At 40.9% G+C, this 65,365-nt stretch overlaps 5 protein-coding genes across 5 annotated transcripts in view; 4 read left to right on the top strand and 1 right to left on the bottom strand.

Annotated features, from left to right (window-relative positions):
- The window catches only part of grin2bb (glutamate receptor, ionotropic, N-methyl D-aspartate 2B, genome duplicate b), a 330,977-nt gene extending 329,568 nt beyond the window's left edge, over nt 1-1,409 (bottom strand). The window contains exon 1 of the mRNA XM_063199452.1: nt 1,338-1,409. Coding sequence (XP_063055522.1) covers nt 1,338-1,346 — 9 coding nt within the window. The 5' untranslated portion in view covers nt 1,347-1,409. The remainder of the gene's footprint in view (nt 1-1,337) is intronic.
- Nucleotides 1,410-23,015: 21,606 nt separating this feature from the next.
- On the top strand, nt 23,016-23,855 carry LOC134456833 (zinc finger protein 70-like). Its single transcript, XM_063208402.1, has 2 exons — nt 23,016-23,194; nt 23,315-23,855. Exons 1-2 carry the CDS (start codon nt 23,016-23,018, stop codon nt 23,853-23,855), a joined length of 720 nt encoding a protein of 239 aa, XP_063064472.1.
- Nucleotides 23,856-31,088: 7,233 nt separating this feature from the next.
- Nucleotides 31,089-32,544, top strand: LOC134449480 (zinc finger protein 260-like). Its single transcript, XM_063199438.1, has one exon. The coding sequence runs from the start codon at nt 31,089-31,091 to the stop codon at nt 31,836-31,838; it is 750 nt and encodes a 249-aa protein (XP_063055508.1). The 3' UTR covers nt 31,839-32,544.
- Nucleotides 32,545-51,057: 18,513 nt separating this feature from the next.
- On the top strand, nt 51,058-58,292 carry LOC134456821 (zinc finger protein 501-like). The gene is made up of 4 exons (XM_063208391.1): nt 51,058-51,460; nt 54,221-54,708; nt 54,832-55,144; nt 58,288-58,292. The coding sequence occupies exons 1-4, from the start codon at nt 51,058-51,060 to the stop codon at nt 58,290-58,292; spliced, it is 1,209 nt and encodes a 402-aa protein (XP_063064461.1).
- Nucleotides 58,293-60,169: 1,877 nt separating this feature from the next.
- Nucleotides 60,170-62,150, top strand: LOC134456817 (zinc finger protein OZF-like). Its single transcript, XM_063208380.1, has 2 exons — nt 60,170-60,572; nt 61,228-62,150. Exons 1-2 carry the CDS (start codon nt 60,170-60,172, stop codon nt 62,148-62,150), a joined length of 1,326 nt encoding a protein of 441 aa, XP_063064450.1.
- Nucleotides 62,151-65,365: the final 3,215 nt, after the last annotated feature.

The following is a 65,365-nucleotide window of genomic DNA, read 5'->3' as shown; positions in this document are numbered from 1 at the left end:
AATAAAAATAAAAATACTGCATGCACACACAATCTGTCGACAGTATCTAAGAACTGGTTCCAGTCCCTCTGCCTGTAGTTGCCCCAGGGATTTACAAGCCCAGGCCCTCTCTCAGATCAATATGTTCATTTGCAGGCTACATTAGGCCCGTGGACGGTAATTGGCTACATATGCAATAATTTAACTACATTGGAGCGGTAGAAGGCTACTCAAAGCACTAAGGTAGGACTACTGTAGCTGAGGTAAATTGGTCCTTTTTTTCATTTGAGTTCAAGGAAATAGCACAGGTTACACTGTAGTTCTGGGCTATCCAACATGCTTAATAACATTGTAATAACTCATTCATAACTCAAGTACATATGCCTAACCTATTGCCTATGAAAGTTGTATTCAGTCCAACAGGCAAATAAGCCTTTCAACTTATTTGCTTTTCAGTGTAAGCTAGGCTACATTTTTCGTCCACCACAAACCTGTTGTGAATAGGCTAGGCCTAAACAACCATGTCTCCCCCATCTATAACGTAGTCGGCTGCTTACAGAATAGTGATTTCACTTGAGTTAACTTCTTCCTAGTTGAGTTAGGCCAATCTGGTTATCTGACACATTTCAGTGAACATCATCTCCATCGCCAAAACTCCCACCTCACCTCACTTTACCTTCAGGCGGGAAAGCTTGTGGTGAGTGGCGCGTCATCAGGTGTTGACTGCCTCGCGCACAGAGCAGGCTGGAGTGCCGCAGATTAAAAATAGTATTTCCCTTCCCTTTAACATCTTCACTCGCGGCACACCGACAGCTCAGCCTTCCTGCCTTCCGCTGTCGTTCAGAGAGAAATCGTGACTCTGTCTTAACCCAGGCAGCCAGTCACAGACCTTCAGGCGAGCATCGCTCGAACGAGCTTTGATTGACAGGCGTCGTCTGTGAGGTCGCGAAAAGAGCACGCGGCTACCGTGTCGGCACGCAATGACTGACAGGGGAAGTGAGAGTTGAGGAGGGGAAAGGTGCCGTTTGTGGAGCCAATATTAAGCTTTCACACTGGGCAAGGGAATCGTTTATCTTGTTCTTGTGGTGTGTCTGCTGCCGTGCCCTAACGCGCGTCTTGGGGACCTCTCCAAAGTTTTACTTGCGTTACTTGCCACATCATTTTTGTCAGTGGATGATAAAACGAATCGATACAATGATATGAGTAAAGGCAAAACATTGCCACACACTTACCCTCATCATCTCCCTCACAAACACACTTCCACGCACACATTTTGATACTGACGTTATTAAGTACGCAAACATGACACAAACAATCGTGTAGCTTTTGTGTGATTCGACAAAAAAAAATCAATTTACCTTGAACATTGCCAGCCCAACTCTCACCAGGTCCGCTCAGTTCTGGCATGGTGCTGTGGACTGGGTCTCCTCTCTACCTTTCATATCCTCGAGTGAAATGATGAAGAAAGACAGAAGCCACGTAAAGGAAAGAGTTCAGTGGAGATCTAAAACTGACAGGCAGAAAACGGAGAAGCGGGAAAGACAGGCTTGACCAAGCACGGAGGGGAAAACTCGGCTTAGCCCACCACTGTGAAAATACGCAGTATCCAAGTTAATATTCAAATGCAGATGTGTTTGTTTCCTTCCAGTCTTTCGTTCACTAAAAACAAAGTTATTCTCGGTGCCTTGACAATCCCGAACGAGAGATAAAATTGTTACGAGTTTATCATAGAATCCAAGAAAGAGAAACGATTAGAGTAACCTGACCATGTCCCTCTGGCGTGGACAGAATTGTTTTGTGTTTGTCGACACCTGTGTATCCTTTGTTTGGTTTATATATATCCAGACCGAAAATGAGAGAAGCAAAAGAGAAAAAAATGCTAAACGTAACGCCACATCAACATCAAGGGTTATACTGTAGTCCACGGTGAATGGGGTATTTCCAGAGTGAAGTTCAGGGAATCAAAGCCCATAAACGGGGTTAACGACAGCGCTGAGGAGGATCTGCCAAAATATTCAGCACAGTCGTCTTCCAGTTTCTTATCTTCTAGTTCAAAGCCATCAGCAATCAAAAAGCAGAGTCCTTCCGTGTGTTTTTAGCAGCGCCTCAGTTGGTGTTCCAAGCTTGTAGCGGAGGGCGAATATCTGACGCCGGAAAAGCTGCTTGTCCCAATTAGCTGTTCATTGGATGCCCCCCAGCCGCGTTGGTAGTTTGACACCTGTAAGGGAATGAAGGAAAATGTAATTAGCATCAACTTGGCAGAATATAATCAGGTCGTAATGACGTAGGTGGTCAGTTTTTTGGGGTTAATTTAGCTGTTGGATATGCATTTTTTTTCCTCAAATGAAAGACGGGGGCAAACGTGGTTTGATGACTAGGGAACTGATTTTGGAATGGGAAGGTTGCAAGATTGAATCCCATAGCCTATATATCGCCCATGACGAAGTTTAAGATGTAGGCATGCTAATGCAATGTAAAGAGGGAAATGTTTTAAAGGTGCACTATGTAACATTTTTAATAGTTTATTTCCAGAATTCGTGCTGCCCATTCACAAATGTTACCTTTTTCATGAATACGTATCACCACCATCAAATTCTAAGTATTAATTATGACTGGGAAACCTGCACTTTTCATAGGCTACATAACCTACCTTCTCCATTGCCTGTCATTTTGATTTTCCAGAAATAGACCTTTTTAGATGCAAAACTTACTGTACTTTGGTCATACTCGTAAATATTAGTTCATTATCTATTAAATATTCATGAAAATATCAAATTTGTCAATAGGCAGCACAGTTTGAATGAGCAGCACAGTTGCAATACCTACTCTGGCCACCATCCTACACAGTGCACCTTTAACACTGACTCTTCACCGTGTTAATGTGCAGTCAGTGTCTTGTGAGGCAAGGTCTAGGCATTCTCCATGAATCACCTACACATTGCTATCCTACAATGGCAAAAAGCAGTAGGCCTAACAATATATTTTGTCAAAACTGAATTTACACTGAAAATGATACCTCCTTGATCTTCTGACAAAGCCTGGTGGTCCAAATGTGTGCAGTTTTAGAGTTTGCAGTGAGTAAGTATGCCCTTTATTATTTTAATTACAACATCCAACCTAATGCCAAGGCTTTGAGGGCATTTTCCTCAGTTTCAATGCTGGAGTGTTGCTGCTCTTTGCGCGACATGAACAGGAAGTTGCATCCGTGGTTCCTACAGTCACGGTCTATCTTTGTCGTTCTGCACTCAACAGTTAAAAAAATAACGGATGCTAAGATTGAATGCTCCAGCGACACAAGTGGCGACATATGGCGACAACGTCCATGTGCTTTGTTTGAATCCCATAATACTGTGTAATAACTGTAATATAGCAATAGGCCTATTAATATTGTGCAATAACTGTAATATTGTGTATGCCCAATTATTCAATTCAAAGAGGAACACGTAGCCTATCAACACTGTATTTTCACAATGCTAATGCTCAATGCCGAATGAAATAGTGATCTACTGTATGTCAATGTGCTCCAAACAGTTACCAAAAAAAGACGGTCAGATGCAAAGATTCAAACACTCCCACAGCACAAGGCCCCATATGGTGACAACGTCCAGGGGGCCACGCGGAGGACTTGCCAAAGCGCGCCCCCCGGAGCGCCAAAAATGACGATGAAAGCTTAATTATTTACACTCATTTGGATCTTGTCCTCCTCAAAGCTGAACTACATTTCAAGTTGTTGCTCTGGCAAGTTCAGAGAGATGTAAGTGATCCATTGATGTGGGAGAAGGGTAGCAGTAGCAAACTCATGCTATGGGACACCGGGGGATAAGTGCAATATGCTCAGATGTGTGTCATGTGCAGTGTAGGCCCTGCATGGGAATCTATTGCAGTATCTATCTATCTATCTATCTATCTATCTATCTATCTATCTATCTATCTATCTATCTATCTATCTATCTATCTATCTATCTATCTATCTATCTATCTATCTAGGCCTATCTACATAAATATCTACGTCTATCTTTGTCATCCAATCTCTCTCTCTCTCTCTCTCTCTCTCTCTCTCTCTCTCTCTCTCTCTCTCTCTCTCTCTCTCTCTCTCTCTCTCTCTCTCTCTCTCTCTCTCTCTCATTGTGTGTGTGTGTGTCGGACACAACAGGAGCTTATATCAGGCTGACTCTAAGACATGTGGTTCTCAATCTGTTCTGAACAAACGCCCTTTGACCTCATCATAAGCCAGCCAACCTCCTTACTAATAAGAAACTAAATAGATTAATGCCCCCAATGGAAACTCAGCACAAGCCCCACCCCTCCCTCAGCTGTACTCTTCTCAACGCCCCCCTAAGGCTCTCTAACGTCCCCCTGGGGGGCTGTAGAACCCCCGTTGAGAAACACTACTCTAAGACATGATCATGCACACTGACTCTACTTACCGCATATGTCATTTTTGCAATTCATTAACAGTTTTTTGGGGCACACAGACAGAGACGCAGAGACAGGGAAAGACTGGACACACAACGGATTTTGTTTGTTATTTTGTTTGCCTGTTTGTTTGTTTTGAAGACAGGGAAGACAAAAAAGTAAAAGAAAAAGCACAAGACAAGATTTCCAGGGGACACAGACAACCCTGGCCCAGTTGGTAAAAGCCACAGGGAGAAAACAGTAACAGAAGAGAACCAAAATCAAAACATCAAATAGGAAAGGTGTTTTGGAGGTGTTTTGAGGGAAGTGATGATGGTGGTGATGGTGGTGGTAGATTACTTTTTTTTACCACAATGGTCCTCAAAGGACTTTTTCTCAGCAAATAGATGTAATTTAGAGCCTGTATATTGGGTGTGTCATGGTTATATGAGGAAAAAAACTGTAAAAGGAAAAGAAACAAGGCAAAATCAAAACATCACACAGAGAATGTGTTTTGGAAGGATTGTGGGTGGTGATGGTGGTGGTGATTGTCAAATGGGTTTTCTGAAAGCTGAAATAATAGGAATAATAGAAATTTAAAAAAAGAAATGAGATTCAAGCAGGAAAGGTGTAAAACATCAAACTGCAAAGGTGTTTTGCAGAGTTGTGGTTTGGGGTTGAGGTAATGCTGTAGGTGGTGGATGACGGTGATGGTGATGGTGATGGTGGTGAAATGCTTTTTTTTCCACAGCAGAAAGATCTTATCTACGGCTCTATGAAAATCTGCTGAGGTGCATCGTGGCTTGCCGACGCAAGATGACAGGGACAGCGTTGCGTGACGGGGGAAGAAGCGAGCCGATCGGTGACAGAAGTGACAATTTGATATGGATTTTATTGATGTGGACCCAGCTGGTATACCCCTATACCTCAGCCCCTCTGTGAACACGAAAGTTGGAAAAAAAAACATGACATGAAGTTTCGATATGAATCAACCCCCCCTCCTCAGACAAAACAAAACAATACTCCTAAGATAATGTGAAGTGAAGAGAAAATAAGGGGACGGCTAAAAACAGATTGAAGATATGGAGAACGATAAAAAAAGATGGATAGATAGAGATGGATGGGTGAAATAACGGTGTCTCTCACATTTCCGGGGCATCAGCTCTGTCAGTTCGTCCCCTTATAAACGCACACGCTCACATACAGATAGGCACACTCTCACACATGCAGAAGGCACATACAGTACACAGGCTCACTGATAGGCACACACATCCACATCCAGTCTCTCTCCCTTGTACCCACCCACAATAAAAAAAACCTCTCCGTGTATTCCCAACATGTACCATGAGCATGTTAAAAAGAACATTGCATATCCCTTAAATGCAAAGAGTTGTAATGCAGATGTTACACATATATGACAAATGTTGGATGGACAGCTGGATGGTAATGGATTGCAATTGAGTGCTCAGCGCTTGCTGTGGTTAGTTCAACCATTTTTTTGCTCCAACATTCTTTCCCAGCCCCTTTCTAGAATTTTCCTCGAACGTTCTACAGCTCCCATAGAAGCATGTTAAATATCCCCGAGAGCAATTGTGACATCATAATGAGAACAAAACACAATGCTGCATGGTAAGGTTCTAATTACCTATGTGTGAGTTCGTACTCTTCAAAGGGATTGTAGTAGAAGAGTATCTTGAGTGCCTGGTAACTAGAGGGCTGGTGGTAAGATTACTGGTTACAGTGTCACACATAACACATGCATGACAAAAGGCCACCATCAGAAAACAATAGGGGATGATTCAGCGTGGGCGGGGAGTTCGGGAATGCATACTGTACTGTATACTCCAACTGAAAAGAAGCTTTTGCAAAACTGAGAGAGTGTGATTGTTCGTGAGAGAAAGTAGTGTGTGTGTGTGTGTGTGTGTGTGTGTGTGTGTGTGTGTGTGTGTGTGTGTGTGTGTGTGTGTGTGTGTGTGTGTGTGTGTGTGTGTGTGTGTGTGTGTGTGTGTGTGTGTGTTTGTGTTTGCGTGTGTGTGTGCGTGTGTGCGCGCGCGCGCGCGTGTGTGTGTGTGTGTGTGTGTGTGTGTGTGTGTGTGTGTGTGTGTGTGTGTGTGTGTGTGTGTGTGTGTGTGTGTGTTTGCGTACCCGCCTACTGTATGTGTGTGTGTTCAAGTGTGTGTGTGGGTGTGGGTGTCTCTGTGTTGGTGACAAGACAGAGCTCTCTCAACAGATGCTAGAACAAGAAAAAGATGGTGACACAAACCATCGAGGACTCAATACTGCTTTCCTATATCCATCCCTTTTATCCGTTTAATAAGAACAAACTTGGCTTTCCTATTCACTGACACGACGCAAACTAGACAGATACAGAACGAGCTTTAAAAAAAAGATGACGCAAATCATGGAGAGCTAAATCCTATTTTATATTTATGTTATCATCCCTTGTTATCCTTTCACTATATAATATCCTTAAATGAAATTGCATTGTAGAAATACATAGATAAGCGTGGCTTTCCTGTTCACTTGACATGATACAACTTGTAAAAAACAGTGTCTAATGGCTGCAGATGGTGACGCGCAGGCCTGGATTATGATGGCCTTGGGCCCCAAGGCTACAGACTGCTGTCGGCCCCCACGGAGGGCAAATTCTGCAACGTTCCGTTACATTACACTTACCTGACGCTCCCCCCGCCCCCAGAAGCGATTTAGTTATTTGCAGGGTACTGTTGCAGTCCCTGGAGCAATGTGCGGTTAGGTGCCTTGCTCAAGGGGACTTCAGCCATGGATGGTATAGAGGGAGAGGTAAGGGTGGGATTTGAACCCGCAACCCTTGGATTTTAAGACCACTTCCCTAACCATTAGGCCACAGCTGCCCTCGGCTGTTATATAGATGGCATCATAATTTCAAGCCAGCGATGAAGGATAAGATGTCCGTCAGCTGCTACTCGTCATATTTCTGGCTTTACAGATGGTGACGCAATTTTGTCATTTGAGAGAGCGGTCGCAAATGTGACTGGAAATCAAACCCAGAGTCACATGTCTCTTAGGGAAAAACAACTGAGAAAATCACCATTACATGTTTTTTTGTGATTTTCTTTTCTTTTTAGCTGAATGTGCAACTTGAGGTCTTGAAGAAGCTACTCAATCTTTCAGAAAACAGTTTTGGTTTATCTAAAAGCTAGCATTTTGTATTTCGTAAAGCTAGGGTTATGTATTATCGTCAGAATCTGATATTAACTCTATATGCCCCCAGGCCTACTTGCGGCCTGTTTTCATGTGGCCAGTCACAAATGATGGCGTGCCTTCCAATATGCAGACTCCCGTCCTCCACTTGTGCTTGTGGCCTAACCCCGTCTCCTGACCCCACCTCCGTGGAAAAAACAATGAAGTTTCCCAACTGTCAGCCAAGCCACAACAATTTTTGGGAGACTATTCTTCATTCACCATCCAGTTTACAAATGAGAAAATGACTTTAATTGAGCTTTTGCAAGATATTGAAATACAATGCTGTTGTCAGTGATGGCATCACGACAAATTACTTCCTGGTACGAGGCCACAAGCACAAGTGGAGGACGCAAGTCTGCATATTGGAATGCACCCATATTGTGATGCTCCAACAACCTGGTTGCGCCCCGCCAAACTGTCACTGACCGTGTACCCCCCATATTTTAGTTCCATTTTTTTTTATTCCCATCACTATCTGACATGCCACGCCGCTCTAACCTCCGCCTTAACGTGTCAGTGTGAGACGCTATAAGAAACTTCGACTTTCCTCGACAAGCTTGTGGGGTTTTTTTTCCCTCAAGGGGGCAAAAATCCTGTACAGCACCTAGTACCTAAGGGAGGAACAGGCCATAGCATGGTTTAAAGTTGTATGTAACCCCTGCTTTAATGTGAATTCTGACAGCGTCAGAGGGGCAATAAGGCTTTTTATGGTAGACTATACAGTAGTTGAGAGAGGAAAATGATGTGCATATAAAAATGTGTGCGCATGTGTGTGTTCATGCATGTGTGTAGGCGTGAAAACATTTCTCTAGGTTCAGAAAAAGGTGTAGACACTATAAAACTGTCTGTAAAAGATGGAGACGCACAAATTCAAAGAGAAGTCGAGTCATTCACAAAACAACAAGACAAGTCGAGAAGACATTATACAAAATGGACGCAGGGAGATGAGGGTTTTTTTTTCTTGCACAGACTTTTCTCCACAGACAGAACAGGAGAGTGAGAGGAGAGAACGAACTAACGATGTATGGATGGATGGATGTATGGATGGATGGATGGAGTGTGGGAGGATGAAATGAAGAGAGGATTGAAGAGAAGAGAGGAAGGGAGGGGAAGGGACAGAGGCGTGGGTGCAGGAAGGTGACACCAAGCTCTGTCGTCACAAACAGGAGAGGGAGAGTTTCCCCTTCTGAGTGTGTGTGTGTGTGTGTGTGTGTGTGTGTGTGTGTGTGTGTGTGTGTGTGTGTGTGTGTGTGTGTGTGTGTGTGTGTGTGTGTGTGTGTGTGTGTGTGTGCGTGTGTGTGCGTGCGCGCGTGTGTGCGTGCGTGCGCATGCGTGCATGCATGCATTTGTGTATGTGTGTGTGTGTCTGAGAGAGAGAGAGAGAGACTTTGTGAGTGTTTGTGGGGTGCGTGTGTGCGTGTGTATGTGTGTGTGTGTGTGTGTGTGTGTGTGTGTGTGTGTGTGAGAGTTTATGAGTGTGGGTGTGTGGTCGTGCTAGCAGGCGTTTTCCCTTGCTGCTGTTTGCTGTGTGTGTGTGTGTGTGTGTGTGTGTGTGTGTGTGTGTGTGTGTGTGTGTGTGTGTGTGTGTGTGTGTGTGTGTGTGTGTGTATGCGTGTGTCACTTTTTGCATGTGGTGCTTGCGTGTCGCGATGTGTGTTTCTGCGTGTTGACACACACACACACACACACACACACACACACATGCTCACACAGACACACACTCATTCACTTTAGTACATAAACGGATGGACAGGTAGACGGAAGACAGTTGGACACCACTAAACAGTTGTTAGTTAACCTACCTAGAGGAAGTGAGGAAGCGGAAGCATAGAAGAAGCCGGACCAATAAAAAAAAAAAACAAATAAAAATATATAATTTCTGCAGCGAAAGGAAGGGAGGATGAAGCGCTGGGAAGGACGAGAAAGGAAGGAAGGGTGGGTTGCTGGATGGATGGAGTGATTGAAGGGATGAATGAGAGGAAAGAGGAGAGAAGGAGGGCTAGGGATGTAGAACAGAAACGAAAAATCCGACTGGTTGTTCGGGCAGAGTGCAACGAAGGAAGGTGTGACTGAAAGAATGAAGGAAGACGGAGGAAGGAAAGAAAGAGAGAGAGAGATAGATGTTTTGAGATTCCTCCTAGTTGCTCAAGCAGAGGGATAGGTGTGAATGAGGGAAGAAGGGAGGAGATGAAAGACTATAGATAGAGTCAGTAAGTGGTGGCAATGTTTAGAGAGAGAGATAGAGGAATCAGAAGAAAAGAAAGAAAGAAAGGATGGCTGGATGGACGGATGGGAAAAGGTGATGGATGGGTGAGAGGAGAAGAGATAAAGGTGTGAAATGGGAGGGGAGTAAAACAAACAAACAAAAGCAAAAAAAAGAAAGAACGAGGAAAAAGAAACAAAAAAAAAAATCAAAGAAAAAAACTCCCCTCCTCTCTCTCTCTAACTCTCTCTCTCTCTCCTGCCTCTTTTTCTCCTCTTTTCCCCCTCTCTCTCTCCTCTCTCTCGTCCTCCTTGTCTCTCTCTTCTTGCTCTCTCTCTTCCTCTTCTTCTCCGGCTGCGGCGCCTCCTATTCCGACGGTCATAAATAGACGAAGTTGTAGACGGTGTATATGGAGAAGTAGATGAGCAGGCAGATGAGGGAGAGAGCGACGAGGTGGAAGGACGACGCGCCGCCCAGCGCCACGATCAGGAAGAAGAAGAAGACGAAGCGAAAGAAGAAAGCAAACAGTCCCTCCGCGCCTTCCGTCTTTTCTTCCTTTACGCAGAGTCTTTTATAGTCCCCTCTTTCCTTCGCTTTTCAGTTTTTGTCTTCTTCTTCTTGTCTCTCCTCTCTCTCTCTCTCTCTCTTTCTTTCGCTCCTTTTTTGTTCCGTCTCTGAGAGAGGAAGGGTGGGCTTTTTTAAGCAGGTGGAGAAGCAACTGTCAGCTTCATCCGTTTTTTTTTTGTTTGTTCTTGTCCTCTCTCCCTTTCTCTGAGAGAAGGGTGCGCTTTATGCAGGTAGAGGGGGAAGAACTGTCAGCTTCACTCGTTCTTCTCCCTCACTCCTTCTCTCTTTCATCTGGTGGCGTTCTTCCTCTTCTTAAAATTCCTCCACTCCTTTTTTCCCCCTCAAATCTCTTCTTTTTGTCAGTAATTCTCCTCCTATATCCCTCTGCTGTGATCTGGGGATTCAATTCGATCTCACGCAAAAACAATGCAAAAATCAAAAAAAGAAAGGAGATGGTTAGCAGAGAACAGAGGAATCCGTGGAGGTGGAGAGATGGACGGGAGAGGAGAGGAGAGGAGAAGCCAGAAGAGTTCTGTCCATCCGCTAGCGAACAAGTGCAGGCGAGAGTGAGAGTGCGAGAGGAAGCGAGGGAGCAACGTGTTGAAAAGGGAGGAGTGTAGAGCTGTGATGCGCTGCTGCTGCTGCTGCTACTGGTACTGATGCTGCTGTCGCTATAGCGATGCTGCCGCTCGGACTCTCAGACGGAGAATGCCACTCTGCATCTGCCCTGCCTGCCTCTCTCTCTCTCTCTCTCTCTCTCTCTCTTACTGTTGCTCTCTCTCTCTCTCTCTCTTGCTGTTGCTCTCTCTCTCTCTTGATGTTACTCTCTCCACCCCTCTTTCTCTCTCTCTCTCTCTCTCTTGCTGTTGCTCTCTCTCTCTCTCTCTCTCTTGCTGTTGCTCTCTCTCTCTCTCTTGCTGTTACTCTCTCCACCCCTCTCTCTCTCTCTCTCTCTCTCTCTCTCTCTCTCTCTCTCTCTCTTTCTCTCTCTCTCTCTATCTGTCTTGCTGTTGCTCTCTCTCTCTCTCTCTCTTTCTCTCTCTCTCCTCCCGCTCTCTCTGTATCTCTCTCTCTCTCTCAGTCCCTCCCTCTCTCTCTCTCCATCTCTCTGCTTACCTCAACCCCCTTCTCTGCCTATTGCTTGCTTAGTTTCAATCTGTGTCTCTCTCTGTCTCTGTCTCTGTCTCTGTCTCTGTCTCTCTCTCTCTCTCTCTCTCTCTCTCTCTCTCTCTCTCTCTCTCTCTCTCTCTCTCTCTCTCTCTTTCTCTCTCTCTCAGTCTCCCTCTCTCATACACACTCTCCCTCTCGTTAAGTTGCTCTCTTTATCACTCTCTCTTTGTTGCTTATTTAGTGAACCTCCCTTTCTCTCGTATCACTTGTTCAGTCTCTTTCTCTCTCTCTCTCTCTCTCTCTCTCTCTCTCTCTCTCTCTCTCTGAATTGAGAGAAATCAAGTAGGAGTGCAGGGAGGAAGAAACTACACTAAGCTGTCTAGAGTGTGTGCATATGGCTCCCTCTATTGGTGGGAAAACATAACTGCAACAAGCAGTAAACGCGAGCGCACAAACACACACACACACACACACACACACACACACACACACACACACACACACACACACACACACACACACACACACACACACACACACACACACACACACACACACACACACACACACACACACACACACGTTTTGCAGTGATAATTCAATACTTGGACAGAGGTGAAATATCACTCTCAAAGATCAATACGCAAAAATGCACTCTGTACTTTACATTGTACATTACACTACACTTACCTGACACTTTTATCCAATGCCATTTTCAGGTTTTTTTACAGGGCATTGGTTACAGTCCCTGGAGCCATGTAGGGTTAGGTGCCTTGCTCAAGGACACTTCAGCCATGGATGGAGGTGTAGGGCGATTATAAATAATTCATAATACATATAGGCCAACATATAACCGGCGTAATGTCACAGCATGTGGTTTTTAGGGATCTTTGTGTGTAGCCTCTTACTGCAGATGGAGTCGCTGGCGGGCCTAGTCACTATTTGCTGAAAATACTCAACTACATCATACCAACATTGCCATGACAGTACAGAGCCTTAAGTAACAGATTAAGACATAGCCATTACAATTGTGGTGACAGTAAGGTTATAATAATAATAATAATAATAATTGTATTTGTATAGCACTGTATCATACAAGGCATGCAACTCAAAGTGGTTAACAAATGGGAAAAAACATCATTGTTAGAGATGGATTTAAAAGTAGAGGTATAGAGGAGAGGCAGAAATAGCAGGAAGGCAGAGGAAGAAGAGCTAGATAGAGATTGTAGAGTCATAAGTTCAACGTAGGTTAGGACGAGGATTCTTAACTTTTACTATAACTTTAACTTTAACTATAACATAGGCTCTGCGCTAAGGGGTTAAAGAGTCAAATGCACGGATTGCCGGTTATGCGGATACTCATGGAGATCGCCCAGTAGTAGACACATGCAGCTGACATCATCTTGCACTAAATGGACTGCATTTATATGGTAAATGGACTGCATTTATATAGCGCCTTTCCACTCCTTCGAGCACTCAAAGCGCTTTACATTGTGTCACATTCACCCATTCAGACACCGTTGGCCGTGGCTGCCACGCACGTTACCACCCTGCCACCAGGAGCAACTTGGGGTTAAGTATCTTGCTCAAGGGCACAACGATGGAGTCAGGCTGAGTGGGGCTCGAACCTGCAACGTTTGGGTTACCGAACAGCTCATCTACCACCTTAGCTACCACCGCCCCAAAACTAGTTTGGAACTCTGGGCTCAAAACCGCGACCTACCAGTCAGCGCTCCAGTTCGGCATGGGACACACTGGGTCCGTTCCAATATGCAACCTTGCGTCCTCCACTTGCGCTTGTGGCCTCGTACCAGGAAGTAATGTGTCATGATGACATCACTGACAACATTGTTACATTTCAATATCTCACAAAAGCTCAATTGTATAGTCATTTTCTCATTTGCAAACTGGATGTTGAATGAAGAATAGTCCCCCAAAACATTTTTTGGCTAGGCTGACAGCGGGGAAACTTCATTGTTTTCTCCACGGAGGCGGGGCATCAGCAAAACGTGAGGCCACAAGCCCAAGTGGAGGACGCAAGGTTGCATATTGGAATGCACTCACTGATACAGTACCACTGAGCTAAAAGTCCAGATCGAGCTGCAGTACCGATGCTGTATGAGGCTTCGAGAGGCAGGTTTAAGAGTTGACTAGTAGGTTGCGGGTTCAAGCCCCAAGTGGGGGACAGCAGCGGCTTGATGGGTTCAGATCCCATACCCTCTGTGGAGGAAGTTGAGCAGGAGAGATAACCCATGTGTTTTCAACACCGGGGTTGGGACCTCATGTGGGGTCGCCTGGAATTCAAATGGGATCCCCTGAAATGTCTGGTATATATTACTAATTAGTAACTAGTTAATTTTATGACTTAAACACCACATACAACCTTGGAGCACATAAGCTGTTAGCTCGACATGTTTTTTTGTGTGACAAAAAATGTAATGGTGTCCCTAGATATTTGGAATGTCAAAATGGGGTACCGTGCCAAGAATGATTGGGAACCACTGACGCAACCCTATCTTGCTCCAGCCAAGACTGTAGCCATTTCCCAATGTCAAGTGTTCTAGCCTTGGTAGTGCATGAAACGCCCAGTGATTGGATACTCTTTGGTGAACCACGCAAAGTATCCAATCACTAGGCGTTTCACGCACTACCAAGGCTAGAACACTTGACTTTGGGAAATAGTGTGCATTTTGTAAATATCAACAGTGGAATGTGAAGAAAAATTTAACCCAGGTTGCACCTGGGGCAGAGTGGACGGGCAATAGTGTTGCTCTAGACTTGAACTTGTCATCTGCAAAATTGGACACTGACTTCTGACTCCAATGTTAGAGTAATTTGACTCTCTCCACAATGTTGTAAATACTGTATCTGAAGTTAAATACAAGTTGACTCTGGAATAGTAACATTTTTCTAAATTGTTGTAGAAAAGCTGCACTCAATTGCAAATCTTTATACAAACCCCAACTCCAGTGAAGTTGGGACGTTTGGTAAACTGTGAATAAAATCAAAATGCTATAATTTTCAAAACATTCAATCCATTCATTAGATGGAGAATAGCGAAAAGACAACATATTAAGTGTTAAAACGAGAAAAAATATTGTTTTTGGGGGACACATGTACTCATTTCTAACTTGATAACTGCAACACGTCTCAAATAAATGGTAAATGGACTGCATTTATATAGCGCCTTTCCACTCCTTCGACTACTCAAAGCCCTTTACATTGTATGCCTCACATTCACCCATTCACACTCGTATTAACACACCGGTGGCAGTGGCTGCCACACAGGGTACCACCCTGTCACCAGGAGCAACTTGGGGTTAAGTATCTTGCTCAAGGACACAACGATGGAGTCAGGCCGAGTGGGGCTCGAACCTGCAACCTTTGGGTTGCTGAACGGCTCCTCTACCACCTGAGCTAGGCGAGGGGAACACTCGTTTAGCAAGAGGGGGGAAGAAAGAAAAAGGAAGAAAAGAAGGATGAAAAGAGGGGAAAATGGGGGAAGGAGGAGAAAGAGAAAGAAAAGAAGCAGGAACATGTATTTTGGCACATTTACCACTCATAGCACAATGCATTAAAGTGTATATCTCAGGTTAATTTTTATTCAAAATAATGGACTTCCTTTGATAGTTCTACCACTTGAACAATTATCCATAATTTTTTTCATGCAACAGGGCATCAGAAAATGAAATATAATGAGGAAAAGTGTGTATTTTCAGTAACATGTTCAAAGAATTCTAATCTATTGTGTGACGTCAGGCGAGGCCATTCAGTAGCCCGCAGTAGCGGTAGCCCTGCATTCTGTACGGTGTGTGATTGAATTATGCCGTACGGGTATGAAATAAATATCATTGGCAATATTATATCATGACCGCTACAGGGTGCCATGTGACCGTGAGGCAGTAAAAAACAGTGTTCGAACTATGCCAAAAAAAAAAAAAAAAAAAAAAATTATTGTGTGTGTGTGTGTGTGTTGGGGGGTACGATTGCGCTTGCCTCAAAGTGCGAGTCTCGAAAGCTTGAATTTGGAGAAGTAGGCCTACCATGTGATTTCAAATTTCAAGTAGGGCCTAGGCCTACACTACAAATTACCAGACATTGTTAGTGTCAACCTTTAGTAGTTCTATCACGCCATTTCAGCATCATGTCCAAGTGGGAAAGAATGTAAACAGCGACAAATAATAAATAAATAAAACCGTTTGGGTGAATCATTCACTCCAAGCTTTTTAACGGCGAGGAACAAAGCAGTCGGCTGCATTGTAAGAGTGCCAGAGATTACCAAATTCAAACGACTGCAAAGCAATCTATCTGGGCACAGCGGAAAGCACCTGTGCGGTCCACACGGCCGTCAGCAGAAAACGAATGAACCCCCCTTGCAATACGTCCGAGAACATCAGTACACCGTATGTCAAATGGCGCATTTGTCTACTTGTTTCGAGCACCACGTTTCATTGTCATTGCCGCGAGTTTCTGACAAACCACATAGTTGAGCTGCACAACGTGACACTATCATACACAACACGATGAAGCGCCCCCCTCACGTTTGACATACTCGCGCTGCACTTGTCTCACAATGCAATCAGCTGCGTGCTCCGGGCCAAATAGTCAACTCTCCCACCTTGTGGACACAGAAGGGAACAATTTGAAGAACGCGTTTCAGACGGACGGACAGACATAGCCTACCCAGATGCTGGGACGCATCTAAAAACATGGATCCAACGCGCGTAGTAGGAAAACAGAGACTGAAAAGATACAACCAAAAGGCTCTACTCGAAGGCTCCAGCCAACGCTGTTGAAAGATTGTTTGCCTCTCTCCCTGGCCATCTGAATGAGATGCTTTTATCAAACGTCATAGGCCTACCAAATCTACATAGGCCTAGGTTAGTTTTGGTATTTATGTTTGATCTGGCGACTATTGTTTTTTTACTGTCTTGCTTGAATCGCTCTGTTTGGATTACTTGAAGACTTTCCATGGATTATCCTGCATCGTCTCAGTGCCGTGAGTAACCTGGAACATAAGTAGGCTATATCATCAGAGGTGAGCTTAGTCACTTTTGGCCGCGAGAGACTTGGAAGGCGCTACATTTGCGCCACACAACGTGGATTATTGAAACTGAAGACTTGATTTCTTCTATTGGATAATTTCGTTTGGTAGGCCTATAATTACGGACAGTGTAGTTTTTTTGTGACACTCGGACTTTTCCAAGGAATATAGCCTAGGTTAACCGAAATAGTCCCGCCGCCGCGTGGGTTACCTATGCTATTGATTTGTGATACGCATGTGGGTGACCTTTATTGAAGTTGCATGTAATTCTATAGAACAGTCAAAGGAAATTGAAAATGTGATTTTTACAACAGCGACATGACTCGGGTGGTATAGGCCTACTTGCACCTTGGAAAAGTTTGACGCGATTTCAGCACCATGGACAGTCCCTCCCCAGTCGGAATAGCACCACATTTTAGGCTACGCAGATCATTTCCCGTTTGTGCTGTTTGTAATTTAGGTAGCCTATTGCATTTAGCTGACACGATATTGGCAGTTCATTAAACATGATTAAAAGCAAGCCCAAAAATATGAAGGGACTAGTAAAAAAAAGAAGCCCATGTCGCATAGTCTAGCCTATAGGTCCAAGCAGAATTTGCAACCCTGCATGAATAGCATTTCTACTAAAACTAGTTGGCCAAAAGTTACTAAATCATTTGGAAGTTGTTACAGTGCCCTGCATGAGAAAAGCCGCACGATTACAGTTGCGATTTCTATTATAGGCCTGCAGGCCACGGCCGTTATATCATTAGTGATCGTCACCTCGCCTATGTAAAATTCCAGGCAAATAAAATTAGAACGTTCACCCATGGCCTCGCCTGACGTAGTCGCCAGGTTACGGTTAAACCCACATTTGCCACAACAAACAACAAAAATCGTTGTTTAACATCGTTTTTGGAGGGACTTATATATGTGGATCATTTATTGAATACAGTGTGTACACATTGATCCAAAGTAGTGGTTAACCTGCGATATACACTCATTTTCAGACATTTAGTATATATGTGAAGGTGGTTGGGTCGAATCCCATCCAAGAGTGTTATTTATCTACAGACCACTAGGGGTGCAATACTGGGCTTTTTTTTCTTTTTCTTTTTTTGGCCCTTGTCTGAGTGTGGTTTGAGCAATATTACTGATACAATTTCTAAGCTTATTACATTTAATGTGGCCACTAAAAGGGCTATAAAATGGATTTTTAAAAAATCTCACACATGATAAAGTTTTGAAAGTCCTATAGATGTTTCAAATGATATGCCATTAATCTATAGATTTATTTATAAGGTATCTTGGTTAATGAGTACTCTGCTGAATAAATGAGAGGGGATACCTTCCTGAATAGATGGAGGTTAACTTACATATTTTACACAAATATTTTTTATAAATGAAAATGAAGACATTTTGAAGAAATATTTTCATTTTATTGCAAGTAACACACCAAACACACAAACTGTTGGCCATGTTCAATGGTTATATGAAAACGAAAACAACAATGTTTAACTGTGCCCCGACCAGACCCATTCCCAAATAATTGTCAGTAAAAAAAAACATGCACACAAAGGACTCCTGATCTGGCCAAGATCAATACGTGTTTTTTTTTCTCAACAATTTGTGTGTAAACGTGACATGATGATAAAAATAAAAACTCCACTTTTTAACACCAGAATTTTGAGATGTGCATTCTAAAACTCCATTAAAGGGACACTGTGCAGGAAATGGTCAAAAAAGGTACTGCAACTATGCTGCTCATTGAAACTGGGCTGCCTATTGCCAAATTTGATCTTTACATGAAAGTTTACTTAGTAATAAACACATATTTTCTAGTATGGTCCAAGTACAGTCATTTTTGCAGCTAAAAATGGCTATTTTTGGAAATTCAAAATGGCGGACCATGGAGAAAATCCCCCTTTTCATGTATGAAAAGTGCAATTTTTCTAGTCATAATGAATAGGCTAGTTAGAATGTGATGCTGGTGGTAAGTATTCATGAAAAAGGTAACATTAGTGAATGGGCAGCATGAGTTCTGGAAATAAACAACTAAAAATCTCACACAGTGTCCCTTTAACAAGATGCCAAAACTTCAAAAATATCCATAGTACATGTAAACGACTTCTCAATACGGTTCAATTCAGTCAAAGTTCAAAGATCTGGACCTGGATGACATGGAGTCAGACCCGTCGCCAGATATGATTATGAAAGCCAACATGGGGGCACCTGCACTTGACACCGCTTTCAGAGTCAGCCCCATACAGTAACATTATACACATCCAATGCACAGTTCAATATTTCAATCTTGTCCGTCCTCCAGAAAGCAAAAGTTTTTCTTTGAATATACTAGCCTGGTTTTCACCGACGGTGCGTGTGTGTAGCTCCGGAGCTCTCACAGCGAGTTTATTTGAACAGATGTAGATTTTGAGACAGGCATGCCACGGGCACCGCGCAAATTACGTCATCCTACCTTGTGCCTCTTTAATTCATGTGAATGATATACTTTCTTCGGGGTGCCCATGGCCATAGCTATGCTCATCCCTACTTTTGTTTAAATCCACACAAGATTGTTTCTGTAAGACCTATTGAAATGATTTCACAACTGAAATGTTTATCTTTCCATACAGTTTAACTTACTTTGAAATGAAGTGATAAAACAATAATGATTCTCCAAAATGGTGCCCAAACTTTGCCATACCACTGTATATCATCACTGGAATGGTAGTTCAACATTGCCCTGACTGAAGTTATACAAAGGATTTGCCCCACCTTTAAGTTATTGGGCTCCTGTCTGCTTAAACTGGAATATTTTTTTTACAGCAGTTGTACAGTAGGACAAGGTTTCAGGGGAGTGGTATCACACATGACTTGGGTTGTGCAGTTCACACCTGTAATCCATCCCCATCTATTCACAAATTTGTTGAGTTTCTGAATGGAAGGCCATGTCTAGTCCCACCGTATGGACCATTAGAGATGTAAACAGCTATCTACAGTAATTCACACAAAATGTCTTCCCGTCATCCTCAATTGCTGTACACTGGCCATAAGTGCCTAGAGCTGCAGCTAGTTTATGAAATTTGAATGGAACTAAATTGGTCGTGATTGGCTGCAACTGAAATCCCTATTATTCAGGTTGACATTGGAAGGCGGGGAGACCAATCCTACAAAGCATAATAAGGTCACTAAACTGGCATAACAGTCAAGCAGCTATTCCACGTGGCCTGTAGAGATTCAAGATTTTGCCACCTCAATTGGCCATGTCCTTGAAGGAGATAAAAGAGGAAGACTGATGATTTCCTTTTGGTCTCAAACCCACATGACGGCAGTCATGGGTAAACGGTTTGGGCTTCAGACGTGTAGCCCAAAGGTTGCCGGTTTGACTCCCGACCCATCAGGTTGGTGGGGAGAGTTATTCACCAGTGCTCTCCCCCATCCTCCTCCATGACTGAGGTACCCTGAGCATGGTATTGTCCCGCCGTACTGCTCACTTGGGTCGCCATTGAGGGCTGCCCCCTTGCATAGGTGAGGCATACATGCAATCTTGTTTTGTGCAGTGTGCAGTGGTCACTTGTGTGCTGTGGAGTGCTGTGTCACAATGTCAATGGGAATTGGAGTTCCCCAATTGGGCTTTCACTTCAGATATTTCCAATGGGAAAAGACAAAAACAAAATTTGATTTGCTGTTACAATTGCTTTGGTGGGGACAGTTTGTTACTGTATATTATAAAGGATGTCCCACACATGTATTATTATTAATAACAAATAATTATAATAATAATAACTTAAAACATGAGTTTCAAATAACACTTTCAGAGGGCAGAGGAGCAAATGCTGTAGCATCACATTAGTGTCTATCTGCGCTGCAATCTAGTTGGAAAGTAATATAAACTGAATTGCTTGCATCTATAGAATCCATCCCTACCTATACCTGTACCATATCCCCTGTATGCAGCGATAAATGTAGTTCATTGAACTTGTTCAGGTACACCACAGCCAGTATCCTGTATTGTGCTTCTTTGTATTCCTTAAAGGGACACTGTGTGAGATTTTTAGTTGTTTATTTCCAGAATGCATGCTGCCCATTCACTAATGTTACCTTTTTCATGAATACTTACCACCAGTATGAAATTCATTATGACTGGAAAAAATGCACTTTTCATACATGAAAAGCGGGATCTTCTCCATGGTCCGCCATTTTGAATTTAAAAAAATAACCATTTTTAGCTGCAAAAATGACTGTACTCGAATCTTACTAGAAAATATTTTTTTATTACTTAGTAAACTTTCATGTAAAGATCAAATTTGGCCATAGGCAGCCCAGTTTAAATGAGCAGCATAAGTTGCAGTACCTTTTTTGACCATTTCCTGCACAGTGTCCCTTTAACCCTTTGAGGAGTAAGGAATTTCTAGAGGTTCTTCTAGAATTTTACTGGAACACTCTACAGCTCCCATAGACGTCTGTGTTAAAAATCTCGCAAAGACATTATGACATCATAATGAGAACTCAAAATTTGGGCAAAATTCTAATCACATATTTGTGATAGTACTCCTGAAAGGCCCTGTATGGGGAGTCTTCTCATCATTCTACAATGTATATTACTGCAGGCTTGGTAGGTCTACTATAACATTGCCCTGACTGAAGTTATAAAAAAAGGATTTGCCACACATTTAAGTTAGTGGGCACCAGTCCGTTTAAACTGAAATAATATCACCACAAAGTCTCCTCTCACCTAGTATGAACAGGGCAGGTTACATATGGGATAGGGTTTGCGTCTCAGCGGGTTTCTCTGGAGCTTTTTGTAAAATGTGCACAGAGCTGCTGCACCTATTCACACATTTGTTGAGCTTCCGAATGGAGGGCAATAGGCTCGTTCGTGACAAAGTAGTAAGATTTTTGCTAGGCAGTGGACATGCGCACTTTGCCAACCAGAATGCATCAAACTGGCAAAGTGCACATGCTCACTGCCTAGAAAAAATCGTACTGCATCGTCACGAACGAGCCTAATGTCTAGTCCCACAGTGGGCATTAGATGTAAACAGCTCTCTAATTCAAACTGGATGTCTTCCCACCATCCTTAATTGCTGTACTTCTCATTGGTCAGGATTGGCTGCAACTGAAGCCCATTGGTCAGGCTTCAATGTAGGATGATGGCAGGAGGGAGGGGCCAATCGCAGGACATAATAAGGTCACTAAACTGGCATAACATTAAGCAGGTAGTCCAGGTGGCCTGCAGAGATTCAAAACATTTCTGCTGCCTCAACTGGTCATGTCCTTGAAGGGGATGAAAAAGGAAGACTTTGATGATTTCCTCCAAGAGTATTTACGGCGAACACAAGAGGATGATTCAATCAGTCCACCACACTGCAAAGAAGAGAAGTGTTTCATAGAGGGAATGAAAGTGGAAGAAGAGACTCATCTAATGGAACATAGTCATGATAGTATAATGTCCACCAGTAAGGCAGCAGAACCATCCCAACTGGCCATGTCTACGAAAGAGATTAAAGAAGAAGACTTTGAAGATTTTTACAAAGAATATTTGCAGAGAATACAAGACCCACCACTGTGTAAAGAAGAAATGCGTTCACCCCTGCAAGATTCTGATTCATCCATGGGTATTAAAATGGAAAAGGAGTCCTATCTTATAAACAACGGTGACAAGATCCCCACAGGTAAGTTTTAAATAGAAATCTAATGTTAAATATGTTTGTCCAAGTTGTAAAATTCACAACGTATATATGATGGTAAATAGAACATACTGTATGTGCTTTGTGTAACACTAAAGGATGTTCAAATTAAGTACATCACGCATGAACTCAAAATTTGTTTTCCGACTTCATTACTTCCATTTCTGCTGTCTATAGCTTGAGATCTTGCAAAAACTTGTCTCCCATATTTCTTTCTATATTTACCATTGTTGAATACCATTTAAGGCCATTAGTATTATTATGAGACAATTATCAAACAGATGTTTACCATCCAAAAACTAAATTCAGCAATGATTTTATTTCAGATTGAGGCATAAATATTTTCTTATTGCTTACTAATGTCCACCTAAATGAAAACTGTCCTTGTAAGTTTCAATGTGAAACTCTGATGATAACGCATATTTACATAGTTTTGATGACAGTTAAAACTATAAATGTGTACAGCACTTCTTTGTAAGGGTTTACATATAAAATTCTTACACAATGGCTCATACATGGCTCTCGCATTCTGTTTTGACACATTTTCCAATACCGATGTTCTTCCGTTCTCGTTTCAGGGGATACACAAAGGAAACTCTCAAAAGTAAATAAGAAATTGATGAAAAAAGATAAGGAAAGGAAAACCCCTACTCAGAAACCTCAGCATGTCAAAGACTACGGAACAAACACTGCAGAAAAGCAACTGCAAAGTAATACAAGTACACATAATTTTCAACAGCCGCTCAGACAAAACCAGACAGTTCATACTGGAGAAAAGCGACACCAATGCATCTTATGTGGAAAGGCCTTTCGAGGTGCAACTATGTTAAGGGTACATCAGAGGATTCACACTGATGAAAGGCCCCATGAATGTGCAACATGTGGAAAGGAATTCAGACAAGCACAACATTTAAAAAAACACCAGATGAGTCACACTGGTGAAAAGCCTTATGAGTGTGAAACATGTGGGAAGGCATTTACACAAAGGTGCCATCTTCAGAGGCATCAGCAAGTCCATGCAGAAGAAAAAACACATCAGCTTACTACAGGTACTGACACAGAGAAAAAGTCTTACCAGTGTTCCCTATGTGGAGTGGCATTTCCAAACTCATCAAATCTCAGGCACCATCGGACAATCCATACTGGAGAAAAGCCACATCAGTGTGCCACATGTGGAAAGGAATACACACGAGCACAACATTTAAGGAGACACCAGATAACTCATGCTGGTGAAAAGCCTTATGAATGTGCAACATGTGGAATGGCTTTTACACTAATCTCAAATCTCAGACAGCATCAGACAATCCATACTGGAGAAAAGCCCCATGCGTGTGCCACATGTGGAAAGGCCTTTGCAAAAAAATCTCATTTAATTGTACACATGAGGACTCATACTGGGGAAAAGCCTTACCTGTGTGTTACATGTGGACAGACCTTTGCAAATTCACATCATTTAATCGCGCACAAGAGGACTCATACTGGTGAAAAGCTTTACCCTTGTACCACATGTGGCAAGGCTTTTGCACAAGGAAGTTATTTAAAAATACACCAGAGGATTCATACTGGTGAAAAGCCTTACCAGTGTGTAACATGTGGAATGGCTTTTACCGACAAATCTAGTTTCAACAGGCATCAGAAAATATGCCATAACAGTCTATCCTGAGTATAAAGTCCTTTGCACAGGCGGAATTGAAGGGAAGGCTCATACTGACAAATTCCTTACCACATGTGAAATGGGTTGTGCCGTAATACCTGTTCTCCAGTCAAGCCAAATACATTTCCAAACTTTGGAAGGCCTTGAGAATTGTCTGGTGAATCACCTGAAAAAAGGCAATATCAGCCACTGTATTTGGGAATATTGCCTATCTTTTAGGAGAAAATCCATAATCTCACAGAGAGAACAACATAGATGGCAACACCTAATGTGTTTATATATCAACATGGTTTTTGTGCCATCTATCTTGACTAGTCATCATATACCAATTCAACATAGGCCTATGACTTTAACAAGCACACACACCTATCCTATCTTTTCATGGCACTCTCTTGCTCACTTAAGCATTACTTTAAATAAAGAGGAGTCAAATACTGACTTCATTGTAGCCGCAGCTGGGTCAGAAACAAGTAGGTCAACACTTTTGGTAATCTAGTCAGTGTTTCTTGAGAACAGACTAAATTGATTTTCTGGATTCTGTGTATTCGACTCTGCATACATGATCACAGTATGGGATCCTCTGTAAGTGATGTAATGGGTCGTATGTAGTTCATTCTTAGTGTTGTAATTAGTAATTGCACATATACTTGTGACAATGTGTTCCAATTCAATATATTTGTCTACGAGGAGATTTTTTTTTATTTAAAGTGCTCTTGCTTTAATGAATAAAGGTTCATTGATGATATAGTATTTCTGTGTTCTAAAATTTTACCAACAGTGATGGTTGATATCACTGTCCTGTCCTGTACACTACTGTACAACCACAACTTTTTTGCCTATCCATGTTATAATAGCTAGTAACCTGACTTTCCAGGCTGGCATCATGCATTTCACTTTGGTGCTTCTCAGGCCGACCAGAACGGAACCAATGCCGGTGCCTGCACCATTTACAATACATGATTGGTAAACCTATACTGGAAAAAATATATACCTTTTAGGAAAAATCCATTATCTCACACAATGAATGTTATGGATGTTAACAGCTGTAACATTTTTTGATGTGCAAAATATCTTAACACGCACATGCACACACACACACACACACACACACACACACACACACACACACACACACACACACACACACACACACACACACACACACACACACACACACACACACACACATCCATCCATCCATCCATCCATCCATCCATCCATCTTTCTATGGCACTGTCTTTCTCTCTCATGTGTTACAGTTTAAATAATGAGGAGTCAAAGACTGACTTCATTGTCAGTTTTGTAGCAGTAACTGGGTTTGACTTCCAATAATGAGATCAATACACTAAGAAACAAGTATGCCTACACTTTTGGTCATCTTGTCTGTTTGTATAAAGAGACATTTATTTTATGTATGATGGACAAGATTGTTGTATTGGATCATGTGTATTCCACTCTGTAAATAATCACTGTATGAGACTGTCTGTAAGTGATGTAGCTCTAATGAGTTGAGCGTGGTTTAGTAATTGTACACCAACATGTCACAATGTATTTTCTGGTGTTTTTTGAGTGCTTTTCCGTTCATGATTAAATATTTATTGATGAAATAATGTCTCTGTTTCTTTTTTTGTCATTTGTTCAATACTGATGGCTGTCGTCACAGTCATTTTCATTTGCAATCTACTGTATGGGGTTTTCTGAACAATTGATTAGAGTAGTTGGGCCAGTTACTTATCAAGACGATATCCTGTACAAACTATAAAAAAAAACCAGGTGGCTGATCACCACACTTTCAACACTTGAAGTTGAAACAGGTCTGCTACGTATTTGTATGTTTTTTCTTGTCATCATCCTGCAATGTATATTACTGAAGGATTTGTAGTTTATCATTACTCTGACAAATGAAGAATAAAAGGTTTGCCATGCATTTACGTTAAGCTATAAACTCTAATCCGATAAACATAAAATGCAATGTATTTATGTGATGGGGGTCATCTTGCACCTGTTCACCCCCCTCCTGGATCGAACGTGCGACCTCGTCAACTACAACGGTCCGGTAATGGGAGACACAGTACGATACCGCTCTCTCGGCCCAACGGCACAAGACTGTATGAAGCTTTCGGAGGGAGGTTTACCAACGTCCCACGCCAACTCTGTGCTAGTTAGCCTCCGTTACACTCTCCCCCTTAAACCTCACTCCCATCCCGGGTCAGCGGCACCACTGTGACGGAGGTCATCTTGCACCTGTTCACCCCCCTCGGGGATCGAACGTGCGACCTCGTCAACTACAACGGTCCGGCAATGGGAGACACAGTACGATACCGCTGGGCCAAGAGACTAGTCTCTTGGCCCAACGGCACGAGACTGTATGAAGCTATCGGAGGGAGGTTTACCAACGTTCCACGCCAACTCTGTGCTAGTTAGCCTCCGTTACATTTATACAGTATGACATAAGGGTGTGCAGTCGCTTGTGCTATACCGTGCACAAGTTCACGTGATAAAGGAAGAGAGCTTTTTCAGGCTTTACATGGAGTATAATTTCAACATTAGCCTCAGTAAATTAACAAATAGGCCTAATAATAATAAATGAAGTTTCAAAAGGACATGTTTACTGATAGAGAAAAGAGGGGAAAGTGCTGTAGCACTACATACTATCTGTCTCTGCACACCAGTGAGCTGCAATCTTGTCGAAAAGTAAAATTAAGTGAATTGTATGTATAGAATCCATCCGATCACCCACAGGTCAAGGCTACAATTCTACCCTGCCACTTACAAACGTTCTAATTGCCCAGTAAAGCTGGGGACATGCAGGATTGTGTGTGTATGGACACTTTTTGTGCACAAACACATTGACGTGTATTTTATGCCAGTATTTTGCAGTAGCGCACCAGACACAAATGTAATGTGCAATATTGACAGAACCGTGAGGGGTGATCTTCAATCTTCCATGTTGAGGTCATGGTCAAAAATGATCAAACATATTAACGAGAGCCCTGTTGGCAGTCTGCCCCCTACATGATACCTCCAGTATTGTGCAGAGCGCATTGATAACTTTTTTGCTATTATGTGTACTCGATCGCATGTGGTTGCGTGTGTAAATCACATAGCAAGCATATCCCTGGCCTATGGGTCACCAGGCTTCCCATGTGGGATGTCTTTCCAATATTGCATATTACTTCTGGCTTTGTAGAGTAGCATGAGTGACTTGATCCCACCTCTGGTCTCTACAACATTGCATATTACTGCTGGCTTTGTATACTATCATCCAGATGGTTACTTAGCCGTGCAGTACATGTACAGACCTGAAACTAAAAATACTCTGTATCCAGACTGTCGTGGGAGTTGTGCAGCTTTGTAAAAAATGTGCCTCACCCCCCACTACCCACACACAGTTTTGCATTTCACACGTTTAGCTGATGCCAAATTATTCACCTTTGCAGAGTCTCAGAAAGACAAACCATGACCATTCCCAAAGTGGGGAAGATTCAGAAGTGGGAACAGTTCTCTCATTCATATGGAAGCCTACCCATTATGTTGGTATGTGTGTGTGGGTTTGAATTTAATCTCACGTAATTGGCGCTCTTTGCAATGTATCTGTCAGGGTTTTCACCAGGAACATAAGGAAATATGGCAACATACATGGCGCATGTTTTCCGTTCATAGCTACCAGAATGAAATTGTTCAGGCATTAAAAAGTGTGTATTCAGTTCATTTTTGTCCAAATATGAAATAGTTGTTTAAGTGTAGTTCATTAAACTGGTTCAGGTACACCACAGCCAGAATTCTGTATTGTACTTCTTTGCATTCCTGAATACCCTGTATGGGGTGTCTTCTCATCATCCTTAGCATACAGTGGCCCTTGTAAGTCTTTGAAACACCAATATTTTAGCTCACCTAAAATATGCTGTGGGGTAATGCAAATGGAGATGATTAATCCAAAATTAATTAATACATCTAAATTTGCTGACATTCTCAAGTTTTGTTTCATATACATCTTTTGGTCTCAAACCCATATATCTTCAATGGACCAAAAAAAAGGTGGCTTGCTTTACCAATTCCTTTGGTGAGGACCGTATATTACTGCTGGCTTGTTATTATAGCATTGCCTGACAGAAGTTAAGTTATTATATTACAGCATGTGTACAGCATGAGATGGGGGTGTTGTAATTATATTACTAAAGGTTTCAGGGGATAATAACACACATGACCTGGGTTTAACCCCTAGGATTGTGCTGTTCACACCTCCACTCCACCCCCACCACCCCACCCCCACCTATTCACACATTTGTTGAGCTTCTGAATGGAAGCGCTTGGCTACTCCCATTTTCTGTGCCATTAGAGATGTAAACAGTTTTCTCTTTCAAACTATTCAGTCTTCCCATCATCCTCAGTTGTTGTTCTTCTCGTTGTCCAGGATGGGTTGCAACTGAAGGCCATTGGTCAGGCTTGACTGTAAGATGTTGGTAGGAGGGAGGGACTAATCTCACAAAGCATAATAATAATAATAAACTGTTGTTTAGTGCAAGTATGTTCAACTGCAGTGTGCAAGGGAGGGGGCAGGTCTGGATGACATCTCCCTCCTCCCCCCTGAGCACATCTCCCTCCTCCCCCCTGAGCACATCAAGCCCTTTGTCATCCAGCGCTAAGCTTCTACACGGGAAGGAAAATAGCTCTGGAAGTCATTGTACCGTGCACTTAGAAGAAAGACGCGGAGTTTTCACAAATAAAATCGTAGTTCCACTCTACTCCACCACTAAATTATAATGGCGTTTGGGGAGTGTAGGAAGCACGAGCGCGGGGAGCTTTGACTAAATTATAATGGCGTTTGGGGAGTATGGGAAGTATGAGCGCGGGGAGCTTTGAGTGAACCGTGTGATGAACAGCATGTGACCCTGTTTATAGTATAATTTAATCCAGAGGGATTGAACCCCAAATCCACCTATTCACACATTTGTTGAGCCTCTGAGTGGAAGGCCTTGGCTACTCCCACTGTATGGACCATTAGAGATGTAAACAGTTCTCTAATTCAAACTGAATGTCTTCCCACCATCCTCAATTGTTGTACTTCTCATTGGTCAGGATTGGCTGCAACTGAAGCCCATTGGTCAGGCTTGACTGTAAGATGCTGATGGGAGGGAGGGACTAATCTCACAAAGCACAATAAGGTCACTAAACTGGCATAATGCGAAGCAGTTATTCTAGGTGGCCTGTAGAGATTGGAAACATTTCTGCTACCTCAACTGGCCATGTCCTTGAAGGAGATAAAAGAGGAAGACTTTGATGTTTTCCACCAAGAGTATTTATGGCGAACACAAGAGGATGATTCAATCACTCCACCATCCTGCAAAGAAGAGAGATGTTTCAAAGAAGAAATGAAAGTGGAAGAAGAGTCACATCTAATGGAAGACAGTCATGGTGGTATAATGTCCAGTAACGAAGCAGAACCATCCCAACTGGCCATGTCTACGAAGGAGATTAAAGAAGAAGACTTTGAAGATTTTTACCAAGATTACTTGCGGAGAACACAAGACCCACCACTGTGTAAAGAAGAAATGTGTTCACCCCTGCAAGATTCTGATTCATCCATGGGTAATAGAATGGAACAAGATACCTATCTGATAAAGAACGGTGACATGAACCCCACAGGTAAGTCTTAAAAAACAAATCTAATGTTAAATATGTTTATCATCTCCCAAGTTGTAAAATGAACACTTTTGAGCATCATGCACAATAGTAAATACCATGTACTGTAGGCTATTGTATGTATCTTAACACACATATGCATAAAAATGAACTTAATCAAGCATAAGCATTTGGTGGTTTCATTAATTCAATTGCTCTAATCTGTAATTTAAAGGGACACTGTGCAGGAAATGGTCAAAAAAGGTACTGCAACTATGCTGCTCATTGAAACTGGGCTGCCTATTGCCAAATTTGATCTTTACATGAAAGTTTACGAAATAATAAAAAAAATAATTCTAGTATGGTCCAAGTAGAGTCCTTTTTGCAGCTAAAAATGGCTAATTTTTGAAATTCAAAATGGCGGCCCATAGAGAAGATCCCCCTTTTCATGTATGAAAAGTGCAATTTTTCCAGTCATAATGAACACTTAGAATTTGATGGTGGTGGTAAGTATTCATGAAAAAGGTAACATTAGTGAATGGGCAGCATGAATTCTGGAAATAAACAACTAAACATCTCACACAGTGTCCCTTTAAGGTAGGCTACTGCACTATGAATATATGCTGTAACTTAATATATAGGTGTTGCACACTATACAATACATATAAAAAACATACAAGTATGATAGAACACCACTATGAAACAGAGGATGAGAATTATAGAAGAGATGTTTCCCAATCACAAACTGAATTCCCCAGGGTCATCGCTAGGTATAAGTATATTAAACAGAGCGCTAAGGGCCTCAACCAGTTTGTCCCCAAAATTGGGGGCTCGTAAATCGATAGTGACTAAATACGTATTGTTATTATTATTTAATTATGAGGCGTGCTTCCTGACCAATTGTACTTAGGGCCTCCAAAACCATAGCAGCGGCCTTTGAATTCCTCTGTGGCTTTATTATTTCAGTTTTGACAATATTTTCTGATAGCTTATTCAATACTATACACAACACTGAAAACTATCATAGTGAGTTTCAATGTTAAACTGTATCAGCCTTTTCACAGACAAAAACACATTCACTCCATTTTGATGAACGTTACAAGCTATAAATGCTTATAGTACTTTGCAAGTGTTTACATAGAAAATTCAAATCTCCTGACAGAAATGACTCTCATTATGATTTTATACATTTTCATATATAATGTTTTGATCCAGTAATCCTCTCTCGTTTCAGGGGATTCACAAATGAAGGGGTCAAATGCAAAAGATGAATGGATGAAAAAAGAAGAAAGCCATAGATATCCTGAAAAAAACTCGACTCAGAAACCTCAGCCTGTGGAAGATCAAAGAACATGTCAAAGAAATCATCAAAGAAAAAATACTGCAGAAAAGCAATTGCAAAGTACCACAACTGGACAGACCTTTCAACAGCAACTCAGACAAAACCAGACAGTTCATACTGGAGAAAAGCGACACCAGTGCATCCAATGTGGAAAGGCCTTTTTATATGCATCTCACTTGAGGACACATCAGATGACTCATACTGGTGCAAGGCCACACCTGTGCACCACATGTGGAAAAGACTTTCCAGATGCAACTCAGTTAAGGGTACATCTGAGGATGCATACTGGTGAAAAGCCTTATACATGTACAGCATGTGGAAAATCTTTTACACAACAAGGTAATCTTCAGCAGCATCAGAGGATCCATACTGGGGAAAAGCCTCATGAGTGTGCAACATGTGGAGAGGAATTCAGACATGCACACTCTTTAAGGAGACACCAAATGAGGAGACACACTGGTGAAAAGCCTTATGAGTGTGCTTCATGTGGGAAAGCTTTTGCAGACAAGTATACTCTTCATAGACATCAGCAAGTCCATATGGAAGAAAAACCACATCGTCTTACCAAAGATACGCGCACTGAAAAAAAGCTGTATCCGTGTTCAACATGTGGAGTGGCATTTACACAAATGCAAAATCTGAAAAGGCATCAGAAGATCCATACTGAACAAAAGCCCCATCAGTGTGCCACATGTGGAAAGGCCTTTGCACGAAAATGTCATTTAATTGTACACGAAAGGACTCATTCTGGACAAAAGCCTTACCAGTGTGCAACATGTGGAAAGGCCTTTGTAAAATCAGATAATTTAATTGCACACGAGAGAACTCATTCTGCAGAAAAACCTTACCATTGCAGCACATGCGGCAAGGCCTTTTCACAATTAGGCAATTTAAAAATACATCAGGCTGCTGTACACAATACTGGTGAAAAGCCTCACCAGTGTGCAAAATGTGGAATGGCTTTTGCGGTCAAATCGTATTTGACTGCACATCAGAAAAGATGCAATTACAGTGTACCGTGTGTGTGAAGTCCTTTCCATAGAAAAACTCTCGTACTCATAGGAGGACTCTCACTGACAAATGCCTTACCACTTATAACCTGTTATACCAAATACCAAAACTTATTTCAAACAAATGGCCATTTTTGGAAAGGTCTTGAGAATACACAGAATATGAAAAGGCATTTGTTGAAGGTGTATTTGTAAACACTGCTTACTTTTTAGGAGAAATCCATAATCACACAGAGTGAATGTTATACCTGTAGATGGTAACAGTTTTTAACTTTTTAATGTGTTTATATATCGATTGTTGATTTCTAAAATATCTTAACTAGAGACTAATAATCATATATGCCCTCACATTCCCAATGCAAACACATGCCATTAACATACATACTTTGTACATACACAAACCCATCCATATTCCCATGGCACTGTCTTTCTGTCTAATGTATTTTAGTTTAAATAACAAGGAGTCGAAGACTGACTTCATTGATAGTTTTGTAGCAGCAACTGGGTTTGACTTTGAATAATGAGATCAATGCTCTCAGAAACAAGTACGCCTACACCTTTGGTCATCTTGTCTGTTTGTATAAAGAAACATTTATTTTATGTAGGACGGACAAGATTCTTGTATTGGATCATGTGTATTCGACTTTGTAAATAATCACTGTATGTGACTGTCTATAAGGGATGTAATGGGTTGAGGGTGGTTTAGCAATTGTACACCAACATGTCACAATGTATTTCCTGTTTTTTTGTGCTTCTCCTGTCATGATTAAAGATTTATTAATGAAGTAATGTCTCTGTTTTCTGTCATTTGTCCAACAGTGATGGCTGACATCACCGTCATTTTCATTTGCAATGCATTTAATAGAGATTCCATTCTGAACAATTGAATGGAGTAGTTGGGCCAGTTACTTATAAAGACAATATCCTGTACAGACTAAAAAAAAAACAGTTGGCTGATCACAACAGTTTCAGCACTTCGAAACAGTCAAAACAGGTTTGCTATTTTCTTGTCATCATCCTGTAATGTATATTACTGAAGGATTTGTAGTATATCATTGCTCTTGCAAATGGACCATGAAGGGGTTGCCATGCATTTTAGTTGAGCTCTAAAGCTCTAATCTGCTAAACAAAATGTATTTATACAGTATGCCTTATTAAGGGCTTGCAGTTGCTTAACCCTCTGAGGTCTAAGGCTTTTCAGAGGCTTTTAGGCTGCTTGCACCACCCTAACATTTTCAAGTATTTTCATTTCATATATATATATTTGGGACCTGGAAGGTCTGAGGTTTCTAATGGTGTGACTTATATGTTTCAATGACAAAAACTCACAGAGTTACAGATTTGTTTTTGGAGACACATTTCCCTCTGAAGGGCACTCAGACCTCAGAGGGTTAAGTGCTCTACCGTGCACACGTTCATGTGACAAGGGAAGATAGTTATTTCCGGCTTTACACATATGATTTCAACATTGGCCTCAGAAAATTAACAATAATAAAATAATATTTAAAAAGTTTCAAAAGAGCACGTTTGAGTACAGATAGAGTACAGAGGGAAAAATGGAAAAGTGCTTTAGGACTACATACAGTACAGGCCAAAAGTGTGGACTCGCCGTCTCATTTAATGAATTATCTTTATTTTTGTGGTACATTTTCAGGGAGGGCATCAAAACTGTGAATGAACACATGTATAATTATGTGCGTAACTGTTACAAAAAATGAAAATATAAATAAAATAAAAACAATTATTTCTTTTTTTCTTTTTTTAAAAAGCCAAGTAAAGTAAAAATACCCAATCAGTCAAGTCAATTGTAATTGATACAAGCAATACAAGAGAGATTTTCTTGATCTGATAACGGGTCACTTGGTCAGCATAGCTGGTTATCTGGGTGAAACAGTGATACAAAAGTAATAATAGTGAAAAAACGGTCCATGTATCATCCGATCATTAAACTATTCCATTCAATCCGGCCAACAGTAAAACAAAAAAATGATCCAATGTTTCGTTTTCCTGTTTTTGTTGTTTGAGCAAAAAATTGGGGATTGATGTTTGTTTTTGTTTTTCAACCCGAAACAGAATAAATCATAAACAGGGAAACCAAAACGAAAGTTTAACAGTAATTTGCGTTTATCTTTATCTTTATTATTTGTCTTTGTTCTTCACGCTACATTAGCCTTCCCATGGTCTAGTGGGGGCGCTATAGCCTCGTGATGATGTCACAAGGCGTAGGCCTAATTTGCAATTGGGATGTTGAATGAGAAAATGTCCACCAAAGTTGTTGTGCCTTGGCTGGCAGCGTGGAAACTGTTTTCTCCACGGAGGGGTCTGCGAAGGGCCACTACACAAGCGCAAGTCGAGGAAGGGAGTTTGGATAATGGAGTGTATTGCTAGGCTACCCCCTGTCTCTGACAGCGCGTCAGTCCGTATGTGACCATCAGAGGCGATTCTAGGGTCAAGTGGGGCCCCAAGCGAAAATGAAAAAAAAATTGAACAAAAGCATTTAGCATTTGAACCAAAATCGCCACTACTGTGGTAAAGTCAGGGCTGTTATTCACTATCTAGGGCCCCCATACTCAAATAGCGGCTCGCGAGCCATTTGTGGCTCGCGGGGCATCTATTTTTGGCTCTCGAATAATTTTGAAAAAAAATAAATAAATAAATAATAATAATATTTTTTTTTTTTGTTTGGTCCGATCGCGCTGTCGGCTCTTATTTTGAAATCGCGCCACAGACGCAATGAAGAAGCGTGCCGTGCCCCGCCCCCTCAGGCAGTTTCTCCCTCTTTGGCCCAATTCGAAACAGGGGAGGCAGCTGTCCTTCCAGTGAGCTAACTGGACATCGAGTCATGAAGTGTGGATCGAAACGAAAAATTGCTTTATTTCCTCTCTCGGCAGTTGACTGCATTTGTGGGCGTAACGAGGATATTTCGAGGATACATCAGATGCTGACTTCGCTGCCTTGGTACCCAACATGCTGTGCGCCACCTCCCTCTCAACCGGAAACCTGAAAAACAAACATGGCTACTACCCAAGCTACTACCTTATCATACTCTTTATTCTGACACTTATGTATGTAGATATTGAAAATCGAATGCATAAATCAACATTGTAGTATCTAAATATGCTGTCGCTAGATCTATTTATAGCCTATTTTACGATTCCGCCGTCTGACGATCATTCACCGTTCAAATAGCATGCGCAAGCTAAGCGCTAACGTGATGAACGTAACTCCCGCCATAGAATCGCCGTAACATCAAATGCACAAGGCAGCGCACTCGTTAGTGCCGTTCGTAACGGCTGCCTCATCAGCTAACTTCACCTATCTGATCAGTGACATGTTTATGTAGGAGGAGAGTCATCGAGTCACTGCCTCCCGTTTCGAATTGGGCCTATGTGTAGTCACTGCAGGCTCCGGACAGAAGCACCTACGACGCTGGCATTAGGAGGTAGACTACAAGGGAAGGGCTGTATCAGAGCCTGTAAATAAATTATTCACAAAGTTCTCTATGCATCGTTTTTGAAAGTAATGGTCCACATTTGATTGCAAACAGTGTGTTAGGACTTCGAATTGATTTGGCAGTAGCTGTAGCTAGTTGCTAACACAAATGAAGGCAAACTGTGTTTGAACTCTGCTGGCAGCTAACTATTGGTAGCCTATTAAAAACGAATTGCTTAATAAACTTTTCACACTTTTAAACAGTCCCCAAATAGTTCGTTTGGAATGCAAAGACCCTCATAAGACTGCAAACAAAGTTATGAGCAACTTGACAATTTATTATTGGCTTTTGCATTTAATCAACATGGCATCAAATGTGCCATTTTCTTGTTTTCAAAACCTGGTGTTCTCCTATCTATGTGTCCTCTTTGTTGGGTCCATTATTGCCTCTGATTCTCATTATGCATGTGAGAGCTGCATAAACAAAAGTCATAATAAGCAACATGTGTTTGAAAAGTGTTATCTTCAGGCTTATTGGTTTTCTCACTAAGAAATAAATCTTTATGAACGTAGTCTGCAAATATAGGCTAACAGATAATCTTATGTCATTTAAAAAAAATACTGAAGGGTGGGTGGCAATGAGAGCAAGGCAGGCACCTCACCCCACAATGCAGGCCCTTTATGAGAGAAATGTTCTCCCATCCTGTCACTAGAAACTAAATATCTGCTGTGGGTGTGAGTGAGTGTGTATTGTGCTTACAAAGGACTTATCATGTTTTATTTTATTTTATTTATTTATTTATTTTTTGGGGGGGGGGGGGTCGTGTCGGCCCGGCCCGGCCCTTTATTGGGAGGAATTTTGAAAAACTGGCCCTCGGGGACTTTTAATTGAGTACCCCTGATCTAGGGGCTTGGGGGCCCCAAACGGCTGCCTGCCTTGCCTGGTGGCAAGATGCGCCTCTGGTGACCATGGGCACAAACGCGAGATGCAACGTGACCATGGTATAGGCGGCGGGCCAGAAATCCTATCTTGCAAGTTCGTCGGAGTGATCAGGTGGCAACTTGGTTTTTGCTCATATATATCCATCAGAGTGCTTAAATCAATATTCTAAGTGTTGCCATCGTCAAAAGTTGCACATTCATATAAAAAACTAAGGTTGAAATAGCGATTTTTGGTAATGTAGGAATGTAATTAAAATGTACCTCTTCAACAAGAAAAGTGTCACCAAATGAATTTGAAGTGATCCACAAGAGCAAAACTTCACATATAAGTGTGTATTATGCCTATCAATATTTCTTTATGGGTGTAATGGCAGTCAGGCATAGCGCCACCATGTGGTAGGTAATTGAACTGCTTGAAATACACTGCAGCTACTGTTTATTCCATATAGGAAAATGTGGTGAAGTTGATGTGTAGATTCTATTAAACATGGCCAATGAGAGTGAAATGGCAGTCAAGCATAGCGCCACCATTTGGTAGGCGATTGAACTGCTTGAAATGCACTGCAGCTCCTGTTAATTCCATATAGGAAAAAGTGGTGAAGTTGATGTGTAAATTCTATTACACATGGCCTACTTTGCGAATGGTTTGTTGATGTCTTGTAAAATAAGGAAATTGTGTGGTGACAAACGTACCACAGGTAAACCGTTAATTGTTAATTCAACATTCATTGCCCGACATGAATGATAATTTGCAGATCATGGCTGATTGTAATTATGAACACAAAACACATAATCACAACTTAGTTACTGTCTGTTGCCTTTGCATGACTCTTTCACTCAAGACTGATAGGCACAAGGTAGAATACAGTAGGCCTAATTGCCAATTATGGGCCAAAGGTTTTCACAAAATTGAAAAAGACAAAATTCTCAATATTTTAAGTAAGACTCTATTATTAGTTGTGTAGTAGTATTATGCTTTATAATTATGATAATTATGCAAATATAAAAATATAAATCCAAGGTGGTCACAATTTTTCAACATGGCCACCCTCTCCACTTGTAAAAAAGGCCTGGAATAGTTCACTTAATGATGCAAGCATGCAATTTGGCACAAAATGTTAATCAGAATCCACTCTTTGAAAAAAGGGTGCTGGCCTCAGGGAATTCCAAGATGGCAACCTTCCACCAATGACTCCTTAGCCTATATTAACTGATTTGCAGTACAATTATTTTAACACAAAACAATCTGATCACTATCCTATCATACAGTCTGACCAAAAAGATCTGCTATTTGTGCACAATGACATTTTCAGAGCAAAACAACATAAATATTAGAAGTGTAGTCTTATAACAAAATGTCAAAAAGAACTGTGTACGGCTGGACAGTGGCCAAATAAGACATGCAGCATACACCCGTCTGAGCCATTCTCTACTCTCTGTAATGGGAGACCCAATTACCCAGAACACTTTCAATTAGTTTCCATCCCCAGTCAGCTGGATTCTCTAACTAGTCTTGGCCTTATCAGCAGATATATTCCAAAAAACTTTGAACAGCCTCATTTCCCATACTCCGACAAGTTAAGTGGAGTGTACTGACTACTAATTGGTGCTTTGATGCATTGGTGGCTTTTAAATTCCACTGAGGAAATTGGCAAAGGTGTTGCTATCCAAATTGACAAGTTGGGGGAACCCACAGCTATTTTCGTGTTAACTACACAGCATTTACAGTCATTGGAACATTGGACATTGGAATGTTTGGCATGGAAACATGAGACCCTACATCTCAGATAGAACTGATTGTGTTTGATATCTTTGACCAAGTCAACTTTGATGATGTTGAGATTTTCCTGAGTAAGTTGGGAGCTGTATATCTTTTGCTGTCTGCATCAGACTTGGTACAACCAAAACTCTCTCTGAATGAGATAGGACTGCATGGTCCTAGGAGGAAGCCAATAGCCACATCTTTTCCCATGCTAAATTATGGTAAGGCAGATCGCCGAACCACGTCTGTGTAATAATAAAAGAAAGTTAATGCATGGAGTGACCTTTTCTTACTTTTCCCTGCCAAATTATACCAATGGCAATGTTCTCCACTCAAGTCTAGATGTGCAACATTTAAGGCTGATGTGTGGCCACACCCAGAGCCTTCAATTCATTGTCATCCACAAACTTTACAACACAATTGCACAAGAGAAGGCCTAATACATGCTGTTCTGCCATGCTTTTACATGCTGTGACATGGTCACAGCCTTCAAAACCAATGATAAAGTAAAGTAGTGGAATGAGAGATTCAGCACTGCAGATTGTATGAGTGATGCGAGCCATTAACTATTTTGCAGAAAGGCCATGTGAAGACATCCCTCCAACAGCAGCAGCACTGATACAACACACTACATAATATGCAACAACACACTACATAACATGCAACAAATCAAGCAGAGTGCCTGTGGGTTTTGAAGCATATGCCAACCAGAACTCAAAGAAATTAAATCCAACTGACGGGAGAAGATTGGCAAAGAATGATCAGGGCAGCCATTGCAAAGAGTAGTAAAAGTTTGTTAAGTGTGGCAGGTGCACATGCCTCAGGCCTGGTCTTATATGCATAGTCTAGTGAAGTTGCACATGTGAAGTACAGTTCTGCTTAATCCTTTTACTTCAGTCCTGTCAAGATTTTGACATTATATTGTGCAGTTTTAGTATTTGTGACTGATGTTTTTGAATAAGAAATCACATATCCTTTTCAGACTGTAACATGTAGCCTATACAGTATTGTTCTTCAGTAATTTGTTGATTTCATTTAAGTAATTGCATATATGTTAGTTAGCATTAGTAATTGTTGGTGGAGGGGATAGCATCTCGAAACATGTGAACAATGTTGTTGTTTCAAAGAGTATATTCTAATGAACAAGGGTGCGAAATTGCATGCCAAAATTTCATTATGTGAACAGTTCTTGGTCTACTGAGGTGGGTGGCATTCTTGAAAAATGGTGGCCACTTAGGATTCTTTTGGTGGCCATCACACTTTTTAAAAGGGTGTATTCTATAGAACATTTTGTGCCAAATTGAATGTTTACATCACTAAGTGAACGATTCTTTGCCTTATTTATAAGTGGAGAGGGTGGCCATATTGAAAGCGGTGGCCATTTGGATTTTATCAATGGTCAATGCTCTTCTTTCAAAAGTGGATTGTAGGTAACATTTGCAGTATTTCATGCTATCATAATTAAAGCTATTCGTGGCCTCATTATAAGTGCAGAGGGTGGCCATCTTAAAATATGGCCGCCAGCTTGGATTTTCTGCGCGGCCAAGGGCATTTTTAAAAAGAGTGCACAATAATGAACATTTGTGCCAAATCTATACGTGTACTTTTCTGTGCACTTACCGGTATATACAGTAAATAAGGTAAAAACCGAAGTAGCGCCCCCTGTGGTGGCCAAGGGAGCAGGTTTATGCCCTGGCAACAGACAGATTTGAATTCAGCACCCCCAAATTGACCAAGTACACATATTTTTAAGTTGCCACTAAGAGGTCACAACAAAAACATTTTCCAGATGAGCTATGATTTGTGGTCCGCAGCCTATGTGTCATATTTTGGTGTTTTCTTCCATCTTGAGTCTAGATTGTAATGTATATGTATGTTGTTCGATAATTCAACCAATTAGCTGTAATGTTTAGAGAAAAACATGGCTTGAAGTAAAGAAACAGTCCAAAACCAGCATTTTAAGTCAGTTTGAACTAGCCCCCTGCACCCCATCCCCCCCTCCGCCAAGTCATCAGTTTCATGGAAAATGTTGTTACAAAGCAATCAGTAAAATGTTATAACTGAACAGGAAAGAAAACTTTAAAACTCTGTTTCTACCCATAAATAAGCAAAAATGAATATAGCGCCCCTTGTGGTGGCCAAACGTGCAGGCTGACGCCGTGGCAACAGGCAGATTTGGATTCAGCACCCCCAAATTGATCAAGAAAACATGTTTTTAAGTTGCCACTAAACGGTCACAACGAAACTCATTTTCTAGATGAGCTATGATTTCTGGCCCGCTGCCTAATACCATTTGGGGCAAATTGCGCGCAGTCTGGGTTGACAGACAGTAAATGTAACATGTAACTCGCAGACTCGCTAGGTAGATGGGGTCAATATAAAATATCTTAACTAGAGACGATTATGTTCACACATTACCAATAACACACACACACACACACACACACACACACACACACACACACACACACACACACACACACGCACACACACACACACACCCATCCATCTTTCTATGGCACTGTCTTTCTCTCTCATGTATTACAGTTTAAATAATGAGGAGTCAAAGACTGACTTAATTGTCAGTTTTGTAGCAGTAACTGGGTTTGACTTCCAATAATGAGATCAATACACTCAGAAACAAGTATCCCTACACTTTTGGTCATCTTGTCTGTTTGTATAAAGAGACATTTATTTTATGTATGATGGACAAGATTGATGTATTGGATTCTGTGTATTCCACTCTGTAAATAATCACTGTAAGGGACTGTCTGTAAGTGATGTAGCTCTAATGAGTTGAGCGTGGTTTAGTAATTGTACACCAACATGTCACAATGTATTTTCTGGTGTTTTTTGAGTGCTTTTCCGTTCATGATTAATTTTTTGGAAAAAAAGGTCCTAAATTCTCCGGTTGTGGGGAACATAGGACCAGGGGAACATAGGACCAGGGGAACATAGGGATGACCCTGCGTCACCAGGCTTCCCATGTGGGATGTCTTTCCAACATTGTATATTACTGCTGGCTTTGTAGAGCAGCATGAGTGACTTGCTCCCACCTCTGGTCTCTACAACATTGTATATTACTGCTGGCTTTGTAGACTATCATCATCCAGATGTAAAATCCATAATGTATCCTGAATGATTACTTAGCCATGCAGTATATGTACAGACCTGAAACTAAAAATACTCTGTATCCAGACTGTCGTGGGAGTTGTGCAGCTTTGTCAAAAATGTTCCTCACCCCCCCACTACCCACACACAGTTTTGCATTTCACACGTTTAGCTGATGCCAAATTATTCACCTTTGCAGAGTCTCAGAAAGACAGACCATGACCATTCCCAAAGTGGGAAAGATTCAGAAGTGGGAACAGTTCTCTCATTCATAAAGGCTACCCATTATGTTGGTATGTGTGTGTGGGTTTGAATTTAATCTCACATAATTGGCGCTCTTTGCAATGTATCTGTCAGGGTTTTCACCAGGAACATAAGGAAATATGGCAAAATACATGGCGCATGTTTTCCAGTTCATAGCTACCAGAATGAAATTGTTCAGGTATTAAAAAGTGTGTATTCAGTTCATTTTTGTCCAAATATGAAATAGATGTTTAACTGTAGTTCATTAAACGAGTCCCGGTACACCACAGCCAGAATCCTGTATTGTACTTCTTTGCATTCCTGAAGACCCTGTATGGGGTGTCTTCTCATCATCCTACAGTATACCTACAGTGGCCCTTGTAAGTCTTTGAAACACCAATATTTTAGCTCACCTAAAATATGCTGTGGGGTAATGCAAATGGAGATGATTAATCCAATATTAATTAATACATTTAGATTTGCTGACATTCTCAAGTTTTGTTTCATACCGGTATACATCTTTTTGTCCCAAACCCTTAAATCTTCAATGGACCAAAAAAAGGTGGCTTGCTGTTCCAATTCCTTTGGTGAGGACTGTATATTACTGCTGGCTTGTTATTATAGCATTGCCTGACAGAAGTTATATATGCAGATGTAGCAGGTGACACTTTCTGCTACCTCGCTGTGCCCTTCCCAGCTACCTCCAGTAACAAGGAGGCGGGGCGACTACAGGGCAATCAACCAATGGGCACTAGGTGCATCTTTTAAAAACCCTGAGCCAGCAGCAAGGTAGATCTTGCTGCCTTGGCGTGTGTGCCAGACTGGCCACTTTGGCCACACACACACATGTGCCCCTGGCTAAGGCCTAGCCCTGAGGTAGCCACCTTGGGCCTGTTTTCAGGTAGCATGGCCTTAACCCTGTGCTGCTACCAGTGTAGGTCGTGCTGCTGTCTTGTCTTGTCTTGTCTTGTCTTGATTGTGTTTCTTTTGATTTAGTCTTAATGTACTGTTTGTCTGTTTTTGTTTCATTTTAGTTGTGTACTCCCCAAGGTAGTCCATTTAATCTGGCAGGCCAGAGGCATTCGTTTTAAAGGGTGGCTGGTCAGTCATACTAGTGTGGTGCATCTTGCACTTGGTTGCTGTGTCACTCAGAATGTTTGCTGTGGACTACTAAGGCCCAATCTCAATTCACCCCTTGGCCCTACCCCTTACCCCTCCCCTCCTTTTGTGTAGGGGTAAGAGTATCCCAATAGTCGTTAAGGCAGAGGGGTAGGAGTAAGAGGGAGGGCTTTGTAGCCCTCAAAAAGGAGGGGTTCGGACAGGCAGACTCTGTTTGGAGGGGTAAGGGGTAGGGCCAAGGGGTGAATTGAGATTGGGCCTAAGTCATGGGTTGCTGTGGTTATAATACACATTCCAGTAGTATGCCCCCTTAAGCACTGTGAGCTCCTGCCTTGCTCTTGCCCTAAATAAAAATAACTAATTTTTGTGTTGGAATTCACGTCTCCTCTTGTCTTATCGAACCTGTGTTGTCTTGTGTTACCATTACTGGTTTAAAGATGGCCTCTCAACGTCATTTAATTAATATTGCCGTGTTCCCAATTGTTATTGAATGTGTTACGCGTTGGTCCTGTTTTAAAAAACGTTCTGGTTGCTTTGTTTCAAGACGTTTTTGCAAGCTGGCAAGGTGGCTTGTGGAGAAACGAGAAAGTGTTCCGTGTTTCTCGTGGAAATGCGTCTCTGATTGGCTCACTCCTCCTGCTCTCAAAGAAACGCGTCTCTGATTGGCTCAGTCCTCCAGTTCTTGGAGAGAATGTAATGGGAAACAGAGTCGCCACTTCCCCGGGTGGCACTGCACTATAGGGGCGCCAACGGAGGCGTGCAGGCTCCATTCAGGGCTGTGCTCTTTCGACAGCGACCCCTAGGCGAGCTGCAGGCACGGAGCAACCGGAGTGAGCAGGCTTTATGTATGAGGCTTTGTGCTGTGTGTGTACCTGAGAGTAGCAACCAGCTGATAGCTAAGCTAAGCTATGTTTCGGACCACCAGACGTTGCTTGTTTTGAAAACAAGCAGAAAAAAATTACTCGACATGTTTTTAGATAAATGGGTCGATATAAACCTTTGTGGGCAACGCCTTCTTTCGACGTGACGAAACACAGAAAGGCTTTCGTGATTCGATCGTTTCTCTGCATTATTTATGTAAATTGGGAAACACCGGGAAACACAGCCAGGAGAGTTGACGCACCGCTATGAGAGCCTTGCAAGTGAGTTTAACTTGGGGTGACCGTCCGATCTTCGAAAGGAGTGAGTAAAACTGAATTTTATCGGAAGTTGGCCTTTAAGTCAAAGTGTCCTATATTTCTGGGGGTGAAACTCCCCAAGTGGCGTAGTCGTGCAACTACAAAATAGGTTATTATTTTGGGTAATTATCAAAACCTTTAAAGTCCACTCTGCTACACAGAATTTGCGACGCATTATATTACAGCATGTGTACAGTATGAGATGGGGGTGTCGTATTATATTACTAAATGTTTCAGGGGATAATAACACACACGACCTGGGTTTAACCCATAGGATTGTGCTGTTCACACCTCCACTCCACCCCCACCACGCCAACCCCACCTATTCACACATTTGTTGAGCTTCTGAATGGAAGGCCTTGGCTACTCCCACTGTATAGACCATTAGAGATGTAAACAGTTCTCTAATTCAAACTGGATGTCTTCCCATTATCCTAATTGTTGTACTTCTCATTGGTCAGGATTGGCTGCAACTGAAGCCCATTGGTCAGGCTAGTCTTTAAAATGTTGGTAGGAGGGAGGGACTGATCTCACAAAGCATAATAAGGTCACCAAACTGGCATTAAGTGAAGCAGTTATTCTAGGTGGCCTGTGGAGATTCAAAACATTTCTGCTACCTCTACTGGCCATGTCATTGAAGGAGATAAAAGAGGAAGACTTTGATGTTTTCCACTAAGAGTATTTACGGCGAACACAAGAGAATGATGCAACCAGTCCACCACACTGCAAAGAAGAGAAGTGTTTCATAGAGGGAATGAAAGTGGAAGAAGAGACTCATCTAATGGAGGACAGTCATGGTGGTATACCGTCCAGTAAGGAAGCAGAACCATCCCAACTGGCCATGTCTACGAAAGAGATTAAAGAAGAAGATTTTGAAGATTTTTACCAAGACTACTTGAAGAGAACACAAGACCCACCACTGTTTAAAGAAGAAATGTGTTTGTCACTGACAGATTCTTATTCATCCATGGGTATTAAAATGGAACAGGAGGCCTATCTGATAAACAATGGTGCCATGACCCCCACAGGTAAGTCTTAAAATACAAATCTAATGTTAAATATGTTTGTCAAGTTCCAAGTTGTAAAATTAACAAATTATATATAATGGTATATACAGTATACTGGTTTGTGTATCTTAACACTAAGGGACGTTCAAATGAAGTACATCAAGCATACATTCAAATTTTGTTATGTGATTTCACGAGTTCAATTTCTGCAGTCTATACTTTAAGATGCTGCAATACCTTTGAACATACAGTACAACTTCATTCCTAGACTATCCACGGTTTACATGTAAAGAAACTTTTCTGCCACTGTCTTTGTATATTAATTGAAGAACACTTACCATTTCAGGCCATCAGCATTAGTGAGAAAATTATAGAAGAGATGATAACATCCACAAAATAAATTCAGCAACATCTTTTTTCCGATTCTGCATTAATATGTTATTATTGCTGATATAATAATGTCTACGTAAATTGAACTATCCTTCTGTGAGTTTCAATGCGAATAATATGATGACAACATTTTCACGGACAAAAACACATTTGCACCATTTAGATGAACGTTGAAAACTGTAAATGCGTACAGCACTTTGTTGGTGTTTACATAGAAATTCTTACACAAGGCTATCACATTCTGGTTTGTTACATTTTTCAATGCCAGTGTTGTTCTCTTCTCATTTCAGGGGATTCACAAATGAAGCTGTCAAAAGTAAGAGAGAAATGGATGAAAGAAGACAAAGAAAAGACAACCCCTATTCAGACGCCCCCACCTGTGAAAGACCACAGAACAAACACTGCAGAAAAGCAATTACAAAGTACCACAAGTGGACAGAACATTCAACAGCCATTCAGACAAAACCTGACTGTATATAATGGTGAAAAGCGACATCAGTGCTTACTATGTGGAAAGACCGTTACAAGTGCAACTCAGTTAAGAAGACATCACAGGATGCATACTGGTGAAAAACCTTACGAGTGCTCAACATGTGGAAAGGAATTCAGAAAAGCAGAACATCTAAGGAGACATCAGATGATTCATACAGGTGAAAAGCCTTATGAGTGTGCAACTTGTGGGAAGGCATTTACACAGAAGTGTAATCTTCAGAGACATCAGCAAGTCCATGCAGAAGAAAAACAGCTTACCACAGGTACTGACACTGGTAAAAAGCCGTACCAGTGTTCAACATGTGGAAAGACTTTCACACAAACCTTGTATCTCAGTACGCATCAGAAAATCCATACTGAACAAAAGTCACATCAGTGTGCCATATGTGGAAAGGCCTTTGCACAAAAATGTCATTTAATTGTACACGAGAGGACTCATTCTGGACAAAAGCCTTACCAGTGTGCAACATGTGGAAAGGCCTTTGCAAAATCAGATAATTTAATCGCACACAAGAGAACTCATTCTGCAGAAAAACCTTACCATTGCAGCACATGCGGCAAGGCCTTTTCACAATTAGGCAATTTAAAAATACATCAGGCTGCTGTACACAATACTGGTGAAAAGCCTCACCAGTGTGCAAAATGTGGAATGGCTTTTGCGGTCAAATCGTATTTGACTGCACATCAGAAAAGATGCAATTACAGTGTACCGTGTGTGTGAAGTCCTTTCCATAGAAAAACTCTCGTACTCATAGGAGGACTCTCACTGACAAATGCCTTACCACTTATAACCTGTTATACCAAATACCAAAACTTATTTCAAACACATGGCCATATTTTTGGAAAGGTCTTGAGAATACACATAATATGAAAAGGCGTTTGTTGAAGGTGTATTTGTAAACACTGCTTACTTTTTAGGAGAAATCCATAATCACACAGAGTGAATGTTATACCTGTAGATGGTAACAGTTTTTAACTTTTTAATGTGTTTATGTATCGATTGTTGATTTGTAAAATATCTTAACTAGAGACTAATAATCATACATGCCCTCACATTCCCAATGCAAACACATGCCATTAACATACATACTTTGTACACACACAAACCCATCCATATTCCCATGGCACTGTCTTTCTCTCTAATGTATTTTAGTTCAAACAACAAGGAGTCTGACCTCATTGATAGTTTTGTATCAGCAACTGGGTTTGACTTCGAATAATGAGATCAATGCTCTCAGAAACAAGTACGCCTACACCTTTGGTCATCTTGTCTGTTTGTATAAAGAAACATTTATTTTATGTAGGACGGACAAGATTCTTGTATTGGATCATGTGTATTCGACTTTGTAAATAATCACTGTATGTGACTGTCTATAAGGGATGTAATGGGTTGAGGGTGGTTTAACAATTGTACATCAACATGTCACAATGTATTTCCTGTTTTTTGTGCTTTTCCTGTCATTATTAAAGATTTATTAATGAAATAATGCCTCTGCTTTCTGTCATTTGTCCAACAATGTACAAACTAAAAAAAACAGTTGTCTGATCACAACAGTTTTCAACACTTCGAAACAGTCGAAACAGGTTTGCTATTTTTTTGGAGAGATGCACCGGATCCTGATTTTTAGGATCCTGCCGGATACCGGATCCACTGCTTAAGAACCTGCCGGATCTGGAACTGGATACCGGATCCTACAAAAGGGTTGAAACATATAGTCTACTTGCACACAAGGGCCCTTTTTATTGTGTTGGCTCAAACTATTTTTTAGATTCACTGACTTCCTGCCATACTGCCTGCAACAGCCGCTTGCAAAGGGCTTTCACTCCATGCAGTGATTGGGGTTGTGAAAGACTGACTGAAAAGCCTAGACTAGACATGCACCTGATCCTGATTTTTAGGTAACATGCCGGATACCGGATCCACTGCTCAAGATCCTGCCGGACCCGGATCCTGTGAAAAACCCTATTATCCTGCCGGATACGGAACCGGAACCGGAACCGGAACCGGATCCGGTGCATCTCTATTTTTTTGTCATCATCCTGTAATGTATATTACTGAAGGATTTGTAGTTTATCTTTGCTCTGGCAAATGGACCATGAAGGGGTTGCCATACATTTTAGTTGAGCTCTAAAGCTCTAATCTGCTAAACAAAATGTATTTATACAGTATGCCTTATTAAGGGCTTGCAGTTGCTTAAGTGCTCTACCGTGCACACGTTCATGTGACAAAGGAAGATAGTTATTTCCGGCTTTACATATATGATTTCAACATTGGCCTCAGAAAATTAAGAAAAAATAATATTTAAAAAGTTTCAAAAGAGCACGTTTGAGTACAGATAGAGTACAGAGGGACAAATGGAAAAGTGCTTTAGGACTACATACAGTAAAGGCCAAAGGTGTGGATTCGCCTTCTCATTTAATTAATTCTCGTTATTTTTGTGGCAATTTACAGAACTTCAGGGAGGGCATCAAAACTGTGAATGAACACATGTATAATTATGTGCGTAACTGTTACAAAAAAATGAAAATGTAAATAAAATAAAAACAATTATTTCTTTTTTTCCTTTTTTAAAAAGCCAAGTAAAGTAAAAATATGCAGTCAGTCAAGTAAATTTTAATTGATACAAGCATTACAAGAGAGATTTTCTTGATCTGATAATGGGTCTCTTGGTCAGCATAGCTGGTTATATAGGTGAAACAGTGATACAAAAAAAATAAAAGTAATAGTTAAAAAACGGTCCGTGTATGGTCCGTGCAACGCTTTGCAGTGCTTTGATCCATTTTTCGAATTTACATGAAAAAAATGAAAAATTGGTTCAAAGTTTCAATTTTTAATTTCCAGACAACTCGGAAAACAGATAGTTGATGTTGTTTTTTCAATTCATTGTAATTTGTCGGTGGCTTTTTGAAAGAGTTAATAGGGGAACTTGAAACCAAAGTAAAAGGAGTCCTTATTCCAATTTTCAATTTCTGCGTCGTGGTTAGACTGAACCATGCATGCGGGGGGGCAGGGGGTGTCTTGGCTCCAGATGTGTTCGTCGCATTAAGTGCCTTCTCCATGCATGCATACATTTAAATTACAAACATCATGTCCTTAATTGTACAGTTCACACCTCCACACCACCCCCACATATTCACACATTTGTTGAGCTTCTGAATGGAAGGCCATGGTTTCTCCCACTGTATGGACCATTAGATATGAAAAGTTCTCTAAGTCAAACTGAAAGTCTTCCCATCATACTCATTTGTTGTTCTTCAAGCAGTCCACTGGTCACGAGTGCCTAAAGTTTGAATGGAACTGAAGCTCATTGGTCAAGACTGGCTGCAACTGAAACACATTGAACTGTCATGTAGAGACTCAAACAATTTCTGTCATCTCAACTGGCCATGTCCTTGAGAAGGCTTCGATTATTTCCTTCAAAAGTGGATATTTTGGTGTCAAAACCACATATCCTCTATGGGGCAAAAACACACAACAAAATGTGGCTTGCTGTTCCAATTCCTTTGGTGGGGACAGGATGCACCACATTAGTGTCTGTCTATATGTAAACAGGTGGAACTGTTCCCCCAATTTCCTGGTTTCATCTCCGATTGGTGGAGCGTACTTTTAATCTGTAATAAATGGTCGGGCATGGGTAGGTTACGCGTTTCCCCAATCCTTCCGGTGTGCCTGGGTGTGCTGTGGCGCAGGGTAGGCCTACGAGTTGGCTAGCTGCGTGTGGATGTCTGTTGATCGGGTTTGAGTGCTCCCAGTGGACGGTCGTCCGACGAGTGTGAGTGGGTGGCTTCGGAAACCACGGCGAACTGGCTGCGTAAAGTGGCCCTTTTCTCGGTGGTGTGACTGCTGGGCCAGTCATGCGCCACGTTCTACAGGCTGCTGTTTTTGTCTTCGCGTCTAGACCTGTCAATCAAGTCTGATGCGCACGAGTGTCGGGAGTTGCGCTTGTTACTGCATGGGGTCAATGGAGTGACTTGACGTTGGGTCTACTTTCCCCGCACCCCTCCAATCAAGCCAATCAGTATTGTGCACGTTGCAGGACTAAACCCGTTTTATTTTTGCTTAACTGTGTTTTATGTGTGTGCATTAAGCACACGCTTTATACTGCATGCTTCGCTCTTCGTATGTACATTAACTTCAATATGCATGCCTGGCTTTTCTTTTGCTCAAGTGAGTGAAGTGTTTTCAATACGGTCCATCTCCTGTTGACCACTTGTGTATAACCTGTTGTTTGCAGTGTATGACCTTGCATGGTTTGTTTTATTATTTTCTTTCTTTGTTTTGTCCTAAGACTGTGGCTGCATAAACACTGTAGGTGTATGGAGAATGTACCAGACTGTGAGATCTGAGTTTGAGAATGTTTTGACCATGCATTTAGAAATATACATATTTGTACAGAAAATAAATGATATGTATGAGACTCACGTCTTTGTCTGATATGCAATGTGCGAACTTGTGTGTCCTTATTTAATGGTTTACTAAAGGGTCTTATCTCTCTCTACGGCTGACCCTCCGTAGTGGCGTAGTCGTGCTTTGGGCTTACCGTAAATAATAATAATATCCACTCTGCTACATATAGAATCCATTACATCCTAATGTACCCTGTATACCACTACACTATAACTGTAGTTCATTGAACTAGTTCAGGTACACCACAGCCAGCATCCACTATTATACTTCTTTGCATTCCTTAAAGTGATACTCTCCCATTTTTTGGAAATAAGCTTATTTTACACCTTCCCTTGAGTTAAATAATAGGGTTTTACCATTCTCCTGTACTTTCAACCATTTTCTTCATCTTTGCATTCCTTTAGGCCCTGTATGGGGTGTCTTCTCATCATTCTACAGCTTATAGTATAACATTGCCCTGATTGGAGTTATTTAAAGGATTGGCCACACATTAAAGTTATTGGGCTCCAGTCTGTTTAAACTGAAATAATATCACCACAAAGTCTCCTCTCACCTAGTATGAACAGGGCAGGTTACATATGGAGTAGGGTTTGGGGCTCAGTAGGGTTCGCTGGAGCTTTTGTAAGCTGTGCCCAGCTCTACAGCACCTTTATATAGGCCCCTACTGATCGGATTTCTCATACATTTGCATTATTAAACTATGCTTAAACTGAAATAATATTACAGAATGTGTACAGTATGACGTGGGGCTCTTGAAGTACATTACTGAGGGTTTCAGGGGGAGAGTTTCACACATGACCTGGGTTTAACCCCTAGGATTGTGCAGTTCACACCTCCACTCCACCCCCACCCACCTATTCACACATTTGTTGAGCTTCTGAAAGGTATACCATGGCTACTCCCACTGTGGGAACCATTAGAGATGCAAAGAATTCAAACTGAATGTCTTCCCACCATCCTCAATTGTTGTACTTCTCATTGGTCAGGATTATTTGCAGCTGAAGCCCATTGGTCAGGCTTGACTGTAAGATGTTGGTAGGAGGGAGGGACTAATCTCACAAAGCATAATAAGGTCACTAAACTGGCATAATGTGAAGCAGTTATTCTAGGTGGCCTGTAGAGATTCAAAACATTTCAGCTACCTCTACTGGCCATGTCATTGAAGGAGATAAAAGAGGAAGACTTTGATGATTTCCTCCAAGAGTATTTACGGCAAACACAAGAGGATGATGCAACCAGTCCACCATCCTGCAAAGAAGAGAAGTGTTTCATAGAGGGAATGAAAGTGGAAGAAGAGACTCATCTCATGGAGGACAGTCATGGTGGTATAATGTCCACCAGTAAGGCAGCAGAACCATCCCAACTGGCCATGTCTACGAAGGAGATTAAAGAAGAAGACTTTGAAGATTTTTACCAAGATTACTTGCGGAGAACACAAGACCCACCACTGTTTAAAGAAGAAATAGGTTTGTCACTGCAAGATTCTGATTCATCCATGGGTAATAGAATGGAACAAGATACCTATCTGATAAAGAACGGTGACATGAACCCCACAGGTAAGTCTTAAAAAACAAATCTAATGTTAAATATGTTTATCATCTCCCAAGTTGTAAAATGAACACTTTTGAGCATCATGCACAATAGTAAATACCATGTACTGTAGGCTATTGTATGTATCTTAACACACATATGCATAAAAATGAACTTAATCAAGCATAAACTAAGCATTTGGTGGTTTCATTAATTTAATTGCTCTAATATGTAATTTAAGGTAGGCTACTGCACTATGAATATATGCTGTAACTTAATATATAGGTGTTGCACACTATACAATACACAGTAAAAAAAGAACTGTTGTTTTAACGGAAAATTGCTGGCAGCAGTGGTTGCCAAAGTCTACCTTTAAACAAATAACGGTATATTTCCTTTTTACATTTTACGGTAAGATTATGGCAGCAGTGGTTGCCAAAGCCTACCGTTAAATAAATAACGGTATTATTTTTTTACATTTTACGGTAAAATTATGGCAGCAGTGGTTGCCAAAACAGATTGGACAGATTATATTCAGGTGAGTTCAATTATAGAGTTACAATCAGACAACTGATTGGACTGATTATACTCAGATGAGTACAATTATAGAGTTGCAATCACAGACAGCTGATTAGACTGATTCTACTCATTGGAGTCCAATAAACATCAACTTAATTAGATACCTAAATAAATGTCCAATTGCCAGATTGTCTAGTGCAGGCAGGTGGACCAGTCTAGTATCATCAATGAAGGGTATGCAAATCCATTCTTTATTTAAAAAAGGCCTGAAAATAACCTTAAGGAAAATGAAGGCCAAAGCTAGCGGGGCAAGCAAGCTAACAAACAAGCTAGTTAGCAAGCCACCATGCAGCCACCCTTACAACGTGACCTGCTAGCCGGGCCGGCCAGGTGAGGGCAGGCCAGCAGCCGGCCAGCCGGCCAGCCGGCCAGCCGGCCTTACAGCCAGCCAGCCAGCTAGCTAGCCAGCAACCAGTGAGCAGTACAATGCAACAGTCCCTGTTTAAATACATGTTCAAGTGAACCATGTGACCCGAGTGATGAAGCGTTTGGCAGGTGCAGGCAGTAAGTTAATCATTGCATGACAGCCCTTAGCACTCAGGTGAGGTCAGGAATTGATTGATAGATTGATTCGGATGGGGTAGAATGACAGTTTCAAATAGACTGGGCTACTTCTAAGAGCTCAAGGGATTACTGTCCCAGGTAGACTTTTTCAGATTATACTAGCCCAGTGATACTCACTATTTTTTCCTCAAGAGCCACATTAGGGGAAAAAAGTCAGGAGGAGAGCCGCATGGAGCGCAACACCCCCCCCCCCTACTTTTCAGGGCCTTTCTTTTTTTTTGGGGGGGGGGGGGGGGGGGATTACATCAGATAGTGTTGGCCTCATTATACATGGTTGTATTATTATTTATGCAAATTATCATTATTAGTAGTAGTATTAATTATTAAATTAATAGTAGGCCTATTATTAAATTATTGAATTATTAATTAATTACCCTATGTCAGCAATTGCTGTTAGGCCTCCTAGCTCACTTTTAAACACTAAAAGACACCTCTGCTGAAGGGCACTTTTACATCAAAGAGCAAATGGGAAGTTCAGTTTAACACCAGTCTAACTCTGATCAATCGAACTGTGGCAAATTTGCTGTGTACATATGTGTACACCGGTGAAAAATAAAGTCATGTACCGTTTCTTGACTACTTCATCTTCACTTAACGGTATTTTCCAATATTTTCTTTTCAGTGAACAGTTCAGTATTTTGTACATATTGACACCAGTGAAAGATAAAGTTATGTACCGTTTCTTGACTACTTCATCTCACTTAACGGTATTTTCCAATATCTTCGTTTACAGAGAACAGTCCAGTATTTTCTACATATGACACCTGTCAAAAATAAAGTTATGTAGCGCTTTTTGACTAAATAGTGGCTTGCCATATTTAGTACAGAGATAAACTGTTTTACATTTTACGGTCACTGACTGTTGCAATTTGACATTTTTTTGCCGTAATTTCAACAGGCACTTTTACAGTGTACATATAAAAAACATACAAGTATGATAGAACACCACTATGAAACAGAGGATGAGAATTATAGAAGAGATGTTTCCCAATCACAAACTGAATTCCCCAGGGTCATCGCTAGGTATAAGTATATTAAACAGAGCGCTAAGGGCCTCAACCAGTTTGTCCCCAAAATTGGGGGCTCGTAAATCGATAGTGACTAAATACGTATTGTTATTATTATTTAATTATGAGGCGTGCTTCCTGACCAATTGTACTTAGGGCCTCCAAAACCATAGCAGCGGCCTTTGAATTCCTCTGTGGCTTTATTATTTCAGTTTTGACAATATTTTCTGATAGCTTATTCAATACTATACACAACACTGAAAACTATCATAGTGAGTTTCAATGTTAAACTGTATCAGCCTTTTCACAGACAAAAACACATTCACTCCATTTTGATGAACGTTACAAGCTATAAATGCTTATAGTACTTTGCAAGTGTTTACATAGAAAATTCAAATCTCCTGACAGAAATGACTCTCACATTATGATTTTATACATTTTCATATATAAATGTTTTGATCCAGTAATCCTCTCTCGTTTCAGGGGATTCACAAATGAAGGGGTCAAATGCAAAAGATGAATGGATGAAAAAAGAAGAAAGCCATAGATATCCTGAAAAAAACTCGACTCAGAAACCTCAGCCTGTGGAAGATCAAAGAACATGTCAAAGAAATCATCAAAGAAAAAATACTGCAGAAAAGCAATTGCAAAGTACCACAACTGGACAGACCTTTCAACAGCAACTCAGACAAAACCAGACAGTTCATACTGGAGAAAAGCGACACCAGTGCATCCAATGTGGAAAGGCCTTTTTATATGCATCTCACTTGAGGACACATCAGATGACTCATACTGGTGCAAGGCCACACCTCTGCACCACATGTGGAAAAGACTTTCCAGATGCAACTCAGTTAAGGGTACATCTGAGGATGCATACTGGTGAAAAGCCTTATACATGTACAGCATGTGGAAAATCTTTTACACAACAAGGTAATCTTCAGCAGCATCAGAGGATCCATACTGGGGAAAAGCCTCATGAGTGTGCAACATGTGGAGAGGAATTCAGACATGCACACTCTTTAAGGAGACACCAAATGAGGAGACACACTGGTGAAAAGCCTTATGAGTGTGCATCATGTGGGAAAGCTTTTGCAGAAAAGTGTACTCTTCATAGACATCAGCAAGTCCATATGGAAGAAAAACCACATCGTCTTACCAAGGGTACGCACACTGAAAAAAAGCTGTACCTGTGTTCAACATGTGGAGTGGCATTTACACAAATGGCAAAACTGAAAAGGCATCAGAAGATCCATACTGAACAAAAGCCCCATCAGTGTGCCACATGTGGAAAGGCATTTACACAAACGGCAAATCTGAAAAGGCATCAGAAGATCCATACTGAACAAAAGCCTTACCAGTGTGCCACATGTGGAAAGGCCTTTGCACGAAAATGTCATTTAATTGTACACGAGAGGACTCATTCTGGACAAAAGCCTTACCAGTGTGCAACATGTGGAAAGGCCTTTGTAAAATCAGATAATTTAATCGCACATGAGAGAACTCATTCTGCAGAAAAACCTTACCATTGCAGCACATGCGGCAAGGCCTTTGCACAATTAGGCAATTTAAAAATACATCAGGCTGCTGTACACAATACTGGTGAAAAGCCTTACCAGTGTGCAACATGTGGAATGGCTTTTGCGGTCAAATCGTATTTGACTGCACATCAGAAAAGATGCAATTGCAGTGTACCGTGTGTGTGAAGTCCTTTCCATAGAAAAACTCTCGTACTCATAGGAGGACTCTCACTGACAAATGCCTTACCACGTATAACTTGTTATACCAAATACCAAAACTTATTTCAAACAAATGGCCATATTTGGAAAGGTCTTGAGAATACACAGAATATGAAAAGGCATTTGTTGAAGGTGCATTTGTAAACACTGCTTACTTTTTAGGAGAAATCCATAATCACACAGAGTGAATGTTATACCTGTAGATGGTAACAGTTTTTAACTTTTTAATGTGTTTATATATCGATTGTTGATTTGCGAAATATCTTAACTAGAGACTAATAATCATATATGCCCTCACATTCCCAATGTAAACACATGCCATTAACATACATACTTTTTACATACACAAACGCATCCATATTCCCATGGCACTGTCTTTCTCACTAATGTATTTTAGTTTAAATAACAAGGAGTCAAAGACTGACTTTATTGATAGTTTTGTAGCAGCAACTGGTTTTGACTTCGAATAATGAGATCAATGCTCTCAGAAACAAGTACGCCTACACCTTTGGTCATCATGTCTGTTTATATAAAGAAACATTTATTTTATGTAGGACGGACAAGATTCTTGTATGGGATCATGTGTATTCGACTTTGTAAATAATCACTGTATGTGACTGTCTGTAAAGGATGTAATGGGTTGAGGGTGGTTTAGCAATTGTACACCAACATGTCACAATGTATTTCCTGTTGTGCTTTTCCTGTCATGAATAAAGATTTATTAATGAAATAATGTCTCTGTTTTCTGTCATTTGTCCAACAATGATGGCTGACATCGCCGTCATTTTCATTTGCAATGCATTTAATAGAGTTTCCATTCTGAACAATTGAATGGAGTAGTTGGGCCAGTTACTTATAAAGACAATATCCTGTACAAACTAAAAAAAAACAGTTGGCTGATCACAACAGTTTCAACACTTCGAAACAGTCGAAACAGGTTTGCTATTTTTTTGTAGAGATGCACCGGATCCTGATGTTTAGGATCCTGCCGGATACCGGATCCACTGCTTAAGATCCTGCCGTATCCGGAACTGGATACCGGATCCTACAAAGGAGTTGAAACATATAGTCTACTTGCACACAAGGGCCCTTTTTATTGTGTTGGCTCAAACTATTGTTTAGATTCACTGACTTACTGCCATACTGCCTGCAACGGCCGCTTGCAAAGGGCTTTCACTCCATGCAGTGATTGGGGTTGTGAAAGACTGACTGAAAAGCCTAGACTAGACATGCACCTGATCCTGATTTTTAGGTAACATGCCGGATACCGGATCCACTGCTTAAGATTATGCCGGACCCGGATCCTGTGAAAAACCCTATTATCCTGCCGGATCCGGAACCGGATCCGGATCCGGTGCATCTCTATTTTTTTGTCATCATCCTGTAATGTATATTACTGAAGGATTTGTAGTATATCTTTGCTCTGGCAAATGGACCATGAAGGGGTTGCCATGCATTTAAGTTGAGCGCTAAAGCTCTAATCTGCTAAACAAAATGTATTTATACAGTATGCCTTATTAAGGGCTTGCAGTTGCTTAAGTGCTCTACCATGCACACGTTCATGTGACAAGGGAAGATAGTTATTTCCGGCTTTACATATATGATTTCAACATTGGCCTCAGAAAATTAACAAAAAATAATATTTAAAAAGTTTCAAAAGAGCACGTTTGAGTACAGATAGAGTACAGAGGGACAAATGGAAAAGTGCTTTAGGACTACATACAGTACAGGCCAAAGGTGTGGACTCGCCTTCTCATTTAATTAATTCTCTTTATTTTTGTGGCAATTTACAGAACTTGAACATTTTCAGGGAGGGCATCAAAACTGTGAATGAACACATGTATAATTATGTGCGTAACTGTTACAAAAAAATGAAAATGTAAATAAAATAAAAACAATTATTTCTTTTTTTCCTTTTTTAAAAAGCCAAGTAAAGTAAAAATACTCAGTCAGTCAAGTCAATTTTAATTGATACAAGCATTACAAGAGAAATTTTCTTGATCTGATAATGGGTTTCTTGGTCAGCATAGCAGGTTGTCTAGGTGAAACAGTGATACAAAAGTAAAAGTAATAGTTAAAAAACGGTCCGTGTATGGTCCGTGTAACGCTTTGAAGTGCTTTGATCCATTTTCCGAATTTACATGAAAAAGATGAAAACTTGGTTCAAAGTTTCAATTTTTAATTTCCAGACAACAGATAGTTGATGTTGTTTTTTCAATTCATTGTAATTTGTCGGTGGCTTTTTGAAAGAGTAAATAGGGGAACTTGAAACCAAAGTAAAAGGAGTCCTTATTCCAATTTTCAATTTCTGCGTTGTGGTTAGACTGAACCATGCATGCGGGGGGGAAGGGGGTGTCTTGGCTCCAGATGTGTTCGCCGAATTAAGTGCCTTCTCCATGCATGCATACATTTAAATTACCAACATCATATCCTTAATTGTAAAGTTCACACCTCCACTCCACCCCCACATATTCACACATTTGTTGTTTGTTTCCCATCATACTCATTTGTTGTTCTTCAAGCAGTCCACTGGTCACGAGTGCCTAAAATTTGAATGGAACTGAAGCTCATTGGTCAACAGCTTATCTGCAACTGAAACACATTGAACTGTTATGTAGAGACTCAAACAATTTCTGTCATCTCAACTGACCATGTCCTTGAAGGAGGCAAAATGGGAAGGCTTCGATTATTTCCTTCAAAACTGGATATTTTGGTGTCAAAACCACATATCCTCTATGGGGCAAAAACACACAACAAAATGTGGCTTGCTGTTCCAATTCCTTTGGTGGGGACAGTATGCACCACATTAGTGTCTGTCTATATGTAACAGGTGGAACTGTTACCCCAATTTCCTGGTTTCATCTCCGATTGGTGGAGCGTACTTTTACTCTGTAATAAATGGTCGGGCATGGGTAGATTACGTGTTTCCCCAATCCTTTAGGTGTGCCTGGATGTGCTGTGGCGCAGGGTAGGCCTACGAGTTGGCTAGCTGCGTGTGGATGTCTGTTGATCGGGTTGAGTGCTCCCAGTGGACGGTCGTCCGACGAGTGTGAGTGGGTGGCTTCGGAAACCACGGCGAACTGGCTGCGTAAAGTGGCCCTTTCTCGGTGGTGTGACTGCTGGGCCAGTCATGCGCCACGTTCTACAGGCTGCTGTTTTTGTCTTTGCGTCAAGACCTGTCAATCAAGTCTGATGCGCACGAGTGTCAGGAGTTGCGCTTGTTACTGCATGGGGTCAATGGAGTGACTTGACGTTGGGTCTACTTTCCCCGCACCCCTCCAATCAAGCCAATCAGTATTGTGCACGTTGCAGGACTAAAACCGTTTTATTTTTGCTTAACTGTGTTTTATGTGTGTGCATTAAGCACACGCTTTATACTGCATACTTCGCTCTTCGTATGTACATTAACTTCAATATGCATGCCTGGCTTTTCTTTTGCTCAAGTGAGTGAAGTGTTTTCAATACGGTCCATCTCCTGTTGACCACTTGTGTATAACATGTTGTTTGCAGTGTATGACCTTGCATGGTTTGTTTTATTATTTTCCTTCTTTGTTTTGTCCTAAGACTGTGACTGCATAAACACTGTAGGTGTATGGAGAACGAGGAACTGTACCAGACTGTGAGATCTGAGTTTGAGAATGTTTTGACCATGCATTTAGAAATATACATATTTGTACAGAAAATAAATGATATGTATGAGACTCATGTCTTTGTCTGATATGCAATGTGCGAACTTGTGTGTCCTTATTTAATGGTTTACTAAAGGGTCTTATCTCTCTCTACGGCTGACCCTCCGTAGTGGCGTAGTCGTGCTTTGGGCTTACCGTAAATAATAATAATATCCACTCTGCTACATATAGAATCCATTACATCCTAATGTACCCTGTATACCACTACACTATAACTGTAGTTCATTGAACTAGTTCAGGTACACCACAGCCAGTATCCCCTATTATACTCCTTTGCATTCCTTAAAGTGATACTGTCCCATTTTTTGGAAATAAGCTTATTTTACACCTTCCCTTGAGTTAAATAAAAGGGTTTTACCGTTCTCCTGTACTTTCAACCATTTTCTTCATCTTTGCATTCCTTAAGGCCCTGTATGGGGTGTATTCTCATCATTCTACAGCGTATAGTATAACATTGCCCTGATTGGAGTTATTTAAAGGATTGGCCACACATTAAAGTTATTGGGCTCCAGTCTGTTTAAACTGAAATAATATCACCACAAAGTCTCCTCTCACCTAATATGAACAGGGCAGGTTACATATGGAGTAGGGTTTGGGGCTCAGCAGGGTTCGCTGGAGCTTTTGTAAGCTGTACCCAGCTCTACTGCACCTTTATATACTGATCGGATTTCTCATACATTTGCGTTATTAAACTATGCTTAAACTGAAATAATATTACAGAAAGTGTACAGTATGACGTGGGGCTCTTGAAGTACATTACTGAAGGTTTCAGGGGAGAGTATCACACATGACCTGGGTTTAACCCCTCTACTAGGATAGCGCAGTTCACACCTCCACTCCACCCCCACTCCACCTATTCACACATTTGTTGAGCTTCTGAAAGGTATACCATGGCTACTCCCACTGTGTGAACCATTAGAGATGTAAACAGTTCTCTAAATCAAACTGAATGTCTTCCCACCATCCTCAATTGTTGTACTTCTCATTGGTCAGGATTATTTGCAACTGAAGGCCATTGGTCAGGCTTGACTGTAAATTGTTGGCAGGAGGGAGGGACTAATCTCACAAAGCATAATAAGGTCTCTAAACTGGCATAATGTGAAGCAGTTATTCTAGGTGGCCTGTGGAGATTCAAAACATTTCTGCTGCCTCTACTGGCCATGTCCTTGAAGGAGATGAAAAAGGAAGACTTTGATGATTTCCTCCAAGAGTATTTACGGCGAACACAAGAGGATGATTCAACCAGTCTACGACCCTGTAAAGAAGAGAAGTGTTTCATAGAGGGAATGAAAGTGGAAGAAGAGACTCATCTAATGGAAGACAGTCATGGTGGTATAACGTCCACCAGTAAGGACGCAGAACCATCCCAATTGGCCATGTCTACGAAAGAGGTTAAAGAAGAAGATTTTGAAGATTTTTACCAAGACTACTTGAAGAGAACACAAGACCCACCACTGTTTAAAGAAGAAATGTGTTTGTCACTGACAGATTCTTATTCATCCATGGGTATTAAAATGGAACAGGAGGCCTATCTGATAAACAATGGTGTCATGACCCCCACAGGTAAGTCTTAAAATACAAATCTAATGTTAAATATGTTTGTCAAGTTCCAAGTTGTAAAATTAACAAATTATATATAATGGTATATACAGTATACTGGTTTGTGTATCTTAACACTAAGGGACGTTCAAATGAAGTACATCAAGCATACATTCAAATTTTGTTATGTGATTTCATGAGTTCAATTTCTGCAGTCTATAGCTTAAGATGCTGCAATACCTTTGAACATACAGTACAACTTCATTCCTAGACTATCCACGGTTTACATGTAAAGAAACTTTTCTGCCACTGTCGTTGTATATTAATTGAAGAACACTTACCATTTCAGGCCATCAGCATTAGTGAGAAAATTATAGAAGAGATGATTACATCCACAAAATAAATTCAGCAACATCTTTTTTCCGATTCTGCAATATGTTATTATTGCTCATATAATAATGTCTACGTAAATTGAACTATCCTTCTGTGAGTTTCAATGTGAAACTCTGATGATAACATTTTCACGGACAAAAACACATTTGAACCATTTAGATGAACGTTGAAAACTGTAAATGCGTACAGCACTTTGTAGGTGTTTACATAGAAATTCTTACACAAGGCTCTCACATTCTGGTTTGTTACATTTTTCAATGCCAGTGTTCTTCTCTTCTCATTTCAGGGGATTCACAAATGAAGCTGTCAAAAGTAAGAGAGAAATGGATGAAAGAAGACAAAGAAAAGACAACCCCTATTCAGACGCCCACGCCTGTGAAAGACCACAGAACAAACACTGCAGAAAAGCAATTACAAAGTACCACAAGTGGACAGAATATTCAACAGCCGTTCAGACAAAACCAGACTGTATGTAATGGTGAAAAGCGACATCAGTGCTTACTATGTGGAAAGACCGTTACAAGTGCAACTCAGTTAAGGAGACATCACAGGATGCATACTGGTGAAAAACCTTACGAGTGCTCAACATGTGGAAAGGAATTCAGAACAGCAGAACATCTAAGGAGACATCAGATGATTCATACAGGTGAAAAGCCTTATGAGTGTGCAACTTGTGGGAAGGCATTTACACAGAAGTGTAATCTTCAGAGACATCAGCAAGTCCATGCAGAAGAAAAACAGCTTACCACAGGTACTGACACTGGTAAAAAGCCGTACCAGTGTTCAACATGTGGAAAGACTTTCACACAAACCTCATATCTCAGGACGCATCAGAAAATCCATACTGAACAAAAGTCACATCAGTGTGCCATATGTGGAAAGGCCTTTGCACGAAAATGTCATTTAATTGTACACGAGAGGACTCATTCTGGACAAAAGCCTTACCAGTGTGCAACATGTGGAAAGGCCTTTGCAAAATCAGATAATTTAATCGCACACGAGAGAACTCATTCTGCAGAAAAACCTTACCATTGCAGCACATGCGGCAAGGCCTTTTCACAATTAGGCAATTTAAAAATACATCAGGCTGCTGTACACAATACTGGTGAAAAGCCTCACCAGTGTGTAAAATGTGGAGTGGCTTTTGCGGTCAAATCATATTTGACTGCACATCAGAAAAGATGCAATTACAGTGTACCGTGTGTGTGAAGTATTTCAAACAAATGGCCATTTTTGGAAAGGTCTTGAGAATACACACAATATGAAAAGGCATTTGTTGAAGGTGTATTTGTAAACACTGCATACTTTTTAGGAGAAATCCATAATCACACAGAGTGAATGTTATACCTGTAGATGGTAACAGTTTTTAACTTTTTAATGTGTTTATATATCGATTGTTGATTTCTAAAATATCTTAACTAGAGACTAATAATCATATATGCCCTCACATTCCCAATGCAAACACATGCCATTAACATACATACTTTGTAGTAGCGCTGCACGATTATGGAAAAAATCATAATCACGATTATTTTGGTCAAAATCATAATCACGATTATTAATCACGATTATTGATTTTTGCAGATTTTTTTGAAAATTGTAACAAGATGAAATATAACCAAGAATGAATTACATACGGGGTGAGCAAAATAAAATTAATTGTAATAATTATGTAAAGGCAATAGCATGAAACTTAAGTGGACAGATTTCTGGCCAGAAACACCAGCCTGTCAGTATGTTCTGGCTTCAAGGACGCTCTCAAAAGTAGGTCACTATTGCCACGATTAAATCACGATTAAAATCATGAGTTCGATTTCACTTTATCACGATTTTGATCATTTTTCGATTAATTGTGCAGCCCTACTTTGTACATACACAAACCCATCCATATTCCCATGGCACTGTCTTTCTGTCTAATGTATTTTAGTTTAAATAACAAGGAGTCGAAGACTGACTTCATTGATAGTTTTGTAGCAGCAACTGGGTTTGACTTTGAATAATGAGATCAATGCTCTCAGAAACAAGTACGCCTACACCTTTGGTCATCTTGTCTGTTTGTATAAAGAAACATTTATTTTATGTAGGACGGACAAGATTCTTGTATTGGATCATGTGTATTCGACTTTGTAAATAATCACTGTATGTGACTGTTTGTAAGGGATGTAATGGGTTGAGGGTGGTTTAGCAATTGTACACCAACATGTCACAATGTATTTCCAGTTTTTTGTGCTTTTCCTTTCATTATTAAAGATTTATTAATGAAATAATGTCTCTGTTTTCTGTAATTTGTCCAACAATGATGGCTGACATCACCGTCATTTTCATTTGCAATGCATTTAATAGAGTTTCCATTCTGAACAATTGAATGGAGTAGTTGTGCCAGTTACTCATAAAGACAATATCCTGTACAAACTAAAAAAAAAACAGTTGGCTGATCACAACAGTTTCAACACTTCGAAACAGTCGAAACAGGTTTGCTATTTTCTTGTCATCATCCTGTAATGTATATTACTGAAGGATTTGTAGTATATCTTTGCTCTGGCAAATGGACCATGAAGGGGTTGCCATACATTTTAGTTGAGCGCTAAAGCTCTAATCTGCTAAACAAAATGTATTTATACAGTATGCCTTATTAAGGGCTTGCAGTTGCTTAAGTGCTCTACCGTGCACACGTTCATGTGACAAAGGAAGATAGTTATTTCCGGCTTTACATATATGATTTCAACATTGGCCTCAGAAAATTAACAAAAAATAATATTTAAAAAGTTTCAAAAGAGCACGTTTGAGTACAGATAGAGTACAGAGGGAAAAATGGAAAAGTGCTTTAGGACTACATACAGTACAGGCCAAAGGTGTGGACTCGCCATCTCATTTAATTAATTCTCTTTATTTTTGTGGCAATTTACAGAACTTGAACATTTTCAGGGAGGGCATCAAAACTGTGAATGAACACATGTATAATTATGTGCGTAACTGTTACAAAAAAATGAAAATGTAAATAAAATAAAAACAATTATTTCTTTTTTTCCTTTTTTAAAAAGCCAAGTAAAGTAAAAAATACCCAGTCAGTCAAGTCAATTTTAATTGATACAAGCATTACAAGAGAGATTTTCTTGATCTGATAATGGGTTTCTTGGTCAGCATAGCTGGTTATCTAGGTGAAACAGTGATACAAAAGTAAAAGTAATAGTTAAAAAACGGTCCGTGTATGGTCCGTGTAACGCTTTGCAGTGCTTTGATCCATTTTCCTAATTTACATGAAAAAGATGAAAAATTGGTTCAAAGTTTCAATTTTTAATTTCCAGACAACAGATAGTTGATGTTTTTTCAATTCATTGTAATTTGTCGGTGGCTTTTTGAAAGAGTAAATAGGGGAACTTGAAACCAAAGTAAAAGGAGTCCTTATTCCAATTTTCAATTTCTGCGTTGTGGTTAGACTGAACCATGCATGCGGGGGGGAAGGGGGTGTCTTGGCTCCAGATGTGTTCGCCGAATTAAGTGCCTTCTCCATGCATGCATACATTTAAATTACCAACATCATATCCTTAATTGTACAGTTCACACCTCCACTCCACCCCCACATATTCACACATTTGTTGTTTGTTTCCCATCATACTCATTTGTTGTTCCTCAAGCAGTCCACTGGTCACGAGTGCCTAAAATTTGAATGGAACTGAAGCTCATTGGTCAAGAGCTTATCTGCAACTGAAACACATTGAACTGTTATGTAGAGACTCAAACAATTTCTGTCATCTCAACTGGCCATGTCCTTGAAGGAGGCTAAATGGGAAGGCTTCCATTATTTCCTTCAAAACTGGATATTTTGGTGTCAAAACCACATATCCTCTATGGGGCAAAAACACACAACAAAATGTGGCTTGCTGTTCCAATTCCTTTGGTGGGGACAGTATGCACCACATTAGTGTCTGTCTATAGAATCCATTACATCCTAATGTACCCTGTATACCACTACACTATAACTGTAGTTCATTGAACTAGTTCAGGTACACCACAGCCAGTATCCACTATTATACTTCTTTGCATTCCTTAAAGTGATACTGTCCCATTTTTGGAAAGAAGGTTATTTTACACCTTCCCTTGAGTTAAATAATAGGGTTTTACCGTTATCCTGTACTTTCAACCATTTTCTTCATCTTTGCATTCCTTAAGGCCCTGTATGGGGTGTCTTCTCATCATTCTACAGCTTATAGTATAACATTGCCCTGGTTGGAGTTATTTAAAGGATTGGCCACACATTAAAGTTATTGGGCTCCAGTCTGTTTAAACTGAAATAATATCACCACAAATTCTTCTCTCATCTAGTATGAACAGGGCAGGTTACATGTGGAGTAGGGTTTGGGGCTGAGCAGGGTTCGCTGGAGCTTTTGTAAGCTGTGCCCAGCTCTACTGCACCTTTATATAGG

Source organism: Engraulis encrasicolus, chromosome 1 (assembly GCF_034702125.1).
Source record: "Engraulis encrasicolus isolate BLACKSEA-1 chromosome 1, IST_EnEncr_1.0, whole genome shotgun sequence".
Taxonomy (NCBI): Eukaryota; Metazoa; Chordata; class Actinopteri; order Clupeiformes; family Engraulidae; genus Engraulis; species Engraulis encrasicolus.
The sequence above is the reverse complement of the archived record's forward strand: the minus strand, read 5'-3'. Positions and strand labels throughout refer to the sequence as shown.

What these genes read in the sequence shown, in the direction of transcription:
- LOC134456833 (XM_063208402.1), top strand. Translation starts at nt 23,016, where the DNA reads ATGTTAAGGGTACATCAGAGGATTCACACTGATGAAAGGCCCCATGAA. An exon ending in CAAAGGTGCCATCTTCAGAG is followed by an intron (nt 23,195 to 23,314) that starts GCATCAGCAAGT and finishes ATCAAATCTCAG; the next exon opens with GCACCATCGGACAATCCATA.
- LOC134449480 (XM_063199438.1), top strand. Translation starts at nt 31,089, where the DNA reads ATGCATACTGGTGAAAAGCCTTATACATGTACAGCATGTGGAAAATCT.
- LOC134456821 (XM_063208391.1), top strand. Translation starts at nt 51,058, where the DNA reads ATGTCATTGAAGGAGATAAAAGAGGAAGACTTTGATGATTTCCTCCAA. An exon ending in CGGTGACATGAACCCCACAG is followed by an intron (nt 51,461 to 54,220) that starts GTAAGTCTTAAA and finishes AAAATACTGCAG; the next exon opens with AAAAGCAATTGCAAAGTACC. An exon ending in CTCTTCATAGACATCAGCAA is followed by an intron (nt 54,709 to 54,831) that starts GTCCATATGGAA and finishes AGGCATCAGAAG; the next exon opens with ATCCATACTGAACAAAAGCC.
- LOC134456817 (XM_063208380.1), top strand. Translation starts at nt 60,170, where the DNA reads ATGTCCTTGAAGGAGATGAAAAAGGAAGACTTTGATGATTTCCTCCAA. An exon ending in TGGTGTCATGACCCCCACAG is followed by an intron (nt 60,573 to 61,227) that starts GTAAGTCTTAAA and finishes TTCTCATTTCAG; the next exon opens with GGGATTCACAAATGAAGCTG.